Source organism: the organism of the source record quoted next, unplaced genomic scaffold (assembly GCF_019419815.1).
Source record: "Pyrus x bretschneideri cultivar Hongxiangsu unplaced genomic scaffold, Pyrus_bretschneideri_v1 Contig14, whole genome shotgun sequence".
Classification (NCBI taxonomy): Eukaryota; Viridiplantae; Streptophyta; class Magnoliopsida; order Rosales; family Rosaceae; genus Pyrus; species Pyrus x bretschneideri.
In genome coordinates this window covers 6,282,564-6,354,652 of record NW_025999435.1, presented here as the reverse complement: position 1 = coordinate 6,354,652, position 72,089 = coordinate 6,282,564, and the positions used below count along the sequence as shown (strand labels likewise).

The 72,089-nt window shown below is 35.5% G+C and overlaps 4 protein-coding genes, 1 long non-coding RNA gene and 1 other non-coding gene across 14 annotated transcripts; 2 read left to right on the top strand and 4 right to left on the bottom strand.

The window, feature by feature from the left end:
- The first annotated feature begins 14,968 nt into the window (after nt 1-14,968).
- Nucleotides 14,969-18,313, top strand: LOC103966472 (calcium-dependent protein kinase 26). Of its 2 annotated transcripts, none has more exons than XM_009379640.3 (5): nt 14,969-15,114; nt 15,657-16,481; nt 16,592-16,888; nt 17,374-17,793; nt 17,933-18,313. In XM_009379640.3, the coding sequence occupies exons 2-5, from the start codon at nt 15,893-15,895 to the stop codon at nt 18,193-18,195; spliced, it is 1,569 nt and encodes a 522-aa protein (XP_009377915.2). In that variant the 5' UTR covers nt 14,969-15,114; nt 15,657-15,892; the 3' UTR covers nt 18,196-18,313. The 2 variants fall into 2 exon arrangements, with proteins under 2 accessions (XP_009377915.2, XP_048435906.1); XM_048579949.1 differs by having other exon boundaries at nt 16,589-16,888.
- A 409-nt stretch (nt 18,314-18,722) lies between these two features.
- Nucleotides 18,723-25,512, bottom strand: LOC103966473. The gene is made up of 9 exons (XR_007256700.1): nt 25,372-25,512; nt 24,188-24,339; nt 23,777-23,864; nt 22,593-23,297; nt 22,061-22,105; nt 20,906-21,003; nt 19,977-20,102; nt 19,576-19,665; nt 18,723-19,107 (listed from the first exon to the last, which is right to left on the bottom strand). It is a non-coding gene; the product is annotated as an uncharacterized LOC103966473 (transcript).
- A 3,103-nt stretch (nt 25,513-28,615) lies between these two features.
- Nucleotides 28,616-31,695, bottom strand: LOC103966474 (UDP-galactose/UDP-glucose transporter 4). The gene is made up of 7 exons (XM_009379643.3): nt 31,166-31,695; nt 30,616-30,644; nt 30,180-30,381; nt 29,855-30,097; nt 29,633-29,734; nt 29,060-29,167; nt 28,616-28,958 (listed from the first exon to the last, which is right to left on the bottom strand). Exons 1-7 carry the CDS (start codon nt 31,289-31,291, stop codon nt 28,722-28,724), a joined length of 1,047 nt encoding a protein of 348 aa, XP_009377918.2. The 5' UTR covers nt 31,292-31,695; the 3' UTR covers nt 28,616-28,721.
- Nucleotides 31,696-32,044: 349 nt separating this feature from the next.
- LOC103966478 lies at nt 32,045-35,970 on the bottom strand (the record flags this gene model as incomplete). Its single annotated transcript, XM_009379645.3, has 3 exons — nt 32,045-32,850; nt 33,148-33,277; nt 35,155-35,970. Coding segments are annotated over 3 exons (1,449 nt in total), but the record flags the coding sequence as incomplete, so codon positions are not given.
- A 5,875-nt stretch (nt 35,971-41,845) lies between these two features.
- Nucleotides 41,846-42,178, top strand: LOC103966487. Its single transcript, XM_009379651.2, has one exon. The coding sequence runs from the start codon at nt 41,846-41,848 to the stop codon at nt 42,176-42,178; it is 333 nt and encodes a 110-aa protein (XP_009377926.2).
- A 10,135-nt stretch (nt 42,179-52,313) lies between these two features.
- LOC103951577 lies at nt 52,314-57,825 on the bottom strand. 8 transcript variants are annotated; one of them, XR_007256694.1, is made up of 8 exons: nt 57,557-57,825; nt 57,019-57,449; nt 56,641-56,709; nt 56,405-56,491; nt 55,864-55,937; nt 55,417-55,509; nt 54,317-54,455; nt 53,018-53,271 (listed from the first exon to the last, which is right to left on the bottom strand). It is a non-coding gene; the product is annotated as an uncharacterized LOC103951577 (long non-coding RNA). The 8 variants fall into 8 exon arrangements; XR_007256695.1 differs by adding an exon at nt 54,530-54,569 and having other exon boundaries at nt 57,019-57,824; XR_007256693.1 differs by having other exon boundaries at nt 53,019-53,271; nt 57,019-57,366; nt 57,557-57,822.
- Between the last annotated feature and the right edge of the window lie 14,264 nt (nt 57,826-72,089).

Genomic DNA, 72,089 nt, shown 5'->3' with positions numbered 1-72,089 from the left:
AGACTAGAAATAAGTGTGTGAAAGTGAACATAACCAAACACAAGTATTCAGAGCATAAGTATCAATAGTGCATTCAGACAAACGAAGTACTAATTATACAAATGGGGAGAAGATCCCTACAGTTATTAAGTAGATCGTCAAAACCATCGAGAAATCCTCGTGAGCCACCAAGATGTACAACCTCGGACTTGGAGGGGCGCAAAACAAAAGGGTGAGTGGGCAAAAAAACAAAATGGTTGAAAACACATTTATCTTTTCTAAACATAATAACCCCCTCATTGTAAAACCCGTATAGTCTCCAGAAAATAATACTACGTATATACATATGAATACCAATGCACAAGGCCAGTAAAAACTAAAGTATGCCATGTCATAACGTTTCCGCACTAAAAGATGTAAGCCAGGTGAAATTAACATAAAATAATATGCCAATCAAAGTCACCTAATGTGACCTGTATAACTGGACCTATAGCTCATCAATATATGCTAGCACATAAGTCGGAACCACCTATTATGGTTTGTACGATAGGGCTGGGTATAATATGTACGCTCAAGTGCTATGATCACGTGAAGCTTGTGCGAATAATCGTGGGTTACCTACAAGTCAAAACCATATATTGTGGTCTGTACGACGAGGATGGCACCAAACTTGGATCCAAGGTGAGCGTGTGGTGCGGGAGGTGAACGTCACATGAATGACTGTGCCTGGTCTCGGGCGGGAGCCTAACACCGAGGTGCAGCAATGCTGAGCTCTAAATGCATCTATGCATAACAATGTGCAATGCAACCAATACCATCACAATATACTCACCTGAAATTTACCTAGGCCTCTGCAGCATCAAACGATATAATTCACGATTTATAATAATGCAATACTTAAAATGTAACTCATTTTTGACATGGCATTTAAAGCATTAATCATTTTAAAAATGTTCTGGAAACCACGATACACACACACACACATATATAGAAAGCAAATGCCCACTCACTGATAAATAGCAGGATTATAGCCCCCCAATTTCATTTGTCCTCGGGGTACGTCTCACCTATATGCGAAATAACTAATTTTACATAAATTTTAAAGCACATACACAAACCCTAGGAATAACTTCTCATACGTTGCTCAAATAGGGTGTTTGAATATACCAAATTGATATACTCGACAGCACGAACACCCCCATATTTTTAGAAAAAAATTTGGACGTCAGACACGCCGCCATGCTCTGGCCAAGGCACTTGCCTGGCACGCTGACGAAAACCCTAACGCCGTTAGGAATATTTCATCAGCTTGACGAAATATTCCATTAAAGATAACTAACGGTACCTGACGCCGTTAGGAATATTCTGTTATCTTTGACGGAATATTCCCCTTCTTCTCCGGTCACTTCGCCGGTTTCCGCCGACCGTCGTCTGTACTCGCCGAAAACTGGAAAATTCTTCTAAAGCTTATAACTTTATCATTTCTCAACCAAAATCCATGAAATTTATATGGATATGATGGTCTTGAAGAGTAGAACACGTTCGTACCTATTAGAGGTCCAAAATCCAACTGGAAAACGGTCAGAAAAACCTTCAAAAGTTCCGGCCACCTAGGTACCCGTTTCAAACTTGCCTATTTTGACATCCACTCCACTCCAACTACTCCAAAATGCTAGGAAAGTTGATTGGAAGCTTCCTCAAGCCTTAAAACTTCATGAATCGTCTGCGATCACGTTGTCCAAAGTTCCACCGTGACGGAGCTTGAGGATCAACGTGTCAACGTTCACCAAAATAGAAAAACTAAGGGTATGGTGATGATTGTGAAGTCAAGAGAAGGATGATGATGGTCTTTATAAGCTTGATCCGTGCTGATTTGGTTAAGCTTGTGAGATGGGGTTTCTTGGGTGTACGGACAAAGAGAAGAGTTGAGAAGGAATGAAAGAAAAGGTGAGGGTGTACGTGTACGTGTGTGTGTGATTGGCAGATGAAGAAAATAATAAAATCTGATTGGGCCTAAGAGAAAATGAGCCCATATAATTGGTTCGTAATTACTCGTTTACGCACTTCAATAATCGTAACTTTCTTGTTACGACTCCGATTCGAGTCTAACTCGTGTTAACGTACTTGTGACGTCGAGCACGATTTAATTACAATAACAAGGAAGATAATTTAAAACTGCATATGTACATCCACGTCACTAAGCCACCGAGAGCATAATCGTCATCGTACATACTTGAGGAGAAAATTATAATGAAAACTGGAACGGGTCGTCACATTATTAATAAAAGATATTGTTTCTCAAAACTAATAAATTGCTAAAAAAAAACTAAAGAAAATTAATTCAGCCATTTTCTTATTATATTTGTCAGCTTTTTTATTTTTTTTAAAACTGGTGATACTGTTTCTAGAAACAGTTATAATTATTTCTACAAATAGTAACACTATTCTAAACAATGACACTACTTTCAAAATTGGTGCTACTATTTCTATAACAGCGACAATGTTTTTAGAAACAATGACACTATTCTAAAATGGGTGTCAGTATTCTAAACAGCGACACTATTCTAAAAACAGTGACTCTATTTTTAGAAATATTTTTAGAAACAGTGACACTTTTTTGAAAATGTGTCCTTGTTTCTAGAAACATTGTCGCCGTTATAGATATATATCTACATATATAAAGGGAGCACCCCAAAATGGTGAAGCATTCTAAATACCATAAACTGCCCCTTAAATTTTAAATATTATAATTGAATTAAAAGGAGTTAAAGTAATTCAACACACTTTAATTTTGAATGAACTTAAAATCGAACAATGTTAGTGGGTGGTTTATGTTAACTTCTAGTTTATTTTTGAATTTTTTTTAACAAAAAGACTTAAATTTTGTAAAAACATTTAACACAAAAATTATATTTGTAGGGAATTGACATGAGGTGGGAAATGGATACGAGGAGAGACGATTGAAAGAAAAAGAGAGGAGAGAGAAGAGAGAAGAGAAGCAAATGGGAGGAGAAAGAAGAGAAAGAAAGAAAGCGAGAGGGGAGGTGGGGTTGGGTGGAAGAGGACAGAGAGAGAGAGAAAGAAAGACGTGACTAGGGTTGGGTGGAAAAGAAAAAAGGGAAAGAGAAAAAAAATGGTAGTTAGGCCAATTTTATTGGGATGTTAATGTTGAGTTTTGTCCTAATTACTAAATAAAATTATTATGTTGCTTTTGGTTAAAATTCAAGTTTTGAAGATTTTTTTTTTCAATAGTTTTACTTTAAGAATAATCCTTAAAGACATGGGTAGGCAATGGGTGGGTCAATCCGAGTTGGGCCTAAATCTGCTGGCCGACCCAATGGGCTCGGGTAGTGATTTTTAGAACCCATTTCCAACTGCTCAAACATGTAACCCAACCCAACCAACCCATTGTTATATGGGTTGGGTTGGGCGGGTTTCTCGGTTTAGGCTTCATACTGTTTTTTAATAACAATTTTATTATTCTTCACAAACAAACATTAAAATCATTCAACCGAGTAAATCCAAATTTCCTTAACAAAAATGATATTGAAATCTCAAATACTTTATTTTTAAACTTAAAATCCACATTCCAAACTTCAACCATAAAAGAAAATCAACTTAACAACTCTATGATCTTAATAAAATCCAAAGCTAAACATAAAATGACATATCAATCCCAAAATTATAATAAAATTCAAAACTTAAACATAATGAAAAGCTTTAAGATAGTAGCAGTATCCATGAGCTTTAAGCAGCAAAGGTTGACGACCATCAGCAACATGAGACAACAACTACTAATTTATTCCCAAAGTCAAAGGTCCAAAGCATTCAAAAGGGGCTGTAAGCCTGCAATGGATTCCAAACATTCATTAAATCATTAGTAAACCATGAATAACAACACAAATCATTAGAATTTGGATAGAAGTTTACATTGATTGGTTCATAGAAATTGCAAAGTACCTTAAATCGACTATGTACTAATCAACGGTATCCATTTCAGATGTGGAGGCAACTGAAAGTTCTACACGACATATATAAATTAAAATAAAACAAGTTAGAAAGTATTTAATTGAAAAATGAAAACCAAATACAAGTTTAAATAGTTTGTTACCTGATATTATCTGCTCATGGATTTCCATCTCCTCCTCAATGAATGATGATTCAACTTTTGAAGAGATATGAGATGACTTTAACCAATTTTGAGTGCAAATCAATGCCTCTACCATCTTAGGAGTTAGGAAACTCCAATAATCATCAAGAATATGCCATTTAGTGCTAAAGGCAAATTCAGATGCCACTGTGGAAACCGGTATTGCAAACACATACCTTGCAATCTTAACTAAAATTGGATATTTTTCCTAGTGAACCTTCCACCATTTTAAGCATTTAAATTGCTTATCCATTGGATTCTCAGGAGGTTCCAGTAAGAACCTATCCACCTCACTTCTTAACTCACCTCTCTTTCTATGTTTTCTTATCTTCAGAAACTAAGACAACCTTACATCTTCAATAGAACTACCATTAGCAATTTCCATTGGCACATTGCTACTAGATGAACCAACATTAGGAGTTTGAGGAACTTGTTCATTAGACTTCAAATAAAAATCATAAAGTTGCACTAACACATCTTTAATACCATTGGTCAATTCAGTCACTTCATCTGCACCGTATACAAAACTGAAGCAAAATGAAACATAATCCAATTTAAATCTTGGATCAAGCACCATTCAAATAATAGCAGCTTATTAACATTTCCCACAGAACCCCAATATTTGTCTTACTTGGATTTCATACTAATGACCATTTTTTGCAACAAATGATCACTACTGCTATTAAGGACTGTTAATTCTTGTTGTATTGAGCACATCTCATGAAATGCAATATTGGAAGTCACAGTTAAAGATCTACTGAACTTGAGTATCACATCATCTTCCTCCAACCTTTCAAAAACCTAACAAAAACTGATGCATTATCCCAATCATCACTTGTAAGAGGAATATTCCCTTTTTTTTTTTTGGGCATCACCGTGTATAAAGTAACAAAATGCCCATCATCTTCCTCCAGCCTTTTAAATACTTTTTGGTACTTAAGGGGAGCAACCAACATTAAATAAGTGGAATTCCACCTTGTTGGTACATCTAAAACCACAAGACCCTTAGATTCTATTTTCACACGATCCACACATTCCTTAAACTTCTTTTAGCCTTGAAGGTGAAGACCTCACATACCTAACAACGGATCGAATTCTCAATATTGACTCATGCAATTCCTTTAACCCCTCAGACGTAATCAGATTCGCAATATGAGCACTACATCGTAAATGCATATACACACCATCAAGAACAAGAACATCAGTTTTCCAATTTTTTAATTTCCTTTTCACATAATTAACAACCTGATCATTTGCTGAAGCATTTACAGTTATAGTGAACACATTTTCTATTCCCCATTCAATCAAACATGATTTAATTAGTTTCCCAGTTGTTTCCCCTTGTGATTAGGTACAGGGCAAAAATTCAATATGCGCTTAAGCAAATTCCAATCATAATCAACAAAGTGAGCAGTTAAAACCATATAACTAATGTCTTGTGCAGATGTCTAACAATCAGTGGTAAGGCAAACTCTTTGTGCATTTGTGGTCAACACATTTTTCAAAAGTCTCCTCTCATCCAAATACAATTGAAACACATCTCTCGCAACAGTTCTGCATGAAAGGGTAAATTTTGGGGAACTAATACCACAGAAAAGCTTAAACCCTTCATTCTCAACAAAGCTAAATGGTAGCTCGTTAAGAACTACCATCTTGGTTATCCCAACCCTACAAGCTTCCTTACTAAAGCCAACTACCATAAGGCTACCATCTTTCTCCCCAAAGCTAAGGATTTTTTGTTTTTTTTTTTGTCCTCAACCCTATAAGGATACCTTTTACATTGGTTAGACAAATGATTCCACAAACTAGAGGTCCCATACTTCTTAGTATCACAAGCATAACTCGTCTTGTAGTAGTTGCAAGTAGCTCTAGGGTCATTGGGATCAAAAGATTCACCACCATCAACTTTGGTGAAGTGATCCCACACTGTGGACATTTTCCTACTTGGTTTTTTCTTCTTACCACTATCCACCAGTGGAGGAGGTGGCACTAATGAAGCATCGACATCGATCAAAGTTTGAGAACTTACTATTTCAGTAGCTTCAACACACATCTTTCCCAGCCATTGTGTTCCAAAAAGCTCACTCAATCTAATATAATAAAATACAATATGAATGTCAAATAATACATAGAAAACAAGTGGAAAAAACAAAGGAAAAAAAAAGCACTCTAACATGCATAATATAATCTGAATGTGCAGTATTGATTCAATACACCAATATTAGTCTATTAGATATCAAATATTAGGAAATTAACAAACCCAATATATAATACATAAATTTACAACTTATACATAATACATGAATTTATATTAATAAGAAAGATGCTTGTATGTTTTGGAAATTAACAAACCCAACATACAATATATCAGTAACCAATATATTGTCAATTAAAATCTACTCAATACATAATACATGAATTTACAACTTATACTCATAAACATTCTGCAAATTTTCACAATTAAAATTTTATTCACTTAAATTTAACCAAAGCATCATCACAATCAAATCATGATATTACCAATACTCAAATTAAGACTCACCGAAAGGATAAAGGTTAAGTCCTTATCACCTAGGAATACAAAGCCTCAGAAAACTGCACCAAAAAGAGACGATCGAGCTAGAATTTCAATCTCGAATGACAAAAACTAAAATCATCACCTAAAAGCAGTAGCCAACTAATCAAGAATGACAAAAACTGAGATATTAGGGTTTTGGGATGCAGTGGCTCAGAGAAAAACAATAAAATTATAGGGTTTTTATAGATTGAAAGAAGAGGAAGGATCAATCTCGAAGAGGCCATAGAGAATAATCAGGGATGAAATTGATTCTTGGTGATTTTCCAACTGCTTGATTTCTAAAATTGTGTCTGAGGGTTGGACGAAAATAGGAGATTGAGTAATTGAGAGAGGAAATCGCGTAAATGGGCTAACATATATCTATATTTGGATGACCGGGTTTTGACGGCTTTGTAATATTGCAACCCGTGTAAGATTAGCCATGACTTTGCGTGGCCGGGTTTAGAGCAACTCCACCCCTAAAGACTTTGCGCCAACATCCAACCCATTTATCCACTTTAGTGAATAGTAATATACCCTAATAAACAGTAATAGGCCAAAGCATCTCCACCCCTAAAAAAATGTGCTGGCACCCAGTCTAAAAATGCGTTGGCACAAACGATCTCCACCTCTACAAAATGCGCTGGCACCCAGTCCATTTAAAATATTAATAATTTTTTTATAAAATAATAAATTAAAAAAATAGTTTTAATTTCGGATAGGATTTTTAACCAATCTCGTCACACCACGTGTCATTATCCGAACGTACTATTTTGTGAATAGATTTCCGCTAAGATTTCAACCAATCCTTACAAGTCATGTGTCACTTCCTGTTTACAATAATTTAGGCAAGATTTCGATAAAATTTTCAACCAATCTTGTCACGCCACATGTCATTATCCGAACGTACTATTTTGTGGATAGATTTCTAATAAGATTTTCAATCAATCCTGACACGCCACGTGTCACTTCCTGTTTACAATAATTTAGCCAAGATTTCGATAAGATTTTCAACCAATCACGTAGTGCCACGTGGCATTGTCTAGAACCTCATCTTTTTTTTTTTTTTTTTGTCCATATAAACCCTACATCCCTACATCCATCCTCACACTAAACTCAATCCTTTATTTTAGCTTAGAATCCTTCTTTATTGTTTTCAAATCTTGAGTTCTTACAATGTCTTCTTCAAGGAGAGTGTATAAACAGTTGCATGAGCAGCATAAAAGGTTGTTAGCACAACAGGAAGAATTGGTCAATCTTGACGAAGGTGGAGGTGGAGATGAGGCCTTCGCAATGGAGGAGGATGAGAATGATCACCATAGAAGGCGGAAGGCCTCACATTCCCGCCGTATCATGAAAGTTGTGGGTCAGATAGCCAAACCCAGACGTGCGGCAAACATTGATAGAAGAAGGGAAAGACGAGGTAAAGATCTCTTGGAAGATTATTTTATTCCCAACAGCGTTTTCCCTGATCATGTTTTTAGACGTCGTTTTAGAATGCAACAAAGTTTGTTCGATAAAATTATGAGTGCTGTTTTTAACCATGATCCATACTTTGTGCAAAAAGATGATGCTTTTCATGTTCTAGGTCTTCTTCCTGAGCAAAAAATTACGACTGCCTTGCGAATGCTTGCATATGGAGCATCTGCAAATCAAGTGGATGAGATCGCAAGGATGGGAAAAATAACTGTTCTGGAGTCCCTGATGCGGTTTTGCTTTGCAATTGAAGCCCTCTACACCAATGAGTACCTTCGGAAACCCACGCCAAGGGACATGCGAAGGCTTCTGAGGAAGGGTGAGATGTGAGGCTTCCCTGGCATGATTGGAAGCATCGACTGCATGCACTGGACTTGGAAAAACTGTCCAAGTGCGTGGCAAGAAGCTTATGGAAACAGAAAATGAGCCAAAAACATCATTTTGGAAGCGGTGGCTTCATTTGATACATGGATTTGGCATGCTTTTTTTGGTGTTCCAAGAGCTCAGAATGACCTAAATGTCCTTGCCCAATCTCCAGTGTTTGACAAACTGCTACAAGGAAATGGGCTGAGATGCACATATTGGGTTAATGGTAATAAATATGAGGAACCATACTACCTTGCAGATGGCATTTACCCAAGGTGGTCAACATTTGTCAAAACAGTGCCACATCCACAGAGTGAAAAGGAAAAACACTTCGCAAAGTGTCAAGAGGGCTGTAGGAAGGATGTCGAGCGTTGTTTTGGTATCCTGCAAGCTCGTTGGGCGATTGTCAGGGCTGCAGCTAGAATGTTTGATGTCAAGGCTCTTCGATCCATCATGAAGACGTGTATTATTCTCCACAACATGATTGTTAAAGACGAGTATGATTATGATGCCGTCGATGAATACGAGCCTGATCCGATGAACAACTCAAGAACACAAATCTATTATGCTCATGACCGGACCGAAGATCCTGTGCAACACGAGCCGTTGGAACAGGATGGACGTTACAATGAATTTATCGTTCAGCGGTACACTTCATTGCAAGAGCCATACTGGCATGTAACCTGCCAGAATGACTTGATTGACCACTAGTGGGGATTGCACGAAGGCGAAGATAATTAAAATAAGGCTTGTGGTTGAAGAATAAAGTGTATTGTTTTTTAAGTAATCTTATTTAGTGTCTTTTTTTTTTTGAAGTTTATATGGTGAGGTTATGTAATTTTATTTGGTGTTTTTTTTTAAAAAAAAAGTTTATTTGGTGAGTTTATGTAATCTTATTTGATGTGTTTAAATAAAGTACAAAAAATAAATAAGAAATTAAATAAAGTTCTAAAAATAAATAAGAAATTACATAAGAAATTAAATAAAGTTCTAAAAATAATAAGAAATTACATAACAAATTAAATAAAGTACTACAAATAAATACGAAATTATACAAAGTATGTGGAGTTAGGATATGTGGTGCTAGGATTTTCGTTGCTAGGATTTCTGTAGCTAGAAGCCCCTCCACTTGTTTCGGCATCTCTTGCACGCCTCCTTCGCACGACATCTCTTTTTTCTGATGTCCAAAAATATTTTGAATTCGGAGACAGTCCTACTAGAGACTTGTTCGTAGTGTCACGATCTGCTTGAGCCATCCTTTCTTCTCTAAGCATCTCATTCTCTCGATGAAGTGCTTCTTTAATCATCTCATTCTCTCGATTAACTATTTCTCTTTGTCTCTCAACCGTCGCATCACTAGCCTCAGTAGCTGCTATTATTGCTACCATAGCAGTAGCTTTTTCCTCATCTCTAGCCTTTTCCCATGCCATGTTCAGTTCACCTTGGCGAGCAAGTTCCTCCATATATTTAGTGTAGTCATTTTTGGAAGAACTACCTTTTTTCTTTGATGCTTGTTTACCTTGAGGCCTGAGGGACTGACGAGTCGGTTAGGTCTCCAGCACTTCTTCAGACGTCCCTTCTGTGTCTTCAAATGTGTTGGCTTCTTGTTTGGCCGTGTCCGCTTTTGGCGAACTGTGTAGACCCATACTGTGCATGACAACTTCTAGACCGGTTGCCACAATTTTGTATCTAGGGCAATCTTTGACAATTTGCCAACATTCCCATTTGTTGAATGATTTGTTACGGTTCTTTGCATTGTAGAATGCTTGTGCTTGTAGCTATAAAAATGTGGGATAAGATAATATTAAAAAGTATGGGTGTAACACAAATAAATAAATTAAAATATTGATGCGTGTGGAATGCATATAAATTACATAAGAAATTACATAAAAATTGCATAAGAAATTACATAAGAAATTAAATAAATTAAAATATTGATGTGGGTGGAATGCATATAAATAAATAAAAATATTGTTACCTGATCCGCTAAACTTGTCCCACTACGCAGATTACCGGAAGCATGAAAGATGGCATTTTTCCAACAAGTAAAGGATGCGTTGAGTTTTTTCCAACGACCTTGAAGACCTTGACTAGATCTGGCATCTTTTCCATGTACATCGCAAAACGGTTTCGTAATTTTACTCCACATTTCTCGCTTATCCATCTCATTACCCGTAATCAGGTCATGAGTAGTGTGAACCCAACATTCACACAACGTAACATCTTCAATGAGCTTCCACGAAGTCATTTTTTTCTCTCAAAGTGTACAAAATATTCAAATGTAGAAAGTGTAGAAAATGTAGAAAATATTGAAATGTGGTGTAAGGTGGAAGATGAGGGTTAGATATTTATAGAAAAAAAATTAATTTTTTAAAATTTTTCTGTATTTGAAAAAAAAAATTCATAATTTTTTAATACATTTTAATGTTGTTAATTAATCTGGACCGTTGGATTTGAAAAATATTCAAATCCAACAGCCAACGAGCTGCCACGTGGCCAACGGTCAAAATTTTGACCGTTGGGCCTTTTTTTTTTTTTTTTATTTATTATTTTTTTTATTTTTGGTGAAAAAACGTGGACCGTTGACCTGTGATCGAAAGGTCTATTTTAAAAGTCAAATTTAAATTTTTTTTACCGTTGGAAATCCAACGGTCTACAAAAACTAGCCGTTGGAAATCCAACGACAATGAGGAGGGCCACATAGCCCTCATCCGGGTGAACACAAGTGGGCTGACAAGCGGGCCTTGCTACCTGCACCCTTGTCTCCTACTCGCGCCCAGTCGCGAGTGTGCTGCACGTGCCAGCCAAATAGGCCGGCCTCTGGGTCTGTCCGAAATGGGCTGCTCTGTTGCCTGGCTTGGGCTGGGTGCCAGGCTGTTTTGCGGGCTGGAGCACTTTGACAGGGTGCTGGCCTCACTTTTTGACAGGGTGCTGGGCTATTCCACCTCCAGTGGAACTGCTCTTAAATCCTGGAATTATTTTTTGGGCTTTCTAACCGATCCAACCCAATTAATGTCGAGTGGGTTGGGGAGATTGTAGTCAGTAGCTTAGGTTTTTTTTTGTTAGTTAAACTGTGTGTGAAACGAATGCAAATCTTGCTAATTTAATGAGAATTTCCCGTATTATGAATAAAAATTACATGTCAAATTTAAGATTTTCTAAATTATTTGTGGCTCTACAACCCGCATTAACATCCCGTGCTTCTCTCCTTGATGACTAACTTTTCGTAAAGCAGTAGGTTTCTCGAGCTCCCAACTTACGGCGGAAAACTGGAAAAGGTTGTCCCTGTTCGTATAGGCATAGAGCTTTAGTTTGGTTCACCAAGAAAAAGAAAAGGAAATGTTTAGCCCATAGCTTATGAGCTCCTCAGTCCCTCATTCAAAAAGGCTTTTATCTTTTTTTTTAATATTATTTGTTTAATTTGTTAAGGAATCATTTAGTTTTAATAAAAAAAAATAACACACATTATATTGTTAGTTTGCTACCTACTCATAGTGGGTAGGGCGTTCTACTAATCCAAGTAGTTTAATGTGTGCTTAAAGTAATCTCACAACATCATATGGTGGCAAACAATTTTCAAACACCATATTTCACTTGGCTTAGGCTTAATCACTTTAATGCACTATTTAGATACAAACATATGCGCGAAGCTCGGCACACACATTATATTGTGATTGAGCAAACTAATGAGCTTCATGCAAAATAAAAATAATCAAAATGACTCGTTCAATAATAATAATAATATCTGCTTGTCGTAGAAGTCAAATAATTCGACCTTGCTCAAACAAAAATGAATCTATGTATTTTTGCTTCTTCCTTCTCAACTCGTGGTTCCACTCATTCAAGAGAAACAACATGCAGTAGACGTACACAATATTCCATCTCTACATATAGACACAAAGTAAAAAATAATCAAAATGACTCGTTAAAAAAAAAAAAAAAAATTAATATGCGCTTGTTGTAGTCTTATAGAAGTCAAATAATTCGACCTTGCTCAAACAAAAATGAATCTATGTATTTTTGTTTCTTCCTTCTCAACTCCTGGTTCCACTCATTTGAGAGAAACAACATGCAATGGACGTACACAATATTCCATCTCTACATATAGACACAAAAATTCATCATTCATTTGTATTTCTATTAATAATTCAACCTGATTACGACTGAAATTTAGATTACGTTCATTCTTAATGGATGATATTCAAGTAATACAATCCATCATGCATGCACCTTCATTTGGCTAGGGTTTCCCCTTTAACGAATTTTGCTATCGATCTAGGCTGTAGGAGATATTATGCATAAATCATTTTTTACAATGTACACATTGCAATCATAACCCTAGCTCATGCAACTTCTACTTCTCACTTTCCAACTTTCCAACTTCTCAATGTTTATTTTCCAAAACATTATTCGGAGTTCCCTTCACGCTAATAATTTGGTCTATTTGGTCACCTATTGAAATTCCAGTCCGTTGGGAATTTCCAAGTTCAAGTCTATTCAAAGTGAGGCTTTTATCAAGTTCTTAATCAAATTGCTGAGAGATTTTTTAATGTGTCCGAAACATGGATGGTACACCATATGTTTTTATATAAGTAGAGAAATTTTTTTTTTTTTAAAGTGTCCCTCCATTTATACAATGACATAAAACATATGTACTCATGTTCCATGCACACTGAAAAATCTTTCAAAATTGAGAGATCTAGAGAGACAAAATAAATATTGGCGTGCTCCTCAACTATTTTCTTTTGACTATATATAATCTGACGGTCATATCGTCCATTTCTAATCAACTAACTTTTAATCGCACCGGAGCTAAGTTTGCCGAAACAAAAAACTGCATAAAAATTACCATTTATACATAAAGTTTCATTTAAGTCGAGGGAATTGTTATTAGCATTTCAAAAATCTCATTTTACACTTCAAACTTTCTATATTAGGAAAGAAAAATACACTTGTGAGGAGTATAGAATGTGATTTTTAGAATGCCAATAACACTTCCCTAAGTCGAGCCAATATACTCGTGGCTCAAACAGCTATTTTACACCCAATCGATTCTTCAATTTCTTCTCATACCAACATATATTCTCTTAAAATGGACCCCCAACTCAGATTTGCTGCACCCATCGTACATTACACATTACAGATACACCTACCTAGCAATCCCACTTGGCCACAAATCAAATGATGCATGTGGACTCATTCTTGTCACCAAATGTGTGTGTGTGTGTGTATTATTCCTGTGGTCTTAGTACTCATACTTCGAGAAAATTGTGGTCACTCGCCGTTTAATTTTAATTCAACAATAAAAAAAAAGTACAACAACAAAATTAAATGACAACATACCGTCAAATTAAAATCGAGCAGTAGGAGACAAATTTTACTCAGACTATGGGGTATGGAGTACGAATCTATTTACATGTCTTAGGGTGGCGGAGTAGGATTATCTCCCCTCTTATTCCTATCATTTTCCCTTCCCTCCTCTCACACTTTTTTTTGTCATTTTGTCCTTATAAAAAAGCAATATATGATATTGACGTGGCTTAATCGTAACTGTTCAAATAGAAGGGGAGGGAAGGGGAGATAGATTAAGAGAGGAGAGAATCCTCCTCCTAGGATGGCATGATTAATAAAACCGTAACTGGTCATTGGATCACTTGTGGGTCCCACCAAGGAGGGATCCAACATTCCAACTCATGGAGAGATTTTTTAAAGTGGACAAAATATGTGGCGTAATACTATATATTATTATACAATTCAAGAGACACTTAAAAAAAAAAATTCCCTCCAACTATTTAATGACATGTGGTATTTCGTCTCGTGTTCCAGACATACTGAAAAGTCTCTTCAACTAGATAGGCAACCTCATTGTCCACTATGCTTCCCCTCCACTAAAAATATTCGAATTTCACAATCAAATTATTAATAAAAAGAAAACGTATCAAATTATTATGCAGAGAGGATGGAGAGAGCAAATGCTGTCTCCACTGGGAGGGTGGGTGCGTGAGAGTTTATCAATTGTCACATGACTGTTGGGACGTATAGGTAAACAGAAAATATTTTGGGGGAGATTTTTCAAATTACTACCTGAATTTTTTCAATAAAATATAAGTACTTGAGATGCAAAACTGAATTTTTTTTTTTTTTTTCCAATGCAGTTAACCTTCGGAAAACTGAATTTTAGTTGTATTCAGGTAAATGTTGAGATTTTATAATATGTTTTGAGGACCGGAAAACCTTATATACTAAGGTTTTTATTGTTAAAATTTTAGTCAAGGATGTAATAACAACCAAAAATTAGTAGAACTGTAAGTTTACATGTGAAAATTTGAAAAGATTTCTAGGTACCAATTGGAATTTAAGAACACGTATTGGATGAATGTGGTCAATGCGTAAACAATATTTTATTATTGTGGCATTATTAAAAGGTTGCATATATTTTACTTGACTGTAAATCAAAACAGGTTTCCCGGTTTCCGGTCAGGACAGAAAAAGGGCACTTTGAAGCAAGTGAGAAGCCGATAACTGGTTTGGACTTTTGGAGGCTTTTTGCCGTAACGGACCTGTTCTGCAATGTCTCTTCAACCAGGTTACTCTCTCTCTCTCTCTCTCTCTCTCTCTCTCTCTCTCTCTCTATCAGCAGTGTGTGAAAAATGTGAGTTCTTAAGTGCGTTTTCTTATTAGTGTTTCAGAAAAACTTGAGCTTGAACTTGCATGGTTGTTCTGGTATATGGGTTTGCTCTAGTTGCAAAAGTATGAATCTTTGTGTTTTATGGGATTTATTTATTTTTTGCCTTTTTTTTTGGAGGGGGGGGGGGGGGGGGGTGGGGTGGTGGGTGCGGGGGCGGCGGGGGGTGGGGTGGGGTTTCAATCTTACTGGTGAAGAACTTTTGTATTTAGTATTGAATGTTAAGGTATTGGCTTTGTGTTAGAACACATAAAATTAAGGTGGTGGGTGATTACATATGCGTTGTTTGAAGTGTAAATTTATTTCTGGATTTATTTTTGTTGCCAAATTTGAGAAATGGGATTAATTTAATGATGTTATCCCCCCAAAAGAAGTAAATTCATGAATTTTACCAAATGGGATTTAAGCAAGTTATCTTAATTTGATCAGTTAGTGGTATGCAGGAGGTGATTGATGTCGATTATCGAATGTTGCCGTTCGCACAAAGTAAATGAGTTTATATTTTCTCCAACCATGTTGTCCACCATGAGAGTATGGCTAGATGATTTTTTATGTCGATTTTGAGCACGGGTTTTTCCAGAGGGCTAAATGACGATAGCTTTGTTCTAAGAACCACACTAATTAACATGCTGAATTTTTGTGACATTGAGGGTTGAGGATACTATTGAGGTTGCGTGGTATGGCCACAGCCAACAACAATGAGACTAGGCAGCCTTCGATCCAATTCTGCAATTCTTACAGAGTGGCAAGCCTTTTCGACACAATTCTGGAAGCAACCCAAGTGGCAGATTTGAAAGACCGGTATATTCTAGGTGAGGAATTGGGATGGGGACAGTTTGGTGTCATTAGGGCATGCTCGGATAAGTTTACTGGTGAGGTTTTAGCTTGCAAGTCTATCGCCAAAGATAGATTGGCCACGCACAATGATGTGCGCAGCATCAAGCTTGAGATTGAAATATTGTGTAGGTTGTCTGGGCACCCGAATGTTGTAAATCTAAAGGCAGTTTATGAGGAGGAAAATCATGTGCATTTGTTGATGGAGTTATGTGCTGGAGGGGAGCTTTTTCATCGGCTTGAGAAGCAGGGAAGATTCTCAGAAACTGATGCTCGGGTTCTTTTTAGACATCTGATGAAAGTTGTTAAGTATTGTCATGAGAACGGTGTTGTTCACAGAGATTTGAAGCCGGAAAACATTCTCTTGGCTACAACTTCTTCATCCTCACCAATTAAGTTGGCAGACTTTGGCCTTGCAACCTACATCAAACCCGGTGAATTTTCATTTTAATCTCAATTTTGTACCCCATTCCTTCTGTTTAGATTTTTCTACTAGGCTTAATTATCTGTCGCGTTCTAATCACCTCGGTGTTTGTATCAGCAGGGCAGAAACTGCATGGGACTGTTGGAAGTCCATTTTACATAGCTCCGGAAGTACTTGCAGGAGGTTATAACCAGTCTGCTGATGTATGGAGCGCTGGAGTTATTTTATACATACTTCTTAGTGGGGTGCCTCCTTTCTGGGGGAAGACTAAGTCAAGAATTTTTGATGCTGTAAGGGTTGCAGATCTGTGGTTCCCTCCCGATCCTTGGGGTCACATATCTGCATCTGCGAAGGAATTGATCGCTGGAATGCTTTGCATTGATCCTTTCAGAAGGCTCACAGCTGCACAGGTTCTAGGTACATCATTGCATCATTGTTATATTGTAGCCCGTACCCCGTACCTGTAGTAATTACTAAAACATTCTATATCAGTTCTCTTTATTGAGAATCTAAACTTGTCACTAAGGATATGATTCAGATATATTTTATGATAATTGAGGCTTTCCAAACACTTTAGATTAGGCCATTAATCCTATCCCTTGGGAGCGATCACAATTATGCGAATTTGAAAATTTTCATAAATACTTTTAACTCTTTAGGAGGGGGGTGTATGGTTATAGAATCTCATCTGCACGCCATCAATCCACAAGTTCGTCAATCTTGAGTTGTAACGTGCTGTCACAAGTTAATGCAGTTTTTTGTTTCCTGTAACCAGCCAACACAAGAATTCAATCCTCCCAAAACTGCCCACGAAAAGTCATCACGCATGTCTTTTAAATTGCTAAAATATTGATTCTAGACGTTTATTCTTAGTTTCGTTCATAATTATGTTTGATATGCAGCTCATCCATGGATGGAAGATCATGCATATGCGAGTCAAGAGACACACAAGCTGGACAATCAATTTCGCAAACAGCTGGAAGTGGGTGGAGGTTCTTTCTCTACACCATTTATCTATACGAATCAGAACTTCAGCTTAGATGATGGCTCACCCACAGCTGGTGATGTGGAACTGTGGCAATCACCTGCATTCACATGCAAATCATCTTCGTCAGGTTTCCTAGTTGACAACGCTAGTCTTTGCCCTGCATCTGGAGGTTTTTCTTTTAGCAGCTGTTATGAATCAAGTCCGCTGGAGTTTTCTTCACCAGTTCCATCGATGCCTAGCTTTACCTTCTTCGGTCCAAGTTCTGCGGTAGAGCAAAGAAACATCACGTTAAGATTTAAAACCAACATGGCGACATTAGATACAGCGTACGTAGGTATACATTTCTTATTCCCTAGCTTGTTTGTTTATTCGAAGCTGGCTGCAAATTAGGTACGTTGTTGCTAAAGTGACTAATCAACTGTTTTATCCGTCCTTAAAATCCTTAATGGGGTTATTTCTTCGGAGAAACGCAGAGTCAAGCGTGGAGAAGCTAATTGTGCTGACAGATTGCTCAGCTGTCAAGTGTGACGGTGGAGAAGTAGAGCGCAAAGAATTTTGGAGAGGCGGAACAAACGGGCCTTCTAGGGTTGCTGGAATCCACAGCAAGAGGAACAACACGATTGGACTTGGCGAGCTTGATCAGCTTAATCTGGCTGTAACCGAATCAGTCATACGTTGGGCGTCATGCACGCATATCCCTACTGTCCCATCGCTTAGATTGTCGCTCGTCTGCTAGACCGGTTAAGCGTATGAAACAGCCGTTGAGGCACACGTAATTCACACCATGTAATGTAAAATGAGAGAGACACAAAAGCCTTGTGGTGTAATGGAGGGGTCATGCTTTTCTACTTCAAGTAATTGCTCCACTGTTTCTTGTGATCATTCCGCAACTAGCCATTTGTCTAAAACTAAATTTCCTCGTTAACAAATCAAAACAAAAATAAAAGTACACTTGATAACCGCCGGGTGTTGGATGCAGTGGCGGTGGCGATGGTTAAAACCTAGTTCCGCCAATGGCTGCGGTGGCCGTCGTGGTTTAGTATACAATGAGAGCTCCAAGATCAAGCATTTATCTCCAAGTGTAGATATACATATCAGAATCCCTTGCCTTCTTCTCTCCAGTTAGCAAGTTGCAACATTCTGTAGAATGACAGCAAAAACCTTGCACATGAACATCGTTATGCAAGTAAAAACAAGTGGATAACAAGTAAAAGGCGAACATCTCAGCCGAAAAAAATTACATGCGGAACAATCAACGACGAAAACGGTGAAAAATTGATGCATATATGATCCAACAATTGTCAGGTAAATGGGATAAAGTGGATAAATAACAACTTTGATAGGTATTTTGGTGATACAAGATTGCTAGCTTCTTAAAACACACTAATTTTATTGAGTCTAACATCAAAACTGACCCTGCTCGATTCGGAGCTTCAAAAAAGAGCCAGCTAAAAAAATTAAAATAAGAGTGAAGAATAAAAATATTTCCAGTAGTACACGATTACGTAGTTGTAGCTCACGGTACTGCAACTGGCTTTCAGGATGCAGGGGCATATTCTTGGATTGCTGTGGCCAGTTTATTTCTATCCTCCTCTGTTTTCAACCTGATTAAGAAGGTACGCGCCACGACATTCCCATCACTGTCGCCCTACAAAATCCAAGAGAAATTGCACATATTGTCACATGATATGAACCACAAGTTAAAACATACATGCTTCACGGAGTACCTAGCATCATCCTAAATTACGTACAAGGCAATTAAGCCCCACTACTGAATAGGATCCTACCATATTTCTTCTTCTTAGATTTAATTAACACATCAAATTCTTTAATCAAACCCACCATGACACAAACTACAATTTCAAATTTCCCTACTGAATGTGCGTATTTCTCTCAGATCTATGAGGATAAAACTAATCAATGAATCAAGTAACAACTACAGAATCCCAGAGAAAACAATCAAGAGTATTTTTGGCAGCTAAACCGCTCAATATAGCCTTTTTGTGGGCCAGATGTTTAATTGATAGTCGTCTAACCCTGCTGTATTTTTTTTTTCTTTGTACAGTTAAATTGACCAAAAATTCTAATTAAATATCAAATACCAGCATTGTCTTACCGCAGTATGAAATATTGCAACAAGGGAATTCTTCTGTACATTCGTCTTAATGCCAGAATATAACAAAGCATTAAGCTGCACTCTTCCCACCTGCCATCAGTAAAGAGAATACAAAGTGAAACTTCTGCTGAAGACATACATGACTTTTAAATGCAACGACTTCAACAACGAAAAGGGACAACAATAATAGAAAAGATTAATCTTTAAAAGAACAACGAAATGGGAATAAAGCTATAGAAATGAAGATTTTCTTGTTCTCTCAAACAAAAGCAAATCCAATAATTACATCCCTTTGCCAACATACCACACTTCTGAAAGCACACAAGAAAACTAAAAAACAAGAGTTAATGTGTCAGACTGCATTATAATACTCAAAACCATATGTCTAGAAGGAAACATACATCATTTCGAACAATGATTGTTGGTTTTGATTCTTTTGTACCCTTGCTGATACCCTCTTTGCATTTAATAGATAGCTGCCCCGTGCCTTTATCTTTCCATGCATCTTTATCTGCTGGATCACTTGACTGGAATATCCGAAAGAAAAATGGTGTTAAAATCAGTGAGAATGTGGAAGCTACAAATGACGCTTGGCATGTACAATCTCAAGTTACAGATGTGAAACAGATGTAAATTGCATCACAAAAATTTCCAAGGGAAAATTGGTGCAGCATGTGCTTCAAATGTGGCCCAGTCTACGCCACTTCAGCACTTAGCGTCTAATTAGATGGGGAAACTAACAGAGGTGCTGCAATTCAGAAACCACGCGGTGTAATGTGCAAAAACTAAAACCTCGTATTCATTTCGCAAATGACCCCCAAACCTTGTAGTGTAAAATGCAGTCCAATTTCTAAAGGATGAGACTGTCCCACCTTATTTATTTGTATGCTTCTTTTCTTTTGTTGGAAACCGATACAATACCGGACAATAAAATATTAGCATCGGCAACTGCAGTACAGGAGTTGAGATTACGAAATGCATAACTTAACCCTGATGCAGCAATCCACATGTGTAAGTCTACCAATGTGTATTGTTTAAATACTGTATTCTGTACATATGCAAATGGATATGTCTTGCATGATAACATCTTCGTATAACTCATACTTGGAAAATCTAAGGGAGGTATCAATAAACCGATACCATCACGCATGTTTATAAACTTTGAACGAAAAAAGATCAAATGCATGGAAAAGAAAAAAAAAAGATCAATTACAAAATTTGGAAATCAAGAAAGAGTTTTATTTGGTAGAGTACTAGAGTGTGAACAAATTCACAATGCTATTTATGAATGTTATAATAGAAAATATTACAAAATTTTATACGCATATACCTTCACATAAAGTTTGCACTTGACTTCATGGACAACAACAACACCCCTCTCTTCAGATTTTTCCACAGATGGGCTGCCAGGTTGCTCCAATTCATTTTCTGAACCAGAACAAGAACATTCAATACTTAAAAAGAATCAACAAGACCATATCGAGATAATTCCTAAAATTATCAGCAAATGTAACCTTCACCATTAAACTTTAACAGCTATAAACATGGCGAAGTGTTGTACAATGCAAACCCTATATGTCCACAAGCTTGGAACATGAACCTGACATGGAAGCATAAATATAATCACGTCTTGCAATTTGCAACATAGACACCCTAGTAGAAAACTAAAAGAAATGCACACTGGAGAGACAATAAATTCAAATTTAATGACCATGAAGTCATAGACGAATGAACTTCCTTCCCTTAAATTCTGAAAATCAAGAAAAGCTTCTTTAGACTGTCAGGAAAAAATACAGCATGACAGAAGCATTTGAATATGATAAGCCAAGTTGCAACAGAAAAATTATTTTGTTTAACTCCTGACTTTGCAAGTCAAGGAAGTGCCTTTATTTGTTGATAGTCTTTGAAAACAAAAACAAAACAAAGATGGAACAAAAAATAAACCAATTGTCCCATATTTCTTAAGTGAGGTGTCCTGAATGTCTCAATTTGTCCCCAGATTACTCTTTTTTGAATTGGATGTCTACGAAACATGTAGTGCTGGAGGACTCAACGCGTATGATACAGGTATATACTGATGGGTCTACATGTGCACCAATTTAAAACATAGTTATATTTTATGTTGCTGCAATAGCAGCAATAGCCTTTTAAGGTTTCAAATTAATTGACAAATTAAAAACTGAATCAAATGCCGAGCCCTTAATAAAAAGGAGCAAAAAAGAGGTGGTATTTAGCAATCACAAAGTCTTCTAACAAACTGAATTCAAACCAAACATAGGAAGCTTAAAAGCTTCACTCAGAGAAACTTTTCTATATAACAAGTTGAGAACTCATTCATCAAGACAATAGCTATAGTTGGAAGCTTAAAGCATACAAAATAAAAACAAGGCATGAAATCAAACATACATGAAGAATAAATTGAGGGAGAAAATTAACAGAAAATAAAAGCAGTGAAAGGTAAAATAGCAAAAACTTATTGTCTCACCATCATCAGCTTCATCTTGCTTTGGAGGAACTGAGCTTTGAAATCCTGGTAAGAAATTACAAAAAAGAAAATAAGGATGTCAAGTATACATCAAATTCACAGAAGTAACACTTCTCTACTAGAAAGAGTATAGCTGCTAGATTTTCAAGGGTGCCATTTCTCCTTAACATTCTATAATTCATGATATTAGTGATAAATCAATGAGAGCAAGAAAGCAAGTAACAAGTTAACTGTGACAACATAACAAGCTACTTGCTACCACTTTCAACTGGTAGATTTAACATTCTGAACTTTTTAAGAATCTACAAATTTTATCATAAATACTTCGGAAAGCACTCTAGAAGGTCAGTATTTTCTCCTAGTCAGCATACCCTAAATTACTTGTACCATGTTCTTTCTGTCCATCAAAATAATTCAACATAATTTAGGACCACCATGAAATCTGAATTTATAATTGGATCTACTATGAAATACATCAAGAGTCAAGACCATTTATAACATAAATGAAACATGTCGTTAATATGATACCTACCAAACATGGAAGGGGGCTGATTGTTGGAAGACAACCCAGGGATTTGACTGTTGGATAATAATCCAAAACTGGGAGTGTTGGAGAAAGCCGCAGAACTCTGAGTATTGGAGGACAACCCTGAGCTTTGACTGTTGGAGAAAAGCCCAAAACTGGGAGTGTTGGAGAATGCCGCAGAACTTGGACTACTAGAAAATATTCCGGAGCTTTGATTATTAGAAAATATTGCCGAGCTTTGACTATTGGTAAACATTCCAAAGCTTTGAGTTTTCTTTTGATCTGATCCAATGCTCTGACTTGTGGAAAACATTCCAGAACTTTGAGTATTGGGAAATAGTCCAGAGCTCTGACTAGTCGAAAAGACTGGTGAGCTTTGGCTGCTGAATATTCCTGAAGAGCTTTGACTGTTAGAAAATTCTCCTGCAGAACTTTGGACAGTAGGTGTTACTCCAGTGGAGCTGTGGTTGTTGGAGAAGGCACCTGCAGAGCTTTGGCTGTTGGAGAAAACTCCAGAACTCCATGAAGTTGTAAAGCTAGCAGTTGTACTAACTGGTGAAAACAGGGGTTTTGTCTGAATTAATTTCGTCTCACTATCCGTGGACACAGAACCATTTTCTTTTCAGAAGTAATACAAGATCCTGCTGCAGCCAAATTTTCTCCTTTTGCAGCATTTACTTTAAGCCAGTTAACAACATCACTGAATTTCTCCTGAAATGAGAGGGTGAATACAGAAAATATAAGTGGGACAACACTAAATTTGATAAAGATTTTGTTTTTCAGTACAATAGAGAGACAACACCAATGGCAGAACTGAAACAAAACAAGATGGGGTCTGGCTAAACCAGCCCTATCGTCACTAAGCATATCAATAATGCTATGACAGAAGCATTCATTTAAAGAGAAAATGAGCAAGGAGGAAGGGTAGGGGTGGGGAGAGACAGAAACTAATTAAGACAAGAGGGAAAAAAGGGTATGCAGGTGACAACATTTTCCATCCCCACACTACCATGCCAAGGGGAAACAATTAGGAAGGAAATATAGGTACTGAACCTATAATTATTGAATGAACCGATCCAATTGGCTTCTGTGAGAATCTTTATTCAACACCTAGTCTGATTGCAAAGAACGTAGAAGTACTAGACTGGAGACATATCCTTTAAAACAGATATAAAGTTGCAGAGAATTACCATAATGTTTGAAGCATGGGCTAGGTAGTCATGGACACCATCTTCCCAAAGTTCATCAGGATGATTCTTTAGTTGTGTTTGTACCCAACTGTACAAATAGAGGCATATTTATAGTGAAAACATTATCAATTCTGGAAGGTCCGATAAACATAAGACAACTGAGGGTTATGTGTCTGAGTAGCAGGAATAATTTCGAGAACAAATAGGAAATTCAAATAATGTAGAAACTTCAAAATTATATGAAGCATATCAAGTCATACTGAATAATAAAATGTGCACATCATATTTGATAAAGAAGAATAGTGTCAATAAAAAGAAACCAATTTAGTTGGAACCCTAATAAGAAACTTTGACATATTCATATACAACATGATGAAAGCATATGGTTGTAGAAATAGAAATAAGGCGGACCTTGCAAATTGGTTATTCAGAGCTCTCACATGCTGCCGAGATGATGCAGCCCGCTGTGCATCCAAAGGAGCTGTATCTGCCAATTGCTCTTGAGAAGGCTCTGCCCTATTAGAGTCAAATGAGGATCCCGCCATAATCCTTTTATTCCGGAACTGCACATTGTTGAAGAGAAAATATAATATACATCAACATACTGAAATTTCAAAATCTCTAACCCCCACCAATAAAAGAAAAACTATTGAAAAACTTAAATGTGGAGATTTGAAACCACCAACAGTCTGTTTGAAGTCTTGCATAAGATCCATAGTCACCGATAATATTTGTCTCATATTATTTGACAGCCATTGAGCCTATATTGAGAGGCAACTGAGGATAACAATGCATCAAACATTGCTTAACTAGAAAGTGAATTTTCCTCCCTTTAATTAGTGAACATTAAGATTTCAATGAAAACCCACAATTCAGTACAGAACTGAAACAATGAGTGTTGAAATACAAACTGACAACAAACCAACCAACCAGACGCAAACGAAATAAATTAGCAGAAGGCCTAACTTATTCACTTCCAATAAATACAGATATACACCTTCTCTATCGAAAGGTGAAACATTAATATTACTCCAAGTCGAAGCTCATAAACCTAACATCTTCCTTGACATCAATAAAACCTGCTCATTGGTTGCATTGACCATAACTTCTCCGTCTACCCTTCCCCTAAATGCCCACTAAAGAGAATGGCAGCCTAACTGCTTGTTTAAAGTCTGCACATCTTCCATTACTATTCCTACGTTATTACTTCGTCTACCCCCAATTCCTTGGTCAGCTCAGGAATCGACCAAAACTGAAATTTTTCAAAAAATCCACAATCCCAATCTGAAAAACTGATAAAAACCCCATAACCATTTTAGATTATACAGTCCTTAATTAATAATATAATGCAAAATTGCAACCACTATAAGCTAATTGCCCCCTAAACAGCTCGACTGATCAGCTTAAAATTCAAACCGTTTGGGATTTATTCACAAAAAAAAAACATAAAAGCCCCAATACGCAGGGCCTCCAATACACTTCAATCCACAAAACAGAAACTAGAATATAGGGTTTTTTTTCCCCTCAAATTTTCAATAAAAATTGAATACAAACAACAAAAAGGTGAAATTTTTGAAAGGGAAAGTGTTACTTACGGCCGAGTCAGAGTTGAAGTCCGATACAGAAAAACGTTTCGGACCTTTCGTCATCATGATTCGAGCTTTCCGGGTTCAAAAAGCGGAATAGGGTTTTTCAGAATTTCTCTGCTTTTGGCTTAACACTATAGCTACACTGCAAGCAAAACGAGTAAAAATGAAAAGCATTTTTCCATTTTTATATTAAATTAAAAAAATAAAAGGAACGGTGATTAGAGCCTTTGGAACAAGTGGGGAACCAAATTTTAATTTGGACCGTCGGATTGGGTTCCCACTACAGTATTATTTCATGAGGGTCTTTGTTTCAATTGAGATTTTTTTTTTGGGGCTTTTCAATCTAAGTCCAAAAACATAGGTAGTTTTTTAACTAAGTCCAGTTATCCATTACATTTTTTATACCAATTTTGCCATTTTAGAAAAATATTTAAATTCTTTAATTTTTGTATCTTATTCAGTTTGTAATTTTGAATATTTAAATACTAACTATATTATCTAGTAACCACCTAATGATGTTACCTACAAAAACTGATATAATTTAGTAACTACCTATTGTATGGAAGAAAAATACTTTATACCAACAAAAGATATGTAATCTACTGCAAAACAAAAATAAACTACCTATTGTATAGGAAGAAAAATGCTTTATACCTACAAAATAGATATAATCTACCAACAAAATAAAAATAAACTACCTATTGTATAGGAAGAAAAATGCTGAACCTCCATGGCAGAACATTAGAATAGAAATATGATATAATATACCTCCATTAAAGGAACAAATACTAAACAAAAAAAAGGAACAAATACTAAGTTTCAGTTTACCTTTATGATACGCACAAAAATATAATAGAGCAAATATAAATGCATGATATTGTATTATTGCTTGCAATTGATACTGTATTGCCAAACGAATATGTAAAAAAATTGTGAAAGCTACGTAAAAACTGAAATTGTCATGAAGGAATTTGGAGGGAGGAACACAAAATATCACCCATGAAAGATGAGAGAAGAGGATGATTGATTCCATGATCTAACAAAGGGAATTGTTTAGAAGAAGGAAAAAAAAGGAGGGATAAAACAGACTAGGGGTTGAGATTTTATTGCTATAACTAATCCTACATTAAGGGATAGTTAAACCACAAATAATCATATAATTAAGAAATTTTGAATATTTACTACAATTTATAAGTCTAAGGGATAAATATGGTACAAATTATAAATAAGCTTACGTGGAATATCAATTATTGGACCTATTTCAATGCAGTGGACTAATTATAGTAATGGCTCACAAAATTGGATCTATATCAAATTATCCCTTTTTTTTTTTTTTTAAATAATCGATATTATCTACGCCAAGTGATAAGGGGTGTAAGCTAGGCCTTATACTGAGCTTGCCATTATAATGTGGTTCAAATTCATATTTAGTGACAATTAAACGTTAGACCTCTTACTTACAAGTAAAGAAGAACACCACTAACTGTAATACTAAGTGGCTGTATTGATGGGGATTTGAGATCCACCCCCCCTCCCCGAAAGCACCTAATTAAAAAACTCACTACACCCCTCCTAATCCACAGCTCAAAAAGAGTGAAGTCAACAGAAGGAGAAGCTATTGAATCTTGTTTTAGAAGGGCTACTAAACTATAAAGAAGGGATCGATCACAAACCGGAAATCCTTGATTCCTAGATGGCAAGAATCAGCCTTTTTTGGCACTTTGGGCATAGCATAGATGTTGGTGAGATAATGTATTTTAGAATAAGAATTATCTATTTCTAAGTAAAGAAATCCAGCAGATGTTTCGAGCTCTGTCTCAATCAGATGCACCAAAGGCGTGATGGGAGGCTTGAAAAACTGCTCATGTCTAGCCACAGAGCAATTCTCAAAAGGATCTTTCTTAGGACTACTGTCCTGCCTTAGTTTCCTCACGTCTCTTTTCTTTCATTCAGTGACTAGGTGCGTGCTTCGCCATGAAAAATCTCGGTGACCTTCATTTCTTCTTGGGAATCGAAGCCAAACGTACATTGACTGTTCTAGTCTTAACTCAAGGCGGGGCAAATAACCTTCTAACTGAGGCCAAGAGATATTATTTTTCTCAAATTTCAAGCTAGCTCCTAAACATGTCTTCCCATATAAAGATGCATTATTTGTTGTTCTGGTCCGAAAGAAGAGGCTTGGCCTGGATCCCCATCTTTTCACCCAGACAAAAATCCCTGACACTATACTCAGCTGATCTGATGCCAGGCTGACATTAGCCACATGTAGCCCTTTTTTTTTGCACTAGACGCGTAGGAAACACGCATATTCCCGATTGGTTGCCAGCCCGAATGGGGGGTTGGGGGTTCAGTAAAGGAGCAACGTGGCACTCAGGGATTCGGTAGAGGAGCAATGTGGCACAACGTTGATCATCGGATTTCTAATGACTAGTTTTTTGGACCGTTGGATTTCCAATGATAAAAACAATTTAAAATTTAAAACCAACTGTTAGTGACGTGACACAATTTGGATTGTTTGGGTGGATTGAATTGACTATTGCCTAGGGGCTTTTTAGGAGTAGAAATGCTCTAAGAAAAGATTTTTAGGTGTACTAAAAATACGGTTTGGTTCTCTTAAGTGACATGATATAAGTCATGGAAAACATGTTTTTTAAGTAGCCAATCACTTGTATTATGACACTTGATATACTAGACCGTATTCTAGCACACTGAAAAATTTCTCCTTTGTATCGAATAATGCTTGAAATTGCAAAATTATGAAGGAATTTCATAAAAATACTTCGGGGTGATTCACGAAGCCTTAGATACTAAAGATTACTTTTATGAAAAATTTAATTAATACTGAGTGGCAACATTTTTACCAACTATTGTGGCTGATCTTTTGGAAGAAACTAAGAGCATCTCCAATAAGAACTTTAAATGGAGTCCCCACAACCGTGCAACCCCTAAATATACGGACAAAGAGCTTTCAATGGCCCAGAATAGAAGTTCTTACCAGTATCCCAATGTATAAAAAATCACTGGGTACGTCAAAGAAATCCTCACATGTGAGGTCTACATAGTGACAAAGAAATCCTTACTAGCTGAGATTTGCCTTGCCACCTCTTCTTTCCTTTCTTTTATCCTGGGTGTGTAGAGAACTAAATTCTAAAAAAGAAAATAAAAGGGACCAAAAAAGGTTGAAAAAGATTATAAAAAAAAAAAAAAATCAAGAACAAAGGAAACTGCAGCTCTCATTACTTCAGAAAACTATCAACTAATTAGAACAGTTCGTTATTAGACCGTGGTCTTTGATTCACCAAATACATCAGTATTGTATACTCCTTCATATGTATAGATCATTATTGTATACATCTTTATTGAAACTCTTCGGTTTCATTTTCTGTTTTCCTCTTCCCCAGTTTGAAAGATTTTGCATATTTGGCAACAGTATGAGAGATCACACTCCGACCGGGGACTTTGTTTTCGGGAAGCATCTTAATTGTGATTCCCATGGCTATCAGCAGCAGCCCTGTCCCGTGTTGGCCTGTCAAGGGCTTTGTAAATATCATGTATGACAGCAACAATGTGACCGCCTTTCTAGCCGTTGTAATCTGCATTACAAGAACGAAAGATAAACCCACCGGTTAAATGTGTGCATCGATTTCATAATGTAGTTTAAAATTACGAAGATTAGAAGGCGAAAATTACGTACCATAGCAGTGGTGGCAGCTCCGAAAAGGGCAATGAGGGATAGCACAGATACTTGTCCAACGTATGTCGCTAGGGCTTCAAACACTAAAACCCCGTACACATAAGGATGCTGCAAAATCATTGACAGAAGAATAATTAACATAAGAAACAGTTTAGTGTAATAACTTAAACACTTTTGGGATTTTCATGGGGTATAATTGTGATTGATTCTCTTAACATTTTCCAACTTAAGATCATTAAATCCTAATTGTCTGTCCATCACATAGAACACCAATCAGTTCTCATACCACTTGTTACGACTCCAGTCAATAACTTTAACCTTCTACTGGTATCAGTGGAGTGAATTTTTGTCTCAGAAAACCTCAATATGCAGGTAAGATACCCCATTTGATATACACACATATATATATATATATATATATCAATGTATGTATGTATGGTCATGGATCTCCATGATGAATTCCGAATGGACAGGCATGGTGAGCACGTCATTAATGAATTGACTCCAATGCAAATTAATGTGAAATATATAAATTAAGCAAAGATTAGACATTACTAATTCGTAATTACTTACCTCAGAACAAGAATTCCAGGCCTTAACCAATTCTCCTGTAAGAATCATGGGTGGAAGCAAAAATGGCAACCCAACTACTGTTGAGCAGAACAACATCTCTGTCTGTAAGAAGTTAAAAAGTAAGACATAATTACTAAGACAAAGAGGTAACTTTTTCGTTTAATCCTAAGTTCTATAGCATTTGAAGAACCAGTAAAGATATTACAGGCACCGAAGATTTACCTGTGTGGTACCAGGATTCAAGGTAAAAATTGCTTCTTGCAAGTTACCCAAAAAGGCATCCATGATTAGAGCACCAGATATCATTATCACACCAGCCATGCTAAAATTGGGAGAAGTTTTTGCATCTGCTAAGGTGAAAAGGATCAAACCAATTACTAGAAGCATTGCCGAGATGTATTCCTGAATCGGGTATTTCCTTCTCAATCCCGGAACAAATGCACCCATCACCATCACCGGTAGTACCTGAGTTTTCGACAAATTTTTTTACAGCAATCAGCTCTAACTGAAAAGGTCACAGATTATGTAAATTTATTGACAGTTTTACCTTTGTGGATTTGAACATTATCTGTGCAGGGTAATTAAGCCATGCCAAGGATCCCTTGGTCAGTCCTTGAGAACCCATAAGAACGGCGGAGAGCTTCACATACGTCTTCCATGGATTCACCATTTTCTTAGGGGTGAAGCCTTGAAGGTACATTAGCGCAATATACACAAACCCTTGTACAAAAGTGAAGTACCATCCATAGCTGCAAAATTAGAAAACATAAATAATTAAGGGCCCCTTTGGAAATGCTTATCTAGTAAGCAATTTTGCTCATAAATGATTTTTGCATGATTTTAACATTTCTACCAAATGCTGCCATAAAGCGCTTCTAGTGATTAAAATCTTTTAAACCATTCTAAAGCACTTTGAAACAAAACTGTATTTCTAAGCGAAATTGAAACAAAGAAAACATGTCATCAGATTAAGGGTAACTAACCTGAATTCAAGACGATTATACACGTATTCCTGCGATCAACGAAAACATGTTAACACAAGAAAAATAAGGGCTGCCTTTAAATTTGGATTAAGAAAAAAAAGAAAACTAACGAAAAGTTCAAAAAAAAATAACACTTGAGAGGCAAGGGAATTCAAGGCCTGCCACAGAGAACCAAAGGAATGACACTTGAGAGGCATAACAAGAAAATAGCAATGAAGGCTTCTTTTTATCCAAACATTCTACCAAACTCTGTTTTTGCTATCAGAGAAAATCAAATAACAGAATAGTAATAAAATAAAACTTGACAAAGAAAAAGAAGCAAAATTCATAATACGAAACAGTTAATGGTAAGTGATTTTTGCGCGCTTTTTTTTTCTTCTTTATCCATTGTTTATTTCTAACATTTGAATTAAATAATGAGCGAAGAATACGAAAATCTCTATTGTTAATATATTACGAATGTGAAGGTGTGCAACTATTTTTCCTAATTATATCTTCGAATTAAGCAAAAACTGTGAAAAAAAAATGGCCAAATAAATATAAAACAAACCTCGCAGATGCCATTGACAAGGTAACCAAAGAAGAAGCCAGAAGAGCAAATGATGAACTGCTGCCACCTCGGCCGATCAGATAGTGAAATCCCAAACAAGAACCTCTCGTCGTCCTCGTTCTTCATCTTCCCCACAATCCAATCAAAACCCAGAAAACTCCAACCTCTGATAAATCACAAATCCAAGAGCTTTCCAGCTTTTATACTGCAAAGCTCAAGTTTTTATGAAAAGGGTCGGTCTTTTGGATGGAGAAAAAAAGTATAGGAGAGAGAAAGAGAGAGAGAGAGTGTACGAATTTTCAACTCTCCTCCTCTTTCTCTCTGCCTCTTCGAAAGGGAAGGTAGCACCTAGCAATGAGGCTTTTGAGGGCTTTGAAAAGAGGATGGTTTGAAGGGTTTTTCCACCCCAAGAATCACGGTAGAATTTGGAGGATTTGAAGGGTTAGTGTGTGTGCAATTTGGTTTGTCAAAGGGGAGAGATTTGATGGATTTGGGGGGTCAGTTTGGTTTTTGGTCACTGGTCTGTTAATAGTATTTGACAGAAGTGTGCCTGAAAAAAGAGTAAATACTAAATGGGGTTGCATTTTTCATGCCACTTTACCTTAAACATATGAGGTGAAACTTGATTGTTATTAACTGTATTATCATGTGACCACTTAAAAAATCTGAAAAATAGTAATGAGAGGCCACATGAAATTTGTGTGCCAAATATAGTATTGATGATCACATACCATGAGAAAAGGTAAATTGAGATTAAACACTCAATGTAACACTTTTCCATATTTAGGTTTTCGTAGTTGTTGCAAAGCCATTTTTAAACAGTTTCGATGATATGATGAAAGTATTACTAATCAGGAAGAGAAAGATAAATGGAGGAGGTCAGGGAAGAGTAATACCTAATCATATAGATCTTAACCAACTGATGTAACATGAAAAATAATGGAAGAATCAACGTACATCGAATCTGTTAAGCGACAAACTTGAACAAAACTGATCTCTCTAGTTTCCAAAACCTAATTTCTCCAATTTTTAATCTATTGGCATGCCATAGGAATTTTTACAATAATAAAACTTCAACAAAACTGATCTCTCTAGGATCCTGCTTGAAGCTGGAAGTTACATTATATATGTAAGTCATTTCAAGCCAATGACCTGTCTTTGAATACGACACCGTTTAACTAGCTAGATAACCAAATCAAGTAATAATTCTTTAAGCAAAGAATTCCAAACCTCAGCCTCCAACTCCAAACCCACCTCCTGTCTTTCACAATCCAACTCTCTACAACTCCCCCACTCATTTTCCATATCTTTCACATACACTTTTCTTCCTTCTTCCACCTCCCATCCCAACTGCAACTCCTGTGACTCACCATTTATCCAATCCTCCACCGCCTTCACCGCCTCTCGCATCACCCCGCCTTCGTCACTGTTTTTTTCAACGATTGTCTCCCTGCACAAATCCATCACTACCTTTTCTGCCTTCAAGCTCGCCCGTTTATCTGATGTTTTTTCTTCCGTCTTGTTAACTTGCTCTGCATGCCAATTTGCAGTATGCATGAGTGATGCGGGTGCTTCGGCTTCAGCCTCTGAATCCATTATCGCTTTCATTCGTTGCTCTAAGTCCACTTCCAGTTGAGCTAGGTTTTCGATCCGTCTGATATTTCTCATAAGTTTTTGTTGAGTACCTGCACAATGATCATAAAATTAATCAGTAAAAACAAGCAAAGTACTGTTATAACATAACGCTTCTAGGCTTTTTTGTCAACCATTTTCAGAAACGTGTTTGATCATTTGAAAACAATTTTAGCCTTTTGAAAAGCCATGTCAAACAAACTCTAAGTGACGGTTTTATGTGTCATTAATTTGTGCCTAACCTTATCGCGTGACCATCATGAGACGAAAAATAGACTCCTATATAGATATACTCAAGGGGGAGAGAGAGAGAGAGAGAGAGAGAGAGAGTGGGAGAGGGAGGGACAGACCTTGCATGCATGCAAGGCTACGACTGAAGGGTGAGCGAGCATGGTCATCATCTTCGTCTTCAAATGGACAATCCAGTACGGACACTGGACTAAACTGTTCCTTCTCCTCTTTATTATTCAGCCATCCCTCCTGTGTCATTGTTACAAAAAAAAAATGTATTAGATATTGCCATGTGCATGAGTTGACAAGAAAAAAAAATTAACGTGAAGTGATTTCCATATTATTTAGTTTTTAACATTTTGTTTACAAATTTAGTTTTTCTAGTATTCCTCTTTTCGATATTGTCCACTCGCTTAATTTTATCCATTAATTTTATTTTTTCCGTTTTCCCTAACGACTGAAAAAAAAGAAAATAGATCACTCTCAACAAGCATTGGTCCGTGGGTTCACTTTATGAATTATGGACCGAGGGTCAACATTTTGGTCCAGCAAAAAAAGGTTAGAAGAAAATTGGAATGAATGACCCACCAAAAAGATTTAGAAAATAAATAATCCCACCAAAAAGATTTAGTTAATAAATAATCCCACCAAAAATACCTAATTAATAAATCAGACCGGACAATAAAATACTATTGGCAGTTAGAGATGCCAAACCTAACAAAATAACACGACTGGGCCAAAGCCCACCAACCCACGCCTTTCCATTTAAACGCCTTTGTTCGGCAGGGCCTTTATAGTAATATCATAATTATAAGATGGAGGAAAAATCTGGTGTGTTGTGTAACATGATACCAGGTAGCCTCACGCTTTACGACGCCGTGTAGCCGGCAGGTCAACATGAAGTCGCGGGATCGGAGGCGTTGAAATTCTCGAAGTAAATTTTAATCCTACAGCTTTGAGAAGCAGCTCGTACGATTTCCCAGATATACCACACACGTGAGAATCCACATTTTTCCCGCTAACCCCACAATTTTAAAATTCCCAACACATCCCATGCTAATTCCACCCTAAAGACTATACCAAATGTAGTTTTGGCCCCCTTCTAGCTTTTATTTAGTTTGTACCTCCACAATTGGGGGAGGGACTCAAGACTAGCATGGCATGGTTGGACCTCCATCGTGAGATTATAGGTTGGCGATACCGTATGTGGAAGTTTCTCACAACATAAATTTGTATTGTTAACATGAAATATCAAAACAATGATATACTCGTATTATGTAACAGACACGAGTATATGAATTAAAATATGGTAGTGAAGCATTAATTATTCATAACTATTCTTTAAGTTAAAATCTTACTGAACTACATGGATTAAAAAGTGGGATTGAATGGTTAGATCAATCAAATAACCAAAAGAAATAGATATTGTATGTTTTATTGAGTGGTTAGATCAATCAAATAACCAAAAGAAATAGATATTGTATGTTTTAAGTTATTAACTTTTTTAACACACATATCTCATCATTTATATAGTAACACGTAGTGTATTACCTGTGTTTTGATCACAATGAAAAATTTCTCGAGAGGGACAATCCATGACTAGAGAAATTTTTCTGTGTGACCAGTATACGGAATAATAGACCACGTGTCACTATACAAATTGTAGGATATGTGTGTTAAAAAGTTAATAACATAAAAAATAAAATTTCTCTCCACTTATATAAAAGAGTAATGATATTCATACCATATTTTTATACCACATTTCTATACCATCTTAGATGACATCAAGTATGGACAGCTACATCATTTGAAAAATTTGCAAAACCCAAAGAATGGAAGGAGAAAGACTCCTCATATACCACAATCATCATTTAATTAACTAGTTTTTTCTTAATTATTAGTTTATTAAATAATGAACTAAAATTAAAAATATGAAAATTCAAAGGATGTGGTTGTCCACATCAAATACCACCTAACATGGTATGAAAATATGGTACAAAAACATGGTATGAATAACATTACTCTATATAAAAACACATGCACCTCATGTATTTCAGTCACAATAAAAAATTTCTCCCATGACCATGCGTAGCATTAAATAATAAAAACCCATTTGGTTAACGTACCTTATCATTCTGAGGTGAGGAGGTGGTGGTTGGCCATGCCATGGAAACGGAATCCTCACCCACTTCCCCGCCAACTTTCTCGCTGACTTTGTCCTTCACTAAACTCGTCGTTTTGACATCCACGCCGTCGTTTCCACCTGAACTCTGCAAGCTCAAAGTAAACTCGCTCTCCGCCCAACTGTTACTGCTGCTAGTGTTACTATCATTTCCACTGCTTCTGGTACTGGTAGAATGTGTGGAGACTGTGACTGCGGTTTTGGCTGTGGTGGTGGTGTTTTGATCGGACGACGGAGGTTCGTCGTGGAGAAACTCACGGAACAATCTCCACCGTCCGATGTCATTCTCTTCTTTCTTCTCTTCCTTGCTCTGTTTTTTCCAGAATCTCTTCCTCCGCAGCCGCCGGGAAAGGCTTTTCGGAAGAAGCAAGACCACTCCTCTCCGTACGGACGGGGAGGAAGGGATGCTCTTGACGGCGTTAATGACGGCATCGCAAGCGGCGGCGGCTCTGGACCGGCTTCGGTGGAGGACTGGCTTTTGAGGAGTAATTTTACTGGGATACTTGTCAGTGGACAGTTGAGACGACGACGATGAGCTCTTGAATTCGATGTCGAGGAGGAAACGGACGGTGGTTGTGCAGCACTGGCGGCGAGGGAAGGATTTGAAGCCGTTGGATGAGCAGGAGCTGAGATCGTCCATCAGAAAATCTTTCAGCAGCACCGGCCTCTGCTGGATCGAATTGGGTTTTCGAAAATCCCTTCCGAAACTTGAAACTTTACGACAAAATGTCAAATAAAGATGCAGCGAAGCAATTGATAGAGAAATTCAGAGAAAAACTAAAAAAACAGAAGCTGTGTTTCTAGAGAGGTAAAAGCTGAGTGGGGTAGTTAATGAGGGAGAGAGAGAGAGAGAGAGGGAGGAGAGAGAAGAGGAGAGAAAGAGAGAGGTAGGTTCTTGTGATTAAGGAGGTGAAGATCTCAAGGTGGGAGGGGAGACAATTTAAAGGACCCAGAAGAGAAGAGAGTTGCAGCAGATGAAGAGGAAGAACGGAAGAACCGGAGAGAAACTGAGAGGGGGAGGAGGAGGAAGAAGGAGTTAGGATGGTTCTTGGAGTGGAATTTGAATCCAAGATTGGAATATTTTAATGATATAAAGATTTGAACTTTACCGGGGGATTGAATATTTTTTGAGGCAGATACGAGAGGGATTGGAATCATTGAATATTTTATGGGAATTTAGATGTGGAAATTTAATGCGGTTTCTGTTTTTAGGTTTTGGGGTGTATGAGACCATAAGTTGACCTTGCAGTGATTTTTTATTTGTTTATGGTATTCTGTCCTCATGTTCCACACCACAAATCTGTCGACCTTTTCACACGCTTTGACACGTTGCCATGCATCTTTCCTCAGACTTTCATCCAGCTCTCAACTCTCTCCTTTGTTTTTGTCCAGTTTCTCATCTCTTTGATGGGTGTCAGTGTCAGTGAAATAGTGCATCTGGGGTTACAAAAATATCACCAAAATGTCGGCCTCCACCATAAACTTGCAAAATTGTTGTTGCGGTCCACGTATAACGTTTTTTAGGACGAATTTAAATTATATTATTAATAATTTATTATGAAGTTAAATTTTTTTTTTTAACATATATAATATTATTTGTTAAAAAAATAGATAAACGTTATTTAATAATAAGAAATTATCTAATATTTAAATCCATCATTAAATTTAGCATAACTGAGAATTATTGAACCAATGTACTTGTATGTTTGTGGTAACTAAATATCTTTCGGTTTGAGAAAGAGAAATAAAGAGTGATGATATACCTACCCCTTAACCTTATTTTCCACCCATTTTTTATTGAAAATTTTAATGGCATATTTAACCTTTTGTAAATTGACTTTTGAAAACTAACAAAATGAATTATTATCTTTTTTTTTTTATGGCCAGAATAACATAAATTCAACATTTTGTTTCCAATTAAAAAAAAAACACTGTTATCTTTAATATGGAGAAGAAATCCCAAAAAGCAAAGAGAGATTTAAGGAGAAGGATATGAGAAGATGTGAAAAAAAAAAATGGTGGATGCAATCAACACACTAGCTCTTGTTGCTACTTTGTTAAAATTTGAAGAAAAAACAAGACAAAAATTGAAAATTAGAAGGAAAGCAAAGAGCCAGGCCCTCCCCGTCCAATCTGACGGCAACCATCCTCCAACGTTTTGGTGTCTCATCCCCAACCTAATCTTTTCTTTTCTCCATCTTAACTAAACCCACTAATAAACAAACTCAACCTTAACCCAAATCATCCTTACCAGTCCATAAACGACGATCGATTCGCCCGAGAATGTCGCTCATTTTCCTCGTTCCCATTGAAATGGGCCATGTCAAGGCCCTCTCTTCCTCTAAATTTCCAGAGAGAAAAAGTTAGCTGGCGGTGGGAAGGGGGTTGCCATCGAATTGGGTCGGGTGGCCTGGTTTTGAATTTCAATTTTTGTTTTTTGTAGGAAAATAGTTGAAAAATGTATCAAGGACATTCTAGGAATAATTGTGGGTGTAAAGAGAGTATTATGTGTATTTAACTTTTTATGATGGATGAGAATATAAGATAGATAAAAAGATAAAATTAAGGAGTGAACGTAGTAGCACTCAAAATAAATTTCGAATTTCTACATATAACATTAGTGCATTTATACGCATTTAATAAAATGTTAACCATTAGTTTAATCTAATGATTTGTGTCAATCCACATCAGCAAAATTATATGGCACCAAACACCAATCTCATCTCTCCTTTCTGTATGTTTCCTCGTCCTTCCCAAAACTTCTTCCATCTTTAATTCACAGACCAAAAATCGCAATCCGTGTTTGAACTATCTCTCCCATTTTTTTCAATCTCAATTTCATAGGCCAAAAGTGCCTTCCCCCTTTTTTTTTTTCTTCCTGAAATCAGCAAAAAAAAAAAAAAAAAACAAAAAAAACAAAAAAAAAACCAAAAGAAATTAATATATCTGGCCCATAAGAGAGATTAAAGGAAAAAAAATTTGGAGTTTGGAAAGTTTTTTTTTTTTTGGATTTATTGGTTTCAATGTATAATTTTGGAAAACATGAAGAGATAAAGCAAACTAAATTAAGTTTTATAACTACATAATTGCTGCAAAGAGTTTTAATAAAAACGGAAGAGTGAGAAAGGTGAACTGGAAAAATAGGATGAAGGGAAGAAAGAGATCCAAATAATTGAAAGTGATACATTTATAGGCTATTCATTAGATTAATCCAATCGTTATGATTTTGTTAAATACGTGTAAATGCACTGATGCTAAATATTAAAGACTTGGAATCCAAGAAAAATACATTTTCAATTTGGTTGATTCCTTGTAAGGCTATTTTACTTAATAGAAACCCTAAAAATGAACGGTTGGGACCTTCAAATTGCATTAGTGGATTTATATTACATATGGGAACGGGTGCGTACAAAAAAATGTTAGTCAGGTCCACATATGAGATCAAATTTTATGAGCTGTTTTTGTGAGTGACCTTTATCATTAATTGATACGTATTAAGTTTATGACAATAAAGTTAAAAAGCGTAAAGTTTATTAACACGTATCAATCAATGATAGATGTTATACACAAAATGATGCAGAATATGTGAACTCACAATATATATATATATAGTTACAAAATCCGGGAAATAAAGTTGACGTTTACTTGGAATTATTTGGATGATGATATTCCTCTTTTCTATATTTAATTACATTAGAACGTAATGAAATCTTGACCCTTCATCACCAATTCATCATAATCCTAGAGCTTTGACATAATCATTATCACATGATATCTGTGCCGTGTGGTCGTCTCAATGGAGCAAGAATGCAATGACTTTGACTGTCATGTATCAAATTGTTAATTAGCTAACGTGACTATCCTTGTAAGGACAACTGATGGGCTAACTAATCATAGATTTTTTTTTTAATTTTTAATTTTTTTTCACGCAAGAGAACCTCCATTACATTAAAAAATAGTACAAGGCCAGAACCAGGTAAATAACAACAAATAAAGTAATAGGTCCAAGCAAAATGAGAGCTGCAACTTAAGATACAATGGGAGACCCATACAAGCTTAGGCCCGAAAGCTGCAAAAACAAACAGCAAAAAACCCTCATCTCAAGCAACATAAGCCAGAACGCCGCTGCCGTCACATTCTCGGAGGAAGCAAAACTCCAAACTGAGAGAGTGGACACCAGATCCAAGTCCCATTTCACGAATCCCTACAAATATATACAAACAAAGTATCTTATGGCTAGAGAGTGAGGCAAATGGGTATGTAATATGCCCAACAATTGGCCCCGATAAGATCTGGCATGCCATTTGGGGAGCGGTAGTGGATTTTATATCCAATTTCTGATCGGAGCCTACCGGTCTGAGCACATAGGGGGATAGGGATGAAGGAAAATTAAAAGACATAAGGCAGTAAAAGGTGGGGAAAACGCCAAATAAGGGGCATGAAGCCCAAATCTAAGACAAACTTAGGGGATAGCTGAGACCCATCTCAGGGAAAACTGAGATAAAACTCAGGGGGAATCGAGAATAAAAACAAAGGAAGAAGACTGAAAAAGGGGAAGGAAAATGAGGTGGATGGAGGGAGGGGGAAGGGGCTAAGGAGATGAGAGGGAGGAAAAGAAGGAAAGGGCAAAGGAGATGCGAGGGAAGCAGGAGAAAAATGAGGAGTAACGGGCTGCTGCCACCCCTAGCAAGAGCAAAGGGCGGCAGCCTGAAACTTGAAACTAGGGTTGGTGTGCTTCTGGATCTAGGATTTGAAGATCACAAAGAGCGAGAATATTCATAGAATTATAATGGGGTTTTGAGGAGGACCTGGACCAATCGTAATAGTTAGCAATTAACAAGTACATGATATTCGAGTGAAAATATTTGTAGAGTACCTCAACGTATAGTACACATTGTTGAGTTGAAGTATAATACTTGCGTTCCTTCATGGAGGATTGTGCATATCTTACTTCTTTTGAACAATGAATATTAATTGTATAAACTTCATAAGCAGAACTATTCAATTTCTTAATCTTCATTTGAAAATTATCCCTATTAAAAATCATTTGAACCGGAGGTCGTCTAGTCATCCATAATTATGGAACAAATCGATGACGTAAGTACCAAATAATATATTCATGATGAACCATCCATTTATTTTAAGGACCTAAGAGCTGGATCAACTAAGTTTTCATTACTCATTTATGCCATGGAAATAAACCTATTTTTCACGATTATTGGAGTGGGAATTGGTTGTGGTCATACTAATATATGAATCAAAATCTTATTGTGGACCAAAAATTTGAGTGCTATGAGAGTGATTCTTATTTTTTTAGTTTGATATATTCAAGTCATTAGTGTGATCCCTATACAATAAATTATACGTGATCTCTTTACAATAAATTATAAGAGATAAAAATAAGTAACCAATCATAAAATTGAGAAACATAAAAAGTAGATGGGATCCCACATTTTATATAGAACTCACTTCTATCAAACTCACACCATTATGATTATAGTGTGAAAGGAATCAAACTTATGGTGGATAATTCTTATATATTGGAATTCACACTCACCTATATTATTGAAAGACCTTAATATGGTTAGCTTAATTAGGATTTATTTTGTTTATATTTGATTTGATTTGGAATTTAAAACACTTACTAGGGTTTGGTGTGTCATATCCTCGCTTCTTCTTCCTTGAATGATCGAGGGAATCTTCATGGTGTTGGTGTAACAAAATGAGGGGTGACTGTTGCTTTATCTATTTCTAGGCGCACAACTACGTGATCAAGATGAAGTTTTTCTCAAGTAACAAGCCTGACACAGATGAGATTTGAGATTATATAAATATACTAGTCTCAAATATGATATCCACAATCTTCCCAAGCCTTCTTACAAGGAAAAGGATCCTCGCCGGATCATTTTCCTGGGGATCTGAGGAATCCCGTGATCATGTCCGTTCATCATATATTGTACAGTCAGTTTTTGTTAGGTATTATTTATATTTAATTTTAAATTTTAAATTTCAAATGATTTTTGACCGCACAATGTACGATGAACGGACATAATTACAGGATCTCTTGGATCCCCAAGAAAAGGATCCGGCGAGGATTCTTTTCCTTCTTACAAAAATAAATTTGTCCCCACTTTGATTTTACACATTACCTACAAAACTTTACAGGATTCAATATTAAACCCTAGTACATCATGGAAAGGGATCCTCTATGGATCCTTTCCACCAAGTCCACCAAGTCCACTCATCTGGGCTATTAAAATTTGATCCAACGACTAAAGTTATTATAACTTTTAAAGGGACCCCCTATTTGTAGCCGTTGGATCAAATTTCAATGGCCCGAATGGGTGGACTTGGTGGAAAGGATTCGGAGATGATCCCTTTCCGTACATCACAATGATGGATGGACCACCTGCATCATTAAGGTATGGTTTGGGATTGAGGTGATTTTAAAAAAAGCTGGTATAAAAAAAAGCTGGGGGTCATTTTTGTGTTTGGTAAACTTCCATCTTCAGCTTTTTTTCACAGTTTTGGGTGAAAAAAAACCAAAAAACAAAAGCAGCAAAATGCAGCTTTGAAAAACTGGCTTCGCAGCTTCTGCTCAAACCTCTAAAACACTGGTGAACAATGACCCTTTAATGAAAGTTTCTGGCAATCCTACCCTGAGCTCTCTCTTCTACCTCCACACTCCTCCGTCAAACCCACCACTTTCCCACACCTATATGCACCCCCTCCGCCTCTCCTGCTCCTTCAAACCCAGAAAACCCCCCAAACCACCTTCTCTATCCGCCTCAACACCGCCGCTTGCCAAAGACAGAGTCATTGACTTCGGAAAATACAAGGGCAAGATGTTAGGCACCCTCCCTTTAGCCTACCTCAAGTGGGTCTCCAAAAATCTCTGCGCTCACGACTTCGAGGACTGGGCGAAACTCGCCGACCAGGTCCTTGACGACTCCGTTTACCGGGACTAGATCGAGTGGGAGCTGGCGGAGAACATCCTGAACGGAAATTGGAGGAAAACAAACCTAGCCTCTGACGTCATTTCATCCATCGAGCTATGGTGGCTCCAAACCCATCAAGAACCCTACATTCCTAAAACCCATTTCTCCATTTCGCCGATACATTCACTCAACTCAAGTTCAGGCGATTGATTCCGAGGATTCCAAGCAGGAGGAAAAGAGAGTGCAGAGAGAGAGAGTTGAGGAAAGCTGAGAGTTTTCGAGAGAGTTCGAGAGTGTAGAGGGAAAAAAAGACACAAGGATAAGGGAAATGGGATGTAGGCCTCACAACCACACAAAATCCTCACATAAAAATAATAATATTAAATAAAATATCATAATAATAATATAGTATTATACCATTTTTGGTCATTTCACAGTCACAGCTGTTTTACATAAAAGTTTACCCAACACTATCATACTGTTTTTTTTTTCCAAAGACACTTTTACAAAATAGTTTACCAAACACTCTGCTGCTTTATTTCACAGCTGTTTATTCTCATAGCACAGCAGAAGCAGCTTTTTTTTCAAAGCACAGCAATACCAAACCAACCCTAATCCAAGTGGCTCGTCCGAAAATCCCTTGGCACTGCATTAGAGTAAGTCCACCCCATGCCAATTGCTTGGGCAATTACGCAATCTAATTCCTCAAAACTCAAAAGTGTATCTCCACCCCAGCCCAATTAGTCAGGCTATTGGGGAGCTCAGCATCGTCGGATTGAACAATCAGGCAAGAATTTATGTTTTTTTTTTAAGAATAAAATTTCTGCTAGAAGACTAATTAAGAAGAAGCTAGGAGAAAGATTCCTAGATGGGGAAGGGTTTGGAGTAGCATCAGACAAGAGTCTTTGACATTAAGGGTGGGCACTTTGGATCGAAAGTTGAAATTGAAATATGGATCAAATTGGACTGTGACAAATAATTCGATTTTTTACGGTCTTGAAATGGTTCCGATTTAAAACATGACCAAAAGTTAAAATAACAGTTCGATTTCAATTCCTAATATTTGGAACCGAACACATAATGTAAAAAAATATTTAATTTAATTAGTAAAGGCTTTTATATTAGCACCCCACAAAATGTTGAATGCATTCCACATTAAATTTTAATACTAAATCATTTAAGTATCCTACTATGCAATAACAATTTTGACCTTATTAGGTTTTAAAAAATAAAAAATTTGAAAATTCACCACAAATCACTTTTATTATTTATCTTTTTCAACTATCAAAACTCCACACACCCTCCATTTTTTATGGTTATTTTCAACTAGGTTTATCTAACAGAATAGAAAGTACAGAGCATTTAGGAAGCATGAATACTACAATTTGGATGAACACAGATATCCAATAGCTATAAAATTTGTTAGCGAACCATAATTTTCATATGAAAAATGCCTACAAATTCGTAAGAGCTTTTGGTTTCATTACACGGGCCAAATATCTTTGTAAGATACTACATCAAAGCTCAACTTAAAAGTTCACATGTATCAAAATCACCATAAAAAATTAATAGGCTACACAGGCAAGCCCTTGCTTGAACAACAGAATAGAACGAAGAACAAAATCATAAGACATTTAATTTCTAAGATGTTAGAGCGTTATTCGGATGGTGAAGCAGTAAACTTGAGTCACAGTTCAATGAGCCAATTAAGCGGTTTAAAAATGAACGAAAAATAACAGAGTAGAACGAAAAAACAAAATCATAAGACATTTAAAAACGAGTGTTATAAGATTTGAAAAATGTGGGGTGTATAGAAAAGGTGGGATGTATGGAGAAAAGTGAGGTGTACGTTGAGAATGTAGGGTATGAGGGTATTATGAGAAAATATGAAGGGTGTATTAAGATAATTTTTAATTAAAAAATCAAATGTAGGGTGTATTAAGTATGTGAGGTTTATTCAACAATACGTGGAGTGTTGATGTAATACGTGGATTGTTTATTCAACAATAAGTGAGGTTTTTTTCACTGTGACCGGAATACGAATGGTACACAATGTATTGTTATTTAAATGATGAAAATTTCTTTTTAAGTTACTTAAGTTTTATAATGACACGTAATGTATCATCCCGTATTAGTCACACTAAAAAATCTCACGTTGTTTTCTGTGTTTGGGGCCAAACAAAGTGGAAAGACTATAAAAATAAAATTAAAAAAAAAATGCTGGGAACCCTAAACCGAAATAGGCTTATAAGTTAAGCCCTTTTATAACAGGCCTATAAGTTAGGCCCAAACTTAAACATAACCGTTTTAAATCGAACCAAACCAAAATTGAATGGTTCTTTTTGTTTTCATTGTCAAAACGAACTAAACCAAAACGCAACAAATTTTGATTTCAGTTTTAATCCATTCCGAATTGCACCAATCTGTGCCCACCCTTATTCTGCATTTTATGGGACACGTACAACATTGTGTTCTATTTGTAAGTGCTTTTGTTGAAGTGCTTTTTTAAAAGCACAATAATTTAATACCCCAGATGTTTTATTAACTCCCCACATGTTGTTAATACACCCCAATAAAAAATTAATACTAAATAACTTGCAACTCTAATATGAAAGGACTATTCAAGCCCTCACAACCACTCTCACTCTCCATTATATAACAAAACCCTAAAAACACAAACACATCAGTGAAGAAATATTATTTTTGACGAATGGAACATAAAATCGAGTTTTGGCTCATCGTGCATTTGTTGGTTTTGGCATTTAAGAAATTATTTAAATGATGGAATATAAATTGACTTTTTGCAAAGCTCTGCTCTAAATGAAATCCATGAAATAGGAAGAAAAGTGGAGAATGTTGTAAAATTTAAAATATAATTAAATGTATTATTATTGTGGTTGTTTGATGATGAAGAAATTCAATGTTTTGGCTGGTTAGAATGGAAGCAATGCCATTAGATAATAACCTTTCAAAGGAATTTAGAATTGGTTATCATCTTTCATAAAATGATGTACGTCCGTTGGCAGTTTTTAAACAAACAAATGTGTTCCTTTTGCAAATCTCGGGAAAGCCATTTATACAAACTGACATGACCAACAGTTCCTACCATCTATGCATCAGGTTTTTTGGAATCCAACCACTAGTACAAAAACATACTTGCACGACAGAGCAATTTGCGTTGCGTAAAGTGTGTTTGCACAACGGTGACAACAAAACGTCACGCAAAGACATTTTGCGCAATGGAACTTTGTGTGACGAAGACTGTCGTCGCGCAAAGTGACCTTCTGTAAACCTTAATGAATGGTTCCAAAACTAAATTATTTCTTCTATAAATTTTTGTGGTATCCACTAGTGTAAATATTTTAAATTGAAGATCGAATTTGTTCATTATATTCATATAGGATCAAGGAGTGTAGCTATAAAAAAATCATTAAAATCGGAGTTAAATAACCGTTAAATCATGATTTTTCGTTTATAACCGTCAAAAAGTTTTGTCCCGTTATTTGATCTCTGAATGCTTGTATTTTTACGATTTTTGGCATATGTGATCTCGAAGTATATACAAACAAGGTTGACGGTTGGATTGTTAAAATTAGTTTCGTAGAATGCGTATCCCATCAAGTTCAATGATATATATGTGTGTGTGTATATATATATATATTTATTAAGTAGCTTTAAATTTATTTTTTTGTTATAACAGTTAAGAAATTGAATGGTATATATATTTATTAAGTAGCTTTAAATTTATTATTGTAGTTCGGATCCGGTTTTTGTTAGAAAAATATATTATTGTGTTTTATGTAAAAAAAAAAAAAAGAATTTGAAAGGAGTAAAGTCACATTTTCAGTAAATTTTATAATAATTGTCTTTTTTTTTAGATATAACTTGTGCGACGTCACAATTGGTCGTTGCACAAACATAATTTGCGCGACGCACCAACCAATGCGTTACTCAAAGATTGTTTGCACGACGCACCAACCAATGCGTCATGCAAAGGTTGTTTGCACGACAAACAACTGTGTCTTGCAAAGTGTTTTTGTGGTCCACTTGTGTAAATATTTTAAATTGACGATCAAATTAGTTCATTGTATTTATATAGGATCAAGGAGTATAGCTGTAAAAAAATCATCAAAATTGGAGTTAAAATAACCGTTAAATCTTGATTTTTCGTTTATAACCATGGAAAAGTTTTGTCGCGTTACTTGATCTCTAAATGTTTGTTTTTTGCAATTTTTGGCATATGCGATCTACAAGTATATACAAACAAGTTTGACGGTTGGATCGTTGAAACTAGTTTCGTAAAATGCGTATCCCATCAAAACAATAGATTCACTAACACTTTGAGTTTATTTATACTTTCATTAAGTACAACGTAAGATTTTGTGGTATCCAATAATGTAAATATTTTAAATTGAAGATCGAATTCATTCATTGTATTCATATAGGGTCAAAAAGTGTAGCTGTAAAAAATCATCAAAATCGGAGTTAAAATAACCATTAAATCACGATTTTTCGTTTATAACCTTCAAAAAGTTTTGTCTTGTTACTTGATCTTTAAATGCTTGTTTTTTGCGATTTGTGGCATATGCGATCTCGAAACATCTACAAACAAGTTTGACGATTGGATCGTTGAAATTAGTTTCGTAGAATGTGTATCTCATCAAAACAATAGATTCACTAACACTGAAGAGTTTATTTATAATTTCATGAAGTATAACATAAGATTTTGTGGTATCCATTAGTGTAAATATTTTAAATTCAAGATCGAATTCATTCATTGTATTTTTATAGGATCAAGGAGTGTAGTTGTAAAAAAATCATCCAAATCGGAGCTAAAATAATCGTTAAATCTTGATTTTTTGTTTATAACTGTCAAAAAGTTTTGTTCCGTTACTTGATCTTTGAATGTTTGCTTTTTGTGATTTTTGGTGTATGCGATCTCGAAGTATATACAAACAAGTTTGATGGTTGGATCATTGAAATTAGTTTCGTAGAATGTGTGTTCCATCAAAACGGTAGATTCACTAACACTTAGAATTTATTTATACTTTCATTAAGTATAACATAAGATTTTGTGATATCCACTACTGTAAATATTTTAAATTGAAAATCGAGTTCTTTCATTGTATTCATATCGGGTCAATGAGTGTAGTGTAAAAAATCATCAAAATCGGAGTTAAAACTATCATTAAATCGTGATTTTTCGTTTATAACCGTCGAAAAGTTTTGTCTCGTTACTTGCTTTCTGAATGTTTTTTTTTTTTACGATTTTCTACTTATGTGATCTCGAAGTATATACAAACAAGTTTGACAGTTGGAGCGTTAAAACTAATTTCGTAGAATGCGTATCCCATCAAGTTGAATGATATATATATTTATTAAGTACCTTTAAATTTATTTATTTTGTACATCTTAAAAAATTGAATGGTATGTATATTTATTAAGTAGCTTTAAATTTATTATTGTAGTTCGGATCGGGTTTTTGTTAGAAAAATAGATTATTGTGGGTTTTATGAAAAAAAAAATGAATTTGAAAGGAGTAAAGTCACATTTTTAGTAAATTTTATAATTTAAAAAAAAATATATATATAACTAGCGCGACCCCAAAGTGTGGTCATTGCGCAAAGAACCTTTGCGCAACATCAGAATGAATACATGCATCGCGCAAGGGGGTAAAATTTTGGCACTGCAATTGTAAAAATTAGGTGCTCTTTTGAATTGGACAAAATGGGGTAAACTTAGGCGCTGCAATTTTCAATTGTCCAAACAACTCTCTTTCACTCGATCTCTCGCTTCCCTCTCTCTCACTCCGGTCATCTTTGTCTTCCTTCATTTGCCACTTCCTCGAGTGATTTTTGAAGACGCCGGACATCCACCTTATGCAATACAGTGCATGAGGAACTCCTCGCCATTACCCACCCATCGTTAGATGAAGACAAAGGTAACTAGGTAATTAGGAAACCCTAATTATCATATATACACTTAAATTAGGGTTTTATTTGTTGTTACTTTGTTGTTAATTTAAGTGTAATTAGGGTAATTAGGGTTTTATTTGGTGAGTGTTGCAGGAACTTGTGTTTGCTTTAATCCCAAATTAGGGTTTTATTTGAAAGCTCTGTGTATATTGAAAGCTCTGGTTGCAAATCTGTGATTTTTTTAATTGGTTGCAAGGCAAATGCAAAGGTATTTGGGCTCAAGAAAATGGTATGAAGGAAAGCTCTGAAATTAGATATTGCTATTATTATGTACTAGAAACTTCAGTACCCTTTTATTCCTCCTCTGCACACTTTTTATAGTTGCTTATTAATCACTTATTAATAACTTAACATGCTTAGCAAACCACTCATTTGCACACTTTTTACAACTGCTTCATCTTCAACATTGTACCTCATGGTCCAACTTTTGGAAGTATCTTTAGATAGCTTGTTTTAGTTTTCAGACTACATGCTAATTAATGTAAGATAGAACTTGTGGAAAGTGGCTTGATCTTGTGCATATTTAGCATAAGCAGAACCCTTGCAAAAGATGGCATATAATTAATAGTACAAAGATGCAACTCTTCTAGTGTGATTTGATTACTTACTAGCGTAACTGAACCGGCGATGGTGGGGTTGATTAGGCATTGTTGTCTTGTCAAGTCGGCCAAAAGAATTTGTAATCCTTTTAGAAAAACATATGTATATAATATAACACATGTAAGAGAATTAGTGCATTCCTATAACAAGTTGGAGATGGACTTGAACCAAAAGTTGTTATGTTCTACTATGAGGAGAAAGAAATTTATAACCAAACTATGTAAAGCAAGCAAATGAAAATTACTAAATGAGAATTTGAAAATAATAAATGAGAATTTGCAATGCGCCTATGTCGTAAGATACACTTTTAGGATTAATAATTGGATTAAGGCAGATTTCCATTATATAAATCATGTACCAATTTCCAACTATGACGACCTCTTATCCTTTCAAACTTTCTATCTACCTTAGTTGGCTAGCTATGAACTTGATGATATTATCATGATGTCAATCAATTTAATAATTGAATTACTGCTTTTATTTCAAATGGTAGCTACAAGCCAAACTTGATGATATTATCATGATGTCAATCAATTTAATAATTGAATTACTGCTTTTATTTCAAATGGCAGCTACAAGCCAAACTTGATGATATTATCATGATGTCAATCAATTTTATCATTCCATGTACTTAAGCTTTCAATTTGCTTTGAGAACTATTAAATGTAATGAACTTTGGTATTGCCTTTGTAACCTTAATCTGTATATTGCCTTTTTTTCCTATACCTTGTCTGCAACCTATTGGAGTCTAAGTGAGAAATGACTCATTTCTTATGTTTTATCACATAGCAGCTCATTTAGAACAAAGAGGGTGTGCTTTACCACAAGGATATTTGTCTTGCAAAGTAATACTTTCCATTCCAAAAGTTTGGTACGTCCTGGAGTCCTCTCATGTTTTCAATTGCTCTAATTTATTATTACTTGGTCTTCTCTGAGTTCTATTTCCCTCCAAATTACTAGTGTTTTGCTTTCTCATGTTTCTTGCTTCGAACATTACTAGTGAACATCGACTGATTCCTGAACATTTCTTCAACTATTGAGGGGGGCACTTAAGAGGGTTTGACATGTAGGTATAGATATATGTGGTTGAGAGCTATATGTGACTTGACATGTAGGTGTAGATTTTTTGTCCCTAAGTGTCTATCTTAGCCTTATATTTTTGAGAAGAACTAGTTTCTTTTCAATGATCTGGTATTATGAAATATAATTGCTATTTAATACTTGTTTGTGACATGTGGTTTACTAGATGGCACTTGGTTCCATTTTCTATTCTGGTTTGCTCTGCTTCTGATTTTTTATTGGTTAGTAGATATAGTGGACTGGGATTGGTTACACAGTGCAGACCATAACTTCCCTTATGCATTTTGAGCTAATTTATTGATAAGGATTCCATATGCATTCATCTCCTTTATGTTTCCCCACTCTAAAGAATCAGATACCTCTCTTCGTTTTGCTACTGACTGGTTCAGACTGGTTGATGCCCTTGTTGACATTTAGTCTTGTATGTGAGTCGAAAAGGAATTTGTTGGGTGGCATCTTTTTTACTATTTTCTTCTTTCCACATGTTTCTTGTGTGAACTTTACAAGAACCTCTTTTGATTGATTTTCTTCAAGCACTACTACCTCTATTTTTTTGTTTCGTGTAATTTTCAAACCTAGACCTCATGCCATCACAATCACATGGATCATTCCACATGATTCATTTACTAGAACACTAGGATTTTCTTTGTGTATGAGACAAACAAACAAAACATTGTGGGTTGAAAAAATATGAATGCAAAGACCTAGAATATTACGTTGTATTGATTGAATCGAATACCCATTACTTTGTATTTTTTTTTCTTCTGAAATGATTGGTTTCAAATGCAAGAAAGGATTAGTTTCTAATGTTATATTTTTATGGTTCAAAAAGTGTATAGCTGTCGCAGTTGATCACTCGTCGTCAGAGTGTGACCAATACGCCTCCTAATCAAGGACGTCACCGTATCTGAGGATGCAGGTTTTCAGATCCTGAATGAGGTCCTAGATCAGAAGTTTGGTTGTCGTTATAGCAAGGTTGTTCGGTGTATAGGGAATGCGCAGGTTTGTGAGACGGGTACCTCCTCTTCCAAATTGACCACAGGAAAGGTCAATGCCCTGAAGGAGGAAGTGACAACCTTAAAAGGTCAGCTTCCGGCCCAATGAGAGCAGATGAGTATTATTGTACGGGCCTTACAGATGTCCGGCCTGCAAATCCCAATGCCAGCACCTGATCTTGCTCCACCTTCGACCTCCTAGCCACTTCGCCCAGTTGATACCTAGTAGCCTGATGTATCAAACCTAGAAGACCACTTGTTGTAGTCTTTTCTTTTTTGTTCGGACATCTTGTATATACATTTTCACATATTTTATAATTAAATACTTTTTCTTGGTTTATTAATTATTGTTTAGAATTCAATTACAATATTTATTAAAAATTAAATAAAAATTTTTTTTGCTAAAAAAAAAAAAAAGGGTTTGCGCGACGAAGAAGTAACATGCGTCGCGTAAAGACACTTTGCATGACGCAGATCCTATGTCGCACAAAGACACTTTGCGTGACGCATGTTACTTCTTTATCGCACAGACCCTACTTTCACTGCCTTGGCACGACGGTTGGTGAGCGACGAAGGTTTCGTTGGGCTAATTTTTGCACGACGAAGGACCTGTGTCACGCAAACTGTTTTTTGTACTAGTGAATGTGACTGTTCAAGAAAATTTGAAAGGGTACTTGGATGTCTATGTAAATCAAACGATAGGATGGAGATTTTATAACACAATTTAATTCATCTTTCTTGTCTTTAAAATGTAGATTATTCTTTTGTTTGAAACATATGAACAGTTTCATGTGTGGTAAACTGATGATTGTGGGTGTATGAGAGTGAGGTATGATGGTAGTAATGAAAAATATGCGGGATGTGTTAAGATGAGCTTTACTTTAAAAAGTAAAGGTGGATGTACTAATTATGTCCGGAGCAGTCAATAAAATGTAGAGGGTTAATAAAACAACGCGGTATTTGCTCTCGTTTTTGTTAATATATATGTATTTCTATTTGATAATAAATTAAGGAAACAAATTCTTATGATATTTTGAAGTTATTCTCTTGAAAATTTTTCCTTTTTTTTTCTTCTTCACTTAATTTAGTAAATATAAGTGGAAAACTATAGTTGTTAGTGTATAAACAAGTAAAAAGTTGGAAAATGATTCTCATTGGATCCTTTTCCTAGGGATTCCGTAATTGTGACCATTCATTGTACATCATGCGATAAGAAATTATTTCAAAATTTAAAATTTAAAATTAAATATAAATAGCACCTAAAGAAAACTGACACCAAAATATAAGATGAACGGTCATGATCGTGGGATCCTTAAGATCTCTAGGAAAAGGATCCGGCAAGGATCCTTTTCCTAAAAAGTTCACCAAAAACAAGTAAAAAGTGATTTCCGTTCCTATGACCACATACGTATCATGGAAGAAAGCCAGCTCATTTCACCACTACACCACATAGTAGGAAAGGGCAAGATATTCCAGACAAGAACAAGATACCTCAATCATACAAAATTAGATACCTTTATATTCAATCACTCCAAATTTAGTAACTTTATGTAAAATATCTTGTTTTAGACCGTTAAGGGTATCAATGGTATATACAAGACAATGTTAGTATGAGATATTTAGGATCAACTAAAATGTAACGCAAACCTTATAAATTATAATTGTCTTCACATGCATAAACAACAGACACTATTTTATCTAGTGGTAAAAATTGAATGAAAAAATCAACGCCAAGTGTAATCTATTGATTTGAGAAACTTCACATACTGACGTCAGCATTGCTTTCCATGTCATCCCGGTAAATGCAGCCACCTGAAGGGTGAGGTGAACATTTCCTCCTCATCCAACTGATAAAAGACTTGCTTTAAAAATACCTTTTGCAATAGTTTACAAGCAACTTAGCCCGCGCAAGGCCGTGGGTCTAAAACCATGTTAAACGTATAAAATATATTAAAATATATTTACTTCTATATCAAAACATATTTACATCTTTATATCAATCCAAAACAAAAGATACATATTTGTGTTGTAAAATTGATGGATGATGAATGAATGCCCACTCAAAAAGAACAAAGACTTAGGAATAGTGTTTGATACTTTCAAAAGTATCATCATTGTTTTGTGGATGGTTGTAGTTACGAGAGTCTCTCTATAATTAAAGCACTGAGAGTCTCTCTATAATTAAAGCATCCGTCTGTTATCAAATGCACTGCAAAAGAAATTAAGAGAAATAATATCAGTATCCCTCCCTCTCTTTATCTAGTCATCCTTTTTGTGTTATAGCTACTAAAGTTATAGTGTGATATTTTGCACCTGCTTCGCTTCTGTCCTTAGAAAGGTTATCTCTCTACCTTTTGCCTATTTATAACAGTTTGTACAATATATTACAACACTCTGAGGCTCATGTCTTTAGTTCTAGTGATTCATACTTCCTCAGCAAATCAACCATTTGTTCTTTACCAATGTCCAAGGCCTGTTATGGAGAAGGCAAATGGAGTATAAATGTTCAATGGGGCTACCAACACGTAACTTAAATTTAGTTACGAAAGTATATTAAATTTAAAAGCAAGAAATTAGAAGATAGCTAATCATGTAGAAAGTCATAATAATAATAATCATAATCATAATTTAGACGAAACACTTGAAACTGGAGTGGCCTTAATGCATTTATATCGAATTCAAATAGAAGAAAATTCAATTAGGCTGGAATGGAAAATTTTAAGCTTTTAACATAATAAATTCACAGGCACATATTGCTCATTCGATATGTGGTATGACAAAACTCTAAAACTTATCCAAGTTCACACAATCATACTTGGCACTCGTCAGTTTTCACCTATTACAAATGTAGAGCAGCACTACATTCCAAAGTTAATTTCAATAGGAAATACTACTCTTCAATGATTTTTCCGATCAAGGGAAAAGAAGTCTCCAATGATTAGGTGATGTGACTCAATCGACAAAGTCAAGCAGAGATCGCCACCTACCTATTCCAAAGCTAAAATTTCAAGCAGAAATCTATATAATGATTTGGTGAGAAGACTCAAATGTGAGAACCTAGCAGAGACCACCGAAAAATAAACCTCAGTAATCGAGCAACAAAATCACAAACCAAGGGATGCAGCTATTAGGATGTACTCGGTTATCTTTAAGAATACATAACCTACTACCTAAAGCCTATAATGCTACATCACCAACAGTCATAGATAAGAACCAAAATAAGCACCATAATCCAAAACACATAATTTTATCAAGCAAAGAGAAGGAAACAATTTCACCATAACAAAATCAAAGGAACCAAGTTTCAGCCAACAACCAATCAAAATGACACCACACAAACACCAAAAGTTGCACCAATTCCACACAAAAATGTAAACTTGTACGGAAATTACTACAACTTGAACAAAATTCAAGCTACCCATCAACAACTAACAGAAATAACAATATTTCCAACAGAGAAAAAAAAAAAATCGCAAATAAAAAATCCAACATATTGTATAGAAAGATAGGAGCTTTACCTCCCCGAAGAACAATAATTGAAATTTCAGCACTTGGATTTGTTGGGGGGTAGCAGTGGAATTAATTCGGTATTCGACTGTTCATTCTCAGCTTTTCATGTTGTTGTTCAGTCCTCTTTATCTTAATAAAGTTTATTTCCTGAAAAATAAAAAAAAGAAGATTTTTAGTAATGGATTAAAACTAACATGTAATATAGAACTTCTGTGTTTTACTTTCTTATTGGTCCAAGGCTCGAGAAAAGTATTTCATGAGCTGCCAAAAAAAAAAAAGTCAAAGAAAATGAATATAGTTGTTCTATATCATCCTATTGAAACCATTAAAATAGTTTTTACATTATGTGAAGCAAATTATATGAAAGTAAAATTCAAATGAAATGTCAATTAATGGAAGATCTAAATTGTTCATATATTAAATCATCATATAAGCGGAGGACCTTTTTACCACAACTTGAACCACATTGTTAGCAACTGAAACAGTTTGATTCTTTATAAACAAAATGAAAAGGAAAAGAGAAGGACAATCAGATTATTTTAAAATTTACAGATTAAATCCCCCCGCATATTTTAAAAAAAGTTTGAATAAAAACTGTTAGCAACTGAAACAGTTTGATTCTTTTTCAACTCCCCCTGCATATTTTAAAAAAAATTACAGATTAAATTAAATAAAAACAATTCAATAAAATTAATCACAAATTTCATTTGAGTAATCATCAAAATCGAGAGTATATAGGTGAATTATGGACAATTTACTATGGCTCAGTCAAGTAAGGACCAATTGTAAAAAGTAACATGAAGTCAAAGTGTAATGAAAAAAAAGAATAGGAAATAAAGATGGTAATATTATCACAAAAACAGCAGCAAGAGACCTTAATTAATTAAGGTGGCTTATTTTAGTGAGCAAAGAAAAGCTAACAATTAACAAAGCATGGATTTAGTTGAGAAAAAAACACAGGATGAAATAACATTATCTCTTTTCAAAAGAATATAAAAATACTACCAGGGATTCAAAAATATTAGTTAACACAAACAAACAGCAACAAAAGCCATTAGACATAAGGTAAAGTACCAAAAACTTGATCCAAGAAAAAAGAATCATTTACCTTTACGGCTCTAACCATGTGACGGGGAACTTCCTCCTTCCCATTTAAATGGTGGATTGAATACCAAACATGCTTCTTTCCAAAGAGAAGTGCCTGATGAAGATGAAAAAAAATATAATTCAAATTACATCAAAAGAAGTAAAAAAGTGGATAAGAATGGCAAAGCATGAAAATTGAACACAATGAATTACTGACACGATTAAATTTTCTATCTTCAACTCTCCGACTAATTTGATATAGCACAACAATTAACCGTTTGAAAGAATTGTGTAAAACATTATTGATTTTCTGAATTTAGTAGACATACGAGATCTCTTTGCTTCAGTAGTTGAAAAGAGAAATAAAGAAAGCGTGAATGTGTATATAAAAAGTTGAACTTTATGGGAGATGAAGAAATAACTTTATGGCTAGCAAACTATTAGAAATCCTATTTTCAAACTCACTTACATTATCAACAATGCCAGCCTTTGCCTCCTCTCTCCCTTTGCGTTGGGATGTATAAGTTTGTCTTAAATAAAACCCTGTAAGAAAGGGAAAGTAGAAGAAAGTTTAGGGAAGTTAAAATGAAAGCTACAATATGCACAAAACGTAACTATTAGTAATAATAACCAATGTAATCAAACATAAATAAAATGGTATGGTACAGTTTTAATCTTTTTCATACAGTTCTGAGGTTCGAGTCTTATGAAATGGCAAGTTTGATACAAATTATTAATGATGGAATGGATAGTTTTATTCTCTTTCATAAAAGTCACATTCAAAACTAAAATTCAATGCCAAAAACCAATACCAACATGATCCAAAGAACCTCAATCTACTATCTTTAACAATTGAAACTATATTGCAGGATGTTAAATCTTTAGTCTTAATTTGAAGACTGAAAATAAAATAATTTGAAGCTACATTGATTAGTATTAAGCTTAGCCCAAAATATTCTTCAGCAGATGCAATCCGTAATTAAGACAAATTCGAAAAAATTGAGCCTTACCTGATCAGTGATAAAACAACATGCTCAGAAATACGATTTCAAATTGAATTTGAACAATGACAGCCACCTCCTTCTCTGAGTTCGAAGCTGGAAATTGAACAAAATACGATAAAATTTGAATCATACAATCCAAATTTCAAAGGGCTAAATTTTCATACATGCAACTCAACAACTAAGATTGTTACTACAGATTATTCAAGAACTAATTACCAAAAACAGCACTCTGAGGTTCATACCTTTAGTTTTTGTTCATTTATTATTTTTCTCAGTAAATCAACCATTTGTTCTTTATCAATTTCCAAGACCTGTTATAGAGAAGGCAAATAGAGCATAAAAAATTAACTGGGTTAGCAACATGTAACTTAAATATACTTAAGAAAGTATATTTAACTCAAAACCAAGAAATTAGAAGATATCTAAATCATGTAGAAAGTCATGAACTCAAGAACTAAGCTATCCCAGTAAGTCTGAAATTGAGAGATACCCACTAAACAAACATTTCAACGATTTGGGAGATACCCATCAACTTTTCGACTTGAGAGATACCCATGTCGATTTTTCAAGATTGATAGAGAAAATGAGCAAACCAAATAATTAGGGAGGTTTATATATACCTGGCGATTGGAAAGGAGAACCAAGAGGGGTTTCCAAAACCCCGTCTTGAAAAGAAAGAAGGAGATCAAGGCCGTCCTGACGTTTAGACATGCTTCCGCTCTCTCTCTCTCTCTCTCTCTCTCTCTCTCTCTCTCTCTCTCTTCGTCTTCTGCGTCTGTGATTTTTGTTACAGTCTTTGCTTGCAGCAATCGAGGTAGGTGGACGGTCGGTGAGAAGGAACTTGAGCTCCTTCTGCAGTCGGAGGTTGAGAGCAATGGAAAATGAAGAGATTCATCCCTTTCAGATATCAATCCCCAAATCCTCTTCAACAATTCGGATTAGCAAACACTCTGGCCTGAAGCCAAAATCTGTGTACAAAAGCTCTACCTCAAGTGGGCAAACTCCCAAAATAATATGAAAATTACCCAAATCCATACAGCCTTCCAAAACCCTAGCAATCGATATAAATTTGAAACCAAAAATAATTTCAAGGAAATTGATAGATAATCAAATTTATTTGAGGAGATGAAGAGGGCAAACTACTTTAGTACAATTTACCTCTGATTCATCCTTCTGGGTTGCCCTCCCTACTCTTTTGGTAGACCATCTCACCCACAAACAGGTGTTTCTCACGGCAGTGCCGTCTGACCAAGTTAAATGGATTATACTCATCCAGCCATCTTACCCGCTCTGATGGAGCCATCTTTCTTCAATTAATCTACCTGAGTTTTGGGTTGTGGATTTAAGATTTCTCGTTCTAGGGTTTGATGGAGTCTGCAGGCAGTTGGAGAAAGATTGAAGCGGCGTCCCATTTTGTTCTCCGTTCGACAGCAAAGCAAACTGGCAAAATTGAAATAACAGCAAAATAGGCGGGGTAGAATCGGATATACACTGTAGAAGTAACAGTGAATTCAGTCTATATTCTATAATGACACAACGGGAATTAAAACCAAAGTTATACTTTTAGTATATTTATAATATAATATAATTTGTAGTTTTCATATTTTGTAGGACTAAATGCAAAGAAAGGAATTTTGAGCCTAGAGGAGTTTTGAGAGCTTAAAGATGGTCCATGAACGTTCAAAAGAAGATTGCGGGATATCAAAGCGATGCCTAAAACCTGGAGGTGAAACAAAATTTGGAAAATTTGAAATGTGGGAGTTTCTCATAAGCGACTTCAGTAGACTGTCATTTATGCATCCAGAGAAACCAGATTGCATAGCACATATGGATGGAAAGCTAAGGAAGTCTTCCTTCCAATGGCGTTAGAATCAAGTCAGTCCGATATTCGTCCAATGAATTATGATCGTTTTAGTGACTGATGTTCGAATTTCAAAATTATGCAGTCCGTTTGAGCTGGGGATTTAAACCCCAGCTAGAGAACTATTCTGACCATTTTTATAGGGAAGTCCGTGCTTCCCTTTTATGCCAAATATTATACTTCATATTCTTCATATTCCTCACTAAATTGACAAGTGGAAGGCTGAGATCAAAACCAAAACAATTGGGATTTAAAGGAAGATTCCAAGCGACGAAGGGAAATAAAAGGAGACGGCTGCATGCCTGTTTTGGAGGAAGAAACTGTTAGGAAAATTTAATAATAATATTATTATATTAAATTTATTAATTGAATAAAAATTAAAAGTCAAGTCTTTTGGTAGAATGATATATCTACTTAAATGAAATGTTGCAACTTTTGACGTTTCATAAATAGTCACATGTTTTCCAAATAGATATATCACATTCTATAAATAGAGAACACTACAATATTAGCTTTAGGTGTCAAATGATGGTGTCAGTTTAATAAGCCATTATGTCGGATAAAAGATATCCGATACATTATTCAGTTAGTGTCGGATAACAATGAATTTATGTCGGTTATATCCAACATAAAATTTTGGCTGATATTTAGTGGCGGATACAACCGCCATAAAAGTATTATAACCGCCAGTATTTTTGAATTATTATTTTTAAATATTTTTTAACAGATTTTGACAATTTTGAAGTTAATGGTGGCAGATATAACCGACAGAAATTGACTATTTTTTTATTTTAGTTTTCTGACTATTTTTATTTTAGATTTTTGGCAGTTTTGAAGTTTCTGGCGGTTATTATTTTAGTTTTCTAGCAATTATAACAGACAAAAATTGACTATTTTATTATTTTAGTTTCTACTAGTTATTATTTTAGTTTTCTAGTGGTTATAACCTACAGAAATTCACTATTTTATTATTTTTACGCCAAAAGTTTTTCAATTTGTTGTTCATTCAGATTTCTTCCTCTTGCTCTTCAGATTTCTTCATCTTCAATCTTTTCTTCTCTTCATCTTCAATCTTTTTCTTCTCTTCATCTTCAATCTTCATTTATTTAGAGATTTTAAGTTAATTAGTAAGATAAATTAGGAATATTTGTGTTCCATTAGTTTATTTTATTCACTTAATTATGTTATGAAGAAATTGAGACAAATATTATTTGTAAATATTTATGTTAAATTGACAATATTTAATATACCATAAATTGGTAATATATTTAGTAATATAGCCATATAGGTATATATTATGTTAATTAAGTAAATATTTCACTCTAATTGCTATGAGGATATACAAAATTTGAATTTAATAAACAATCAAGAGTGTAGATAAACATATTTTTGTTAACCTTTTATTGTTTTTTAATTTGTTTTACTATGATAGGTGTTGGAAATTAAATTGCAATTGTGATAGTTCGAGGTTGAAAGATAGGGATTGAAATTTCTAATAGTTATGTGACACACCACGACCCAGAAAGTCCACTAGGATACCAAATCGAGTTGTGCTGGCCGACACCTAGAAGGTGACGAAGCCATAGAATGTGATAATGTGTAAAATGTGAATAAATTTAAAATTAAAAGTGCCTATATACACAAATACGCGGTGAGCAAGTATGGACCCATTTTACGCATGATACAGAGCATAAGTAAGCACAGTAAGATAAGATAATGATTATACCATCATAAGGAGCCACCTGAACTAAGAGTGCCACAAGTCCTCGTCGATACGGAACTTTGCTATTAGAACCTAGAGGGGTGCAAAAATAGAAAGAGTGAGTGGTCGAAACAAAGATTTTCAAAATCATTTCCATTATCAAATGTAGTAATCCCTCGTCGTAAGACCTGTATAGTTTCCAACAAATCATATTACGTAAAAGTATGAAATCAAAAGTATACTAATAGTAAACCCGGAAGTATATCACTATCCAGCATCTCATTAGCAATACAAATAATCACGTGCTTAATAAACCATACTAGCATGCAAGTCAGAATCACCTATGGTGACCTGTACAACTGTACACATATCACATCAATCAATGCTAGCATATAAGTCGGAGTCGCCTATAATGACCTGTACGACTTATCCATAACTCATCACATATCTCATCAATCATAGCTAGCATATAAGTCGGAGTCACCTATAATGACCTGTACGACTTATCCATATCTCATCATATAGCTCATTAACCAATTTCTGCACACGAGTCGGAACCACCTAAAGTGGCCTGTACGACAGGCTATGTGTAAATAAATACGCACAAGTGCTAGGATGTGCGAAGTATCACAAGTCACCTACGAGTCAGAACCACCTAAAGTGGTTTGTACGATAGGCTGGCACCTACCTTGGATCCAAGGTAAGCGTGTGGTGCGAGAGGTGAACAATCACATGAAGGCTAGGCCCTGGCCATGGGTGGAGCACTAACACCAACACAATTATACTTACTACTATCACTATCATTAACATGTACGCACCTGAAGCTTACCTGGACGTCCGCAACATCATTTGACACTTCAAAGCATTCACAATAATTAGGTTCAGGTAATATATATATATATATATATATATATATATATATGAATATGCCATGATGTAAATCTGAAATTCAACCATATCATAATATTTCCAGATATATAAACATATATACAAATGGCATGAAATGCATAACTGTAACACCCCACTCCCGAACTATTTACTTTCAAGAGTAATCATCGGTGATAAGTCCAATTAGACACTAATTAAATTAATTATCATTACTTACCTTTCCGTACTTCAATTTCTTGATTCGTTACATCTTAATTTATGACCAACATTTAACTACCAAAACCTAAGGTTATATCTCGCATTTTCTACCAATCTTCTTCACACTACTCAATTCCTCAAATAAGGCTATTGTCTCAATTATTTAGTCTTGTTTATTGTACGGCTGCATCTAACGTCTCGTTAGACTGCCTACGTACCCTAAACAGGGATCAAGACATTCGTAATTTACATCCATTATTTATAGGTGACAAGCATAAGGATATACCATAACATAATCTAAACTCAATCATTTCATAGTACTTTAGAACATATGGATAAAAAGAATAAAAAGAATAAATCCACTCACCTGAAGCCTGCATTACGATTCTCTAGCTCGAAAATCAAGGCGTCATGAACCATCGTCGCCTGTGGCCAAGTCCAATTTGGCCTAGAAAGGCTCTAATTTTGCTAAAACCTTACGAAACCCTAAAATTTGGTGTGATTCGATTCGACCTCCAAACTTGCTTTGATGACTCCACCACTGCTTGGGCTTTGTTCCTAGGTTCTAGGGGAGTCTAATGGTGGTGGTGGTTAACGGGATTTACTTCGGAAATGGCGGATTGCAGCCACACCACCTCTGGTGCACCCCCGTGAATTTACCTTCAAATACTCTCACATCCCTTCCAAATTTGGGTGATAATGGAAGAAGGAAGGGTTAGAAAATGATTGGGAGTGGTGACTTGGTCTAATTCATGAGAAATCCGATGGAAAACCACCGGAAAATATGGTGAAAACGGGTCGAGGTCGCGGGTCAGGGGATCCGGCCGATCCCTTGTTTTTTTTCCTCTCTCATTTCCTTCCTTTCTCCTCCTCCTAATTGGTCCCCTCACCTTCCCTAAAATCTGGTTAGCTTCCTTCCCACCAAAATGGGAGCTCTAATTATTTAACTAATTTTAAATAAAAAATTTCAAACGTTTATGACTATATTATTATAATTCGGACTCGCAAGTGGCTTTTGCCTATGTGTTCGTATCAACGAGTACTACACAACTACGCTGAAAGAATAAGTCATACGTTCCTCTAGACGATGGTCAACAGAAGTCAAAATCCTTACCTCTAGGGCATTTTCGTCAATTCCCTCAATAAAAACGTAAATTTTTGGGTTAGGTTGTTACAATCTACCTACCTTAAAAAAAATTCATCCTCGAAATTTAAAATCAAATAGAGATGTTGTATAAAAGAGAATGTCATTCCATCGCGATCAAAGTGCAGTGATTTCTCTTTCATGCCTCTAAACTCAAACTTTCCTTCTTCTTTAGTATAGTACTAAGTTATTCAGTTCTTTCTCAACATAAAGTAGAACAATAGATGTATAACAACGTAATGTCGAAGTACATATAATAAAGTGAAGCTAAAATAGTTGCTTAACAATATTTAAGATTAAGTCCAAACAATATTTAAATAACCAACTGTAGACGGACCTAGATGTCCGCTTGCTTAACATGTTCCACAATTAAGTTTCTAGTATCACGGTCTACAGTCCATAATTCCAACAACTCATTGTTGTCCCGATAAGTAAGTAATAAATTCCCGAGGGTGAAATATTACCATCAAGCCCCCCATTGGGAACATATGTGTAACTCATCCAATTAGCGCCTCAATTGCTCTCACGTACTGCCTTCCCAGGCGACAACGCAATTAATACACAATTTACTGCATTATAATCTCGATCATTCAACTACCTGTTCATAATATTTTTCTGTCAATCATGTGCCATGGATAGAATTTTTAGAGTACGTCTCAATAATGCCATACTCAAAACCAAAAATTGTAACCGTAGTTACAACCAACTAAAATAAGGATAACTATTCATTACAACATACACACCACATAACCCAACAATGCAGTTCATAACACCTTAGTGAGCAAGTTCAAATCAAATCTTCCCTCGAGTTTAGCAAAACTACTCCAATACAACAATTAAAAGTTTGAAGGTCCAACAAGTCCAACAAATCTAGAATACAAGGTAATTGAAATTAATGTATGATATCTCGTTACAACGATACCTTTTGAAACATTGAATCAACAATGGTTAAGATTCGTTTAGCAGAGTATTTATTAGGTGATTGAGAAATTAATGTTCACGACTAAATGTCAATATCATAGAAACTTCCCTAGACGGTTTGCCTGTGTCAAAAATAATACAAAGTGTAATAGGGTACACATGAGCCCAAAATTGACTGAATACCTTCCAACACAAAGAGATGAATATGAAATTCCGCATCAGAATATACGCTGGTCTACGCCAGAGAATTTGACAATTTTATTGAATGAGAAATTTTACCAAGTGGTCAAAATGTAGTCCCTATGGACCAATAATGATAAAAAAAAATTGACTTATCAAGTTTATCTATAAACATCGAAGCATCATCATTTTTTCCACATATACCAGATACCTCTAATTGAAAGTGTATAATGATACTTCTTAACTCCCTTCATAGATGAGAAGTGATTATAACTATTCAAACCATTTCTTGTGAACTCCAACTAAGGCGGGATAAGATAGGCCGAATGTGTTCAAGTATACAAATATCTTATGCTGCATTAAATAGTAATTATATTCATACAATCGGGATATTACACGATAGTGCAATCGTAGAAGTTGATTTAGTTCTTCCATCATCATTATCAGAAATTTTTAGTTTATCTCAATTGAAGATGTAGTTGAGAAATCTCAGGTTAATAAAGGTTCTAGACACGTTCACACCAAAAATGTCATCCGATATTTCAAGGGAAGATAATAACACTTGACTCTAGTCAAGAATAAAATGGTTCATTTCGAACGATTTTAATTGTTGAAAAGTCTAAGCAATGCTCCATCATGTTGTCTCCCCACAATTAAAATATCTAATGAACACATCATCACGGATTTCCAATTGATCAATGTCATCGAAAGGTGTTGAGAAAAGGTAAGGTGAGACAATAGTTCCTTTGTCAAAAACTTTATTCATGATTAACATCCCAAACCAAATTAATTTTCCTTGGTCAATAAGTGAAAAAAGCACTATAGTGAAAAAGATCGATAACAATTTGTTAATAAGTTCGACAAGACCGAAGATTATCTCGAATTTCACAACATTTTGTGAGAAATTTCAACTTTCTTCTGCTACTTCCTTTTTGGAGAAAAGAAAAAAATAACATATATGAAATCACATCTCTCAGGAGAAGTACCAATTTACACAAAGATAATATTTGAGGAATTTGATGTCAAAGGTAACCATTTTCAAAGCAGACTATATAAATGCTCATCAAAATGATGAGTATAGCACCAACAGTAATATAGGGAATTAGTAATTGATTGGAGATTCTCCCCCTGAGATACATGATAGGATTAAAAGCACACCACAAGGTAGCACACAAATGTCCTATTAATTTTCCTTATTAACAATAATATTTGTCAATTGTAGCATATGAAAATAAGGGTCTTTCCCACAGAAGATTGTTTTATCTAACTACTTAAAATGTCACAAAAACTGGGCTGTTGTACCTACTGGCCAGCCATCGAAAAATAATTATTAGACCGACTTTCACTTATCTAAAGTCTACGAAATTTTATATGCAGATACTAGACACACAGAGCTACACTCACACAAATTTTTGGGATTTTTGGAGTTGATTTGCTATTTAAATTAAATCGAACAAAAACAGGACAAAAACAGATTTTAAGTATTTCGCAAATTAAGAAAAATGAGTTAGGGGAATTGCTATCCACCACCAAATAATCATGCAAACATGTTATGTTTTATTCAAATTCCTTCTATTTCTGGATGAAGATGCTCAAGTTGGCTCAATGTTAGAACTCAACCTATTACTCTTTCTTATGTAGTATGTTAAGAGAATGGCGTTTTCAACTTAACTTAGTCCCTAACATGCAATCTAGAATGGTGTGTTCATAGATTTAACAAGTAGAAATCATTAAGAACGAAAAGAGTTTGAGTCATCACAAGGCATCGTAAGTACTAGCGTTGTCTTACTTATCCTAGAAATTGGTTCACATGTTAATCGCAATTAACAAGTACTACTCTAGAACATATGTAGGTCCTCATTCAACAAGGGCAGACACACACATATTCATAGCATTAGAATCCTAGATATGCTTACTAAGTATGCATCCGTAGAAAACACAAAAAGAATTCATCAATGAGACAAGTAGTGAACCAATTTTCATCCATTCATAAAAGTAATTCAAACGAAATGTCATAACAAACTTGCAATCATATTCGGGGCTTTAAACAGCCCCTAACTACTAAAAATTTGGTTACACAATCCTTAAGTTAAAACAAAAGATAGACATGAGTTTGAGAAAATAGAATCGAAAGAAATCAACTAAGGCTCTCTCCCTTCCTTCCTTCCCCAATGCTACTTTTAAATCAATTCTTGCTGCATCATTTTCTTCTCCTTAACTCACCCACTAATAGCCATATGATGACAATAAGTGAGAGGAAATGTAAAACAATTGTAACTCCTTGGGTAGTCTTTATGCCAATACTCCCTCTTAATCTTCATCTTTAATTCCATTTCCTCTGATATTTGAATAGGTGTCAGCTGGTTTGTTCTTGATTGCATCAGTTTTGGCTGCTAGATTTATTGGATTTATTGCTTTCAATGCTTTTTTGTCAATTACAAACTGCTCAGCCTCTTGGCAACCTTTCAGTGTTAAAACGGCCATAACTTCTTCTAGAAAAATGATATTAACAATCCGCAAAATAATCCAGAAAATAGACATCCGTAGCTTTCAAGCATATAAGGCTCATTCTCTAATTCATTCTGAACTGTCCGCAACTTGCTTCCAAAGTCAGCTGACCTGCACAGGCAGTTTTTTACGAATTTGTTACTTAAAATTTCACTTGTGTTATTTTTCTTTTCTTTATTTGACAAATCCTGCAAAACACAAAAACAAAGTAAATAACTCAAAAATATAAGGAACTAACTAAGAAAAGACAAGTGAATTTGATATAAAAATATATATAAATATAAGCTTATCAATACACAACTATCAATACAATAGTCTTGCTTCAGGGCCATCAACTTATCCCAAATCCCTTTCTTTCCTCGGAAGGGAAATTCTTCCCTTATAATTTAGAGGCGTTTGCCAAAATAACTTTTTAAAACATCGACAAGTTGTCAAATCTATTTAATAATTAGGAACAACTAACATATTTTTGGTATTCGACGAGGTGGCAAGATTCAAACATTAGACCTTAAGAACCGAGAATGCTTATATCACGCGTGTGATGAACGTAATACTGCCCAACTTATGCTCTGATACCAAACTGACACACCCCGATACGGAAAGTCCACTAGGATTCCGAATCAAGCTATCCTGGTCGACACCTGGAATGTAACGAAGCCATAGAATGTGATAATGTGTAAAATGTGAATAAATTTAAACTTAAAAGTGCCTATATACACAAATACGCGGTGAGCAAGTATGGACCCATTTTACGCGTGATACAGAGCATAAGTAAGCATAGTAAGGTAAGATAATGATTATACTATCATAAGGAGCCACCTGAACTAGGAGTGCCACAAATCCTCGTCGATACGGAACTTTGCTATTAGAACTTGGAGGGGTGCAAAAATAGAAAGAGGGAGTGGTCGAAATAAAGATTTTCAAAATCATTTCCATTATCAAAGGTAGTAATCTCTCGCCGTAAGACCTGTATAGTTTCCAACAAATCATACTACGTAAAAGTATGAAATCCAAAGTATACTAATAGTAAACCCGGAAGTATATCACTATCGAGCATCTCATTAGCAATACAAATAATCACGTGCTTAATAAACCATACTAGCATGCAAGTCAGAATCACCTATGGTGACCTGTACAACTGTACATATATCACATCATTCAATGCTAGCACATAAGTCAAAGTCACCTATAGTGACCTGTACGACTTATCCATATCTCATCATATATCTCATCACATATCTCATCATTCATAGCTAGTAAATAAGTCGGAGTCACCTATAGTGACCTGTACGACTTATCCATAACTCATCACATATCATCACATATCTCATCAATCATAACTAGCCTATAAGTCAGAGTTACCTATAGTGACCTATACGACTTATCCATAACTCATCACATATCATCACATATCTTATCAATCATAACTAGCATATAAGTTGGAGTCGCCTATAATGACCTGTATGACTTATCCTTATCTCATCATATGTCTCATCACATATCTCATCATTTAGCTCATTAACCAATTCCTGCACACGAGTCAGAACCACCTAAAGTGGTCTGTATGACAGGCTGGGTGTAAATAAATACGCACAAGTGCTACGATCACGTGAAGGTTGTGTGAAGTATCGCAAGTTACCTATGAGTCGGAACCACCTAAAGTGGTTTGTACGACAAGCTGGAACCTACCTTGGATCCAAGGTGAGCGTGTGGTGCGGGAAGTGAACAATCATGTGAAGGCTAGGCTCTGGCCACGGACGGAGCACTAACACCGAAATGCAGGTTTATGAGCTCTAACATATCTCAAAACAATCATACTCACTGTTATCACTATCATCAACATGTACTCACCTGAAGCTTACCTGGACGTCCGCAGCATCATTTGGCACTTCAAAGCATTCACAAGCCATGATGTAAATCTGAAATTCAATTATATCATAATATTTCCAGATATATAAACATATATACAAATGGCATGAAATGCATAACTATAACACCCTACTCCCGAACTATTTACTTTAGAGAGTAATCATCGGTGATAAGTCCAATTAGACACTAATTAAATTAACTATCATTACTTACCTTTCCTAACTTCAATTTCTTGATTCTTTACATCTTAATTTATGACCAACGTTTAACTACCAAAACCTAAGGTTATATCTCGCATTTTCTACCAATCTCCTTCACACTACTCAATTCCTCAAACAAGGCCATTGTCTCAATTATTTAGTCTCGTTTATTGTATCGCTACATCTAACGTCTCGTTAGACTGCCTACGTACCCTAAACAGGGATCAAGCCATTCGTAGTTCACATTCATTATTTGTAGGTGACAAGCATATGGATATACCATAACATAATCTAAACTCAATCGTCTCATAGTACTTTAGAACATATGGATATATATATATATGTATATATATACACACACACACACATAATAAAGAATAAATCCACTCACCTGAAGCCTGTGCTACGATTCTCTAGCTCGAAAATCAAGGCGTCATGAACCATCATCACCTGTGGCCAAGCCCAATTTGGCCTAGAAAGGCTCCAATTTTGCTAAAACCGTATGAAAACCTAGATTTGGTGTGATTCGATTTGACCTCCAAACTTGCTTTGACGCCTCCACCACTACTTGGGCTTTGTTCCTGGGTTCTAGGAGAGTCTAATGGTGGTGGTGGTTGATGGGATTTACTTTAGAAATGACGGATTGCCGCCACACCGCCCCGTGAATTTACCTTCAAATGCCCTCAAATCCCTTCCAAATTTGGGTGATAATGGAAAAAGGAAGGGTTAGAAAATGATTAAGAGTGGTGGCTTGGTGTAATTCATGAGAAATCCGGTGGAAAACCACCGGAAAATATGGTGAAAACGTGTCGAGGTCGCGGGTCAGTGGATCCGCCCGATCCCTTGTTCTTTTTCCTCTCTCCTTTCCCTCATTTCTCCTCCTCCTAATTGGTCCCTTCACCTTCCCTTAAAATCTGGTTAGCTTCCTTCCCGCCAAAATGGGAGCTCCAATTATTTAACTAACTTTAAATAAAAAATTTCAAACGTCTATGACTATATCGTTATAATTTGGACTCGCAAGCGGCTTTCGCCTATGCGTTCGTATCAATGAGTACTACACAACTATGCTGAAAGAATAAGTCATACGTTTCTCTAGACGATGGTCTACAGAAGTCAAAATCCTTGCCTCTAGGGCATTTTCATCAATTCCCTCAATAAAAACGTAAATTTTTGGGTCGGGTTATTACATATGACTACATGATAGGGATTGAGATATTGTAGGCATCTTAGTTTCAACTTAATATTTGTTCTCGTACAATGGTAAACCATGGAAAAGAGTTGGTTGACAATACCACGTAGTGTATACAAACAAGTTTGACAGTTAGATCATTGAAAAAAGTTTCTTAGAATGTGTATCGCGTTAAAACAGTAGATTAAATAAACATTAAAATTGGAGCTAAAATAACCGTTAAGTAAACACTAGTGTAAATTTTAAATTGAAGATCAAATTTATTCATTGCATTCTTATAAGGTCGAAGAGTATAACTGTAAAAAAATCATTAAAATTGGAGCTAAAATAACCGTTAATTGTAATTTTTCGTTTATAACCGTTGAAAACTTTTGTTCTGTTACCTAATCTCTGAATGTTTGTTTTTTGTGATTTTTTACGTATGCGATCTCAGAGTGTGTACAAACAAGTTTAACGGTTAGATCATTGAAAAAAGTTTCATAGAATGTGTATCGTGTCAAAACGGTAGATTAATTAAACACTTAAGAGTTAATGTTATATTTCCATTAAGTATAAAATAAGATTTTGTGGTATCCACTAGTGTAAATATTTTAAATTGAAGATTGAATTAGTTCAATGCATTCTTATAGGGTCGAGGAGTGTAGCTGTAAAAAATCATCTGTTTTCGTTACCTAAAATCGGAGCTAAGATAACCATTAAATTGTGATTTTTTGTTTATAACTGTAAAAAACTTTTGTTTTCGTTACCTAATATCTTTTTTTTTTTTTTTGCGATTTTTTACGTATGTAATCTTGTATTATCGACAAACAAGTTTGACGGTTAGATCATGGAAACTAATTTCGTAAAATGCATATCTCCATTAAATTTGCCTAAATTTTGAAGTGGGAAAAGTAATTTGTGCTAAATTTTTATTTATGTTTTTCTAGTATTGATTAGACAATATTTAGTTTGTGTGATGACAGTTTCATTGTACAATTATCTTTTTGTTTCTTTATCGTATATTTTACATGAGCTATTATCTATTAAACCAAACAATTATTTATTTAATTTTTAAAATGTATTCTATTTAAATACATATTATTTATTTATTTATTAAACCAAAAAATTATTATTTTATTTTTTAAAATCGTAACAAAATTTTGGGAGGGAATTTAAAATTTTGTGAGGGAATTTTGGGGGGATTTTTGCCACCATTTTTTTCTGTCGGTTATAACCGACAACAATGAAAATTTTCTGTAGGATTTTATTTTAAAAAATATTTCTGTCGGTTTTAACCGACAATAATGAAAATTTTCCTTCCATTCCCCCTTTTCTCCTCTCATTTCCTTCTCTTTTTTATATTTTTTGTTGAGCATACAACTCCAAATTCGTCCAACCCATAACATACAAACACCGTACACGTTTCTTCTGCCCTGTTACATGGTTTTTGGATTTTTGCTTTCTCTGATTCTTTGTGTCGTTGCTTGATCTGTTCTTTTTCCTCCCCTTTACTCCTCAGAGTCCGATCGAAGCCCGTTACAGAGCACCGAAGAGACAGACGAGTGAGCCTCTCTTTTTTCTTCATTGCTTTTCTCGTTCTTCAATTTATGGTGGTCATTTCCGTTGATTGTGTAAGTGTTTGATGTTTGAATGCTGTGTGTGATTTGGGATCTCCATTGCTTTTCTCTTCCACTCTCTCTCCTTCATTGAAGCACCTCCTTAGCTAGGTATCCTTATCTTCTCTCCGTATTTATTATTTATTTATTTATTTGAAAGTTTGAGCTTCTGTATGAAATTCTTGAGTTTTCGATTTCCTGCAGATTTCAGTTTTGTACGATTCTAGGGTTTTTGGATAATTTCATGATTTAGCGATTTAGGGTTCAGTTGTTCTGTAAAAAGCGTTACATATATATAAAGTCGTGGAATTTATTTCCTGTTGTTCTTGAAAACTCAGATTTCAATTTGCAGCTTAAATCCTTTAACATTGTATATTGTTTCCTGTTTTCGTAACTGAAAAAGTGAAAGAGTGGTTATTTTTCAATCTCGCTAGAATCTAGATTCGTCTTAGTGAAATTCAAACACCTGAAATTTGCGAATGTCTGATTACGGAACATCAAAATTAAGTAAATCAAGCATACAACATATGGTAATTTTGCTCATTGTAGATGGTTATATATGTGTCATCCTCTCTAGTCTCACAGTCGAGAAAGTTTTCATGAATTATATGCATTATACTTGTGTTGGATCTTTCAGCACCACTATAGGTGCAATCACTAACGGTGTGATGTCATTTATGGCAGGGATTTGAGTAAAAGGTGTTGAAAATTGGTGAGCTATTGGTTTTTTAGTCTCTTGTGAAGTTTTCATCTGTATAAGATAATGGCTAGAAGATATAGTAGCGATTTGAGTGATGATGATGCGAGAGGTGAATATCGTCATCGTAGAAGTAGAACTAAGTGACATATGAGCATCATAGAGATGTGGACAGGGAGAAGTCCACTGAGAGGGATCCTAGAGGTAGAGAAAGTTCTGATGAACAAGGGGAGTTGATAAAGAGAGACAAGGGCAGCCATATGAATGAAAGAAAGCTTGGGAATGGGCTTAGGTGTGAGAAAGAACATTAGAACATTAGAACGGAAAATGATAAAAGGGAAGAGCTCATAACATTTGAACAGAATGATAAAAGAGATGATGACCTTTTTATATATTTTTTATTATTAATATATTTGGTATCGGTTTTATCCGACAGAGAATGCTCTTACTTATTATTAATATATTCCTTGTCGGTTATAGCCGACACAAGTTCTATCGGTTTTATATATTTTCTGTTGGTTTTATCCAACAGAGAATACTCTTATTTATTCATTATTAATATATTCTCTGTTGGTTATATCTGACACAATTTTTGTCGGTTTTAGAATATTGTCTATCGGAAAATTCATTTCCTGACGTAGGCAATTCTGTGGCTTATTATATTCACCACTGCATCCATTTTTTGTCGGATTTTGCTTAATATCCGATAGTAATACACGTTTCTTGTCGGTTATTGTAG

Coding starts and splice junctions, on each gene's coding strand:
- LOC103966472 (XM_048579949.1), top strand. CDS start 15,893: ATGGCCACAGCCAACAACAATGAGACTAGGCAGCCTTCGATCCAATTC. Junction 16,889..17,373: donor CACAGCTGCACAGGTTCTAG/GTACATCATTGC, acceptor TTTGATATGCAG/CTCATCCATGGATGGAAGAT. Junction 17,794..17,932: donor ATTAGATACAGCGTACGTAG/GTATACATTTCT, acceptor GGAGAAACGCAG/AGTCAAGCGTGGAGAAGCTA.
- LOC103966474 (XM_009379643.3), bottom strand. CDS start 31,291: ATGAAGAACGAGGACGACGAGAGGTTCTTGTTTGGGATTTCACTATCT. Junction 30,382..30,615: donor TATAATCGTCTTGAATTCAG/GTTAGTTACCCT, acceptor CTAATTTTGCAG/CTATGGATGGTACTTCACTT. Junction 29,168..29,632: donor CCTGGAATTCTTGTTCTGAG/GTAAGTAATTAC, acceptor ATGATTTTGCAG/CATCCTTATGTGTACGGGGT.
- LOC103966487 (XM_009379651.2), top strand. CDS start 41,846: ATGAAAGTTTCTGGCAATCCTACCCTGAGCTCTCTCTTCTACCTCCAC.